Below are 63,349 nucleotides of genomic sequence, written 5' to 3'. Positions count from 1 at the left end.
GTTACTGTCAGGAGGAGATGCTCGCACCCCAGGGCGGAAGCCGGCCCCTCCCCCACGCGCAATGCTGGGACACACAAGAGCAGCACCATTAAAGGAAACCCCATTGGTACTTTCTCCGTCCCCTAGTTAAGATGCACTTCCCTTTTCCTGGAAAAGTATGCCCTGCATTTTCTTGTTCCCGAGAGTGGGGTGACAGCGACGAGGCACTGCCGAAAGATGACTCAATTACGCGGCGGTCTGGGGCCGCCGCGGAGGCCGACGACTGCGCATGTGATCCTGTAGGCCCCGCAGCTTTCGGCACTGTTGCTCGCCAGCTTAGACGGCCAAGAATGCCTTGAAGTTCCGCTCTGCGACCTCACAGGGAGGCCTATAGGAGTCAGGCCTTAGGAAGGAGCAGCCTGATGTTCAAGGTCGCATACGTGCATAGACCGTGGATCCAGTCTGGAGTGGTCAGAGAGGGCTTCCTGGAGGAGCCCTGGCACCAGGAAGCTCAAACCCCTAACAACCTGCGGAACTCAAAAACGTTTCTTGCTCAAAGTTGGTACAGGGAAAGAGGGAGAAAGGCACTTTTCTGTGAAAGGGGGACTTTTCTATAATTGAGACACCATTGCCTCAGAGGATACGTGGACAAGATTGAGCGCGTTCAGGGTGGTGTGACTGTAGTCGCCTCAGAGGAAAAGAAACTCAAATTATCACCAGGTATGGAGGAGGGAGGACATACCAGCGGCCCAGTGCCAAAGCCTGGGCATTTTCATGCTCCCTGCTGTTCTAGGGCTGGGTTATCCTCAGGCAGTGTTGCACGGGCCCCAGGGCAGAAGCCAACCCCTCCCGGTGGACAGGCAGACAAGAGCCACACCTGCTGAGTCAGGTCTCACTAGTGGTTTTCCCTTTACCCTGTTAACAGCCCCTTCTCCCGCCCATTTTCTTCCAGAAAAGTGGAGTCTGCATTTTCTGGTCTCCCCAGAGCAGGCCAGGGGCTCCAAAGGCAGGCCCATCTCCTCTCAGAGATTCTACACACAGTGGCGGATTTCACCAGTGCCCAAGCACATGGGTGCACCCACTCATCCAGCCACCCTCAGTGACCATCTCACTGATGACCATCTCAGTGACAGAGAAACACTGCCCAAACAAAGGAGACATTCTGGACATGTCTAATGGGGAGGAAGAGGGGGAGGTGATAATGGGAATCGTTAGGGTTCTGCCGAAGTCGGGATGCTCACCGACCGGCACCAGCGGTCCAGTATTCTGCTTCAGATCAAGTGGGAAACCACATGTCTGCAGGTAACCAGGTGAGCTCCGACTCCCTGTGCATGGAAGTGAATTCTGAAATGAATTCTGAAGTACATACATACATACGTTCATACATACATAGAACGGCCACAAAAGAAATGTGTCGGATTCAAATGGAAAAAAGTCCTATTACCAGCTTAGCAGTGTCCAGATTTCCTGCAGCTTGTCTTTAAGCCACTGTAGTTAGGTCTGAAGTCTCTCAACATCCAAGTACACAGTACAACCAGAGCAAGTAAATTTCCCCCAAATCGTATTATTCTCCTAATTTTTTCTCCTATTCTTCTTCTTTCTTAATCTCCTAAATTCTTTTTTTTTTCATTTTCTTAAAAGATTTATTTGACACAGAGAGAGCATAAACAGGGTGGAGCAGCAAGGGAAGAGGAAGAACCAGGCACCCTACTGAGCAGAGAGCCCGATGCGGGGCTCGATCCCAGGACCCTGGGATCTTGACCTGAGCTGAAGGCAGATGCTTAACTGACTGAGCCACCCAGGTACCCTCTCCTAAATTCTTTAATGCAAAAAACACCAACCAAGTCACAGTTTTACCAAGGATGTCATGGTTTTCTGGTACCCATGAATGAATGTTGAGACCACTTCCTCTTTAGCCTTTTTCTTTTTGAAGATTTTATTTATTTATTTGACAGAGATCACAAGTAGGCAGAGAGGCAGGCAGAGAGAGAGGAGGAAGCAGGCTCCCTGCAGAGGGAGCTCAACCCCAGGACCCTGGGATCACAACCCGAGCTGAAGGCAGAGGCTTTAACCCACTGGGCCACCCAGGCGCCCCCCTCTTTAGCCTTTTATTGTCTATTATTAGGAGCGACTGGGTGGCTCAGTCGTTAAGCATCTGCCTTCGGCTCAGGTCATGATCCCAGGGTCCTAGAATCCAGCCCTGCATCAGGCTCCCTGCTCAGCGGGAAGCCTGTTTCTTCCTCTTCCACTCCCCCTGCTTGTGTTCCCTCTCTCCTTATGTCTCTATCAAATAAATAAAAGTCTTTAAAAAAACAAACAAACAAACTAGGGGCACCTGGGTGACTCAGAGGGTTAAAGCTTCTGCCTTCGGCTTGGGTCATGATCCCAGGGTCTTAGGATCGAGCCCCACATCGGGCTCTCTGCTCTGAGGACAGCCTGCTTCCTCCTCTCTCTGCCTACTTGTGATCTCTGTCAAATAAATAAATAAAATCTTAAAAATAAAAATCTATAATTAGATCACCACAAATCCTCAGGTTCCTTATTTTTCTAAACCCCTTTCTCTCACATTCCTATCTCCTGTATCCAGGTGACTAATCCCCACTGCCACACACAGCTCCTTCTCTCACTCATCACCAGACAACAGAAGGCAAGCCTGCTGGGGCACGCGGGTGGGGGTGTGGAATGCTGTCTAGTTCTGCTCCACCTGCTGTTGGTTGTGGGAATCTCACAACCACATAAAAAACGAACTTGGCCTTTTAAAACCTATGGCCTTTTGGCTGCCTAAGGGCCATAATGTTTCTCTTTTTAAATTTTTTTAAATTTATGTATTTATTTATTTTTTAAAAGATTTTTATTTATTTATTCGACACAGAGAGAGGTCACAAGTAGGCAGAGAGGCAGGCAGAGAGAGACAGGGAAGCAGGCTCCCCGCCGAGCAGAGAGCCCGATGTGGGGCTCGATCCCAGGACCCTGGGATCAGGACCTGAGCAGAAGGCAGAAGATTAACCCACTGAGCCACCCAGGCGCCCCTGTTTTTCTTTTTTAAATAGGTTCCACACCCAAAGTGGGGCTTGAACGCATGACTCTGAGGTCAAGAGTCCCATACTCTACCAACTGAGCCAGCCAGGCATCCCATTTTAAAATTTATTATTTTGGGGTGCTGGGTGGCTCAGTGGGTTAAAGCCTCTGCCTTTAGCTCAGGTCGTGATCCCAGGGTGCTGGGATCGAGCCCCACATTGGGCTCTCTGCTTGGCGGGGAGCCTGCTTCCTCCTCTCTCTGCCTACTTGTGATTTCTGTCAAATAAAATCTTTTTAAAAATTTTTTTAAAAATTATCATTTATTTTATTTTTTAATATTTTATTTGTTTATTTGACAGAGAGCTAGAGAGAGAGCACAAGTAAGCAGAGCGGCAGGGAGAGGGGGAGAGAGAAGCAGGCTCTCTGCTGAGTAGGGAGCCCGATGCGGAGCTCGATCCCAGGACCCTGGGATCATGACCGGAGCCGAAGGCAGAGGCTTTAACCCACTGAGCCACCCAGGTGCCCCTTATTTCCAGTTTCTTTTTTTTTTTTAATTTAATTTTATTTATTTATTCGACAGAGAGAGAGATCACAAGTAGGAAGAGCAGCAGGCGGGGGGGGGGGAGCAGGCTCTCCACTGAGCAGAGAGCCCGATGTGGGGCTCGATCCGAGAACTCTGGGATCATGACCTGAGCTGAAGGCAGAGGCTTAACCCACTGAGCCACCCAGGCGTCCCTTATTTCCAGTTTCTAACAGCAAACACTTTTTGTTTTACCAGCAGTGGTAACCTTGGGCAAATTATTTCCTATTTTGAACAGCTCAGTGATGTGTCATGTGACAGCACCTACCTCACGGGGCTGCTGTGAGGACTAGGTGGGTACAGGCTTAGTCACTATTAGTTTGATTGTCTTGTGGGGACAGAAACAGACCTAGGCCAAGACCAATAGCCGTCCTCAGTACCCAAAACAGGGCCCAGTACAGGGACAGTGCTCTGATGGCTGTACCTGGAGACAACATGGAAAATCCCACCTCTAGACTTTACTATAATATGCTACCTTCTCTTGTTCATTTTTAAATATTTTTTAAAAGATTTTATTTATTCATTTGACAAAGATCTCAAGCAGGCAGAGGCAGAGAGAGAGAGGATGAAGCAGGCCCCCTGCTGAGCAGAGGGCCCGATGATGTGGGGCTGGATCCCAGGACCCTGGAATCATCACCCGAGCTGAAGGCAGAGGCTCTAACCCACGGAGCCACCCAGGCGCCCCTTAAATATATTTTTTAAAGGTTTCATTTATTGGAGAGAGAGACAGACTACACACCATGGGGAACAGCCCGCCAAGGGAGAGGGGGAAGCAGGGTCCCCACTGAGCAAGGAGCCCATTGCAGGACTCGATCCCAGGACACTGGGATCATGACCTGAGCCAAAGGCAGGCACTTAACTGACCAAGCCACCCAGGTGCCCTCTCGTTCATTTTTAAGATCCCCAAGAGTATAGTGCCAAGGCCATGGTACCCTGCCCACTGATCTACAATAGTGACTGACCCTTTAGTCCTGGGTCTTGCTGCCTCAGGGATGTTCACTAGTGATGAATTCCATCTGTGTGCCCCATGCTCTGGAGGCTCTGAGAGGGTAGAGCCTGTGGATCTTTTGCACACAATGGTATGCCCAGGTGCCATGCATGGGGCTCAGCACACCGGAGGGCCAGGGATGAGCAGCTGTGGAATTGACTGGCAGTGTCTAGGGCCTCTCTGGCCTTGCCTGTCCCGTGCATGCTGCCCACAGCTTTGGAGCCTTAACCTCTAACTATGACTAAAGTTGCTGCCACTCTTGCCACAAGTGTGGACCCCCTCAATCCAGAACCCAAACTCCACTTCCTGTCCTCAACCTTTGGGATTAAACTCCACACACTTGGGTTTCTGTCCAGAGTCCTAGCTTTGTAACTCCAGAGTTCCTGTGAAGCACCCCCCGCCCCCTGCATACTGTTAAACCCTAAGCTTCCATGTCTGCTTTGGAGGGACCCAGGGGGTTTCTGAATGAGGGACTCAGGGCCTCTACAGGAACTGTGGGGCATTCCCACTAGTACTCGGCCGCAATCCCAGGATCTCTTTGTAGGGGGAATGGTATGGCCTGCAACCCAGGGAGGGAGAGGAAAGTAAAAACAGGCAGGATATTCTCCTTCCCTCCGTAGATGCCCTCTCCTCAGAAAGCCAGACACAGCAGGAAGGCAGAACAGAGGCCCCTGGGACCTTCACAGCTCTCTAGAGGAGGGAGCTGATCAGCAGGACGGCCCTCAATTGGTGCTCACTGGCCAGAATCCCCTGGGGCGTTGGTTCAGGAGGTTACCTGGATCCTTGGAAGGAAGACTCTACACAATTTTGTAATCAGAAACTTTATTTTGAATAAACCACTCAACATTGAGCAGATGACGTTGCCTCAACTTTTTCTTTGAAGAAAACAAAGATATTATGGTAAATTCATGAAAACACTGTGCCTTCCTTTATCTTCTATCCTTTGTAGGGCAGAACAATTCTGCCTGACCTTTCCCATCTTCCTGATGATGTTGGCCAAAGACAGCCCCTGGGGGCACAAACGGAAGCTCTCCACAAGTCAGGGGCTGCAGGCTACAGTCTGGGTACCAGTGCACCATGTGGTAGCTGTGCAGGCTGAGAACTGCCCAGGATGCCCAGGGTGTGACATAAGGCACAGAGCTGCAACGCCTCTGCCATGGCAGTGACACAGGAAGGACCCGACGGAGTGGGCAGCACAGACACCCAGCCCCAGGTCCTGTAGCAGGCACGCTCCTCCTTCAGTGAGCTCCCCGCCATTCAATTCTGGGCTCATGTGCTGCACTTCTAACTTGTTCTCCTACTCCACCCCACAGTCCCTCCCTTGAGGATGACAGGAAGAGACAAAGCCTGGGTTGGGACTGGAGGGAAGACAAAGAGCCTGCGGCCAGCCGTGTATCCCATGATCCCAAGAATTACAGCAGCCCTCTGTCTTCAAGAGTGATTCGGTTTACAGCTAACATGGTCCCTGGGAAACTGCTGACTGAGGTGAGAATGTCTGAGTATCAAAGGACTTCCTCTGGAATATTCACAGACCTCCCAAGCAACTCTTCCAGGAGGTGAAGGAGGCCCTGTCGAGTACAGACAGCTCTGCCCCCCTCAGAGTGGGGGCAATGAACCAAGCCACAAAAACCCCAGGTATCACAGATGTAACTTTTAGAAGGCTCACAGAACCAGATTCAGGACAGGCAGGACACCAACCAACCACCTGTTCCTTTGCACTCAACTGTGCAGAAGCTGGCCCTCTCCTCTGGCCAGCCCTTCCAGCATAGTAGCTGGGACCACAAATCCAGGACCCTCCTGGCCTCAGACTTCCAGACCCCTGAGCAGCCACTCTGGAGGAGAACACACTCCTGATAACATGAAAAGCACTTGTGCAAACAAGGCCCCTGAGTCCGGAAGACCTGTGCCCTTGGGTGGGCCATGCTGAACTCTGACCCTGAAGTGCACCAGAGACAGTGTAGCAGCACAGTGTCAGGTACGCACAGCCGTGTGTGAACCTGGTTAGTTATATCACTGGAACACTGGCACAAAAGAAAGGACCAAGGTAAAATGAACTTATTTAGGGGAATAATTGCTTTTAAAAGTAGATCTCGATCTTTAGGAGACAAGAGGAAACACTGTGCTGAACTCATGTCCCCACCTATACCGTTATGGTCTCTGGCCTCAGTGGCCAGACCCAAAGAAACCTGGAAGAAAGATGAGCCCACAGACACACAGCGCCATCAGAGATGACGACACCCTATGACAAGGCCCCTTTCTGTATTATCTCCTCACTGCAGGGTAAGGCAGGTACACCCAACCACAAAGGGTCCCCAAGGACCAGGCAGAAGGCATGATGTGATTCCCTGCGCTCCATGCCCGTTACACAGGCCAACTCAATTGCCCACCGTCTGCCACCCACACTTTTCCCTTGAGACACCAGCTGTGGCCAAACACATGAGAATCTGGAAAACAGAGACCACACTGGGGCCCTCCTGCAGGAGACATTCTGAGGCAGGGTGGGCAGGCAGCACGTTACATTCTAAGTAAAATAGCTAGAGGGTAAAACACTCCAATGCCAATTTATTTTTAAAAAGGGTTCTGTGTAATTCTATGGTTTGTTTTTTTTTTGTATAATTATACAACCTTTGAAATTACATAAGTTGTAATGATCTAATACTATTAATAGTCATTCAGAAAAAACTTTCCCTCCCTCCCAACAACCATCCAGGGGGAATTAAAAGTCCTGAAAAGAGGCCAATTCAACATGGCCTCTACCCTGGTAGAAACAAAAAGCGAAAAGATGAGAAGAAAACAGAAATGGACTAAGGTGTGTGGCCAGTGTCTGTTAGGAGTGGGGCCCGGGCTGTTGCCTGAGGTGGTGAAAGGCAAAGCCTGCAGCATGCAGTTCGGCAGCCGGGAGGCCTCGCAGCCACATCGTCCTCACTCCGGCGCGTCGTGTCCCAGTCTAGGTGTCATGGAAGTCCTTCAGCAGGGTTCTCCTCCGCTGCTCTGCTATGTGCATCTGGTTCTCTAAGTCCTGCACCAGGGAAGCAAGATGGTGCTTGCACCGCCCAGTCCTGAGTGCACGGAGCAGCCAAAGCCACGCCCACCACGTCAGGGGCTTCAAGGGGACAAAGGCACTGCCCTTCCCACCCTTCCCTACAGAGCTTCCGGTCCACATGCTAACAACCCTGTCGCCTGCTAACAAGCTGGATCTCCCTGACCTGCAACAGAGGCACCAGGAAGGAGGGAGACACTTACCCCTCTGTCATAGCTGTCTGCGCGCTCCACCTTCCACGACAGGTTCTCGATCTCAGCCTCCAGCTGAGCCTGCTGGTATTCAAACTGTATGGGCAGAGCAGGAGGGTCAAAAGGAGAAGGGCTGCAGCCGGGCCAGGGCCTGCAGATGGAGGGGCAGACGCAGCACCTAAGGCTTGTATGAGCTACAGACAGCCCTTGAGCCGGTCCTCAGTGAGCAGGGCTAGCTCCTATCGCCAGAGCCAGAATCCAGTCAAAAGGCTACCTGAAGAGCGCAGCCACGCGGCAAGGCCACACTCACCCTCCAGCCCGAAAGAAAGGGGAAAAAGTTAAGCCACTGAAGACAGTATTCCCCACATACAGGCAACAGATGCTGCAAAAACAAGTCAAAATGGGTATTCACAGACATGGTGTTCACGGAGTACTTCCTTTTTCCAGCCCTTCTGGAAATCAAGTCTTAAAAATATTCAAACCAGGACGCCTGGGTGGCTCAGTGGGTTAAGCCGCTGCCTTCGGCTCAGGTCATGATCTCAGGGTCCTGGGATCGAGTCCCGCATCGGGCTCTCTGCTCAGTGGGGAGCCTGCTTCCCTCTCTCTCTCTCTCTCTCTCTGCCTGCCTCTGTCTACTGTGATCTCTCTCTGTCAAATAAATAAAATAAAATCTTTAAAAAAAAAATTCAAACCATTCGACTTAGTAATTGTACATCCGCTGTACATTTATACACAAAGTGTTCCTCAACATCTTATAGTAATGAAAAACAGCAACAACGAACGCCCAAACTGATGGGACGACTATGCAATGAAACATTTACGCACAGGTTAAAAATGGTATTTAGTAGCCTGGTAAATAAGGACAGCGGCAATAATAAATGGTCGTAACAACAAAATGGCATGTATATCATTAACAGTAAGTGTAGAAATAATTTTAAAAGGCTGAAAAACGCTAACAGTGGCCATGTCTTTTTGGTGGGATTACGGATGATGCAAATGCTTTTCTGTTTTCCAACATTTAAACAATAAATGTGAACTACTTTATCATCAGGGGACATGACCCATATCTAATATAGAGAATTAAACAAAGATGTAAAAAAGCCCACTATAAATTAGGAACGTGCAAGCTGGGTGTCCTCCTAAAGCATGGGTGCCAGCCTCCCATGTGGCCACAGAGTGTCCTGTAACTACGGCCATTCAGGAGCTTTGGTGTATCTGCCTTGATATTACACAAAATGCCAGGGCCTGAAGTCTATTTTAGAGAAGTCTAAAGGAGAACTGAATTTTTTTTGAGAGAGAGAAAGAGAGCGAATGAGCACATATGCACACAGGGGTGAAAGAGAGCGCGAATCTTAAGAGAGCTAACTTTAAAAACTGACAGTTTTGCCCTCCCAACAACCCAGGTCTGGTCCCCACTCTCCTGGAAAGTACGGGTAGACAAGGGTATCTCTGAAGCTAAAGGGCGGAGCACAGGACTACTTGGCCTTACCAGCTTCTTCCTGGGTCCAGACTCCATGTAGTAGGCATATGGGTAAGTGTACTGCAGGGTGTACCGGCACTGGAACAGAAGAGAGAAGGCACGTGCACGTGTGACCCAACCCGCACGTGTCTCTGGTGGCTTTCATGATTCTTACCCTACCACGCACGTGAGCCTGGCTCTACAGGTACAGGCTCGAAAGAAATGACGCCAAACCAATCAAGGATGAACTGGGGGACAACATGGGAAAAGCTGAAACAGAAATGGTCACAGAACACACGGTTCCTTTTTCCAACTGTGATTTATCACCAGCAGCTGCCTCAATGGCTCTTTCCTCGAGTCAGACATCAGAGTCCACACATCTATCTCAACACTTGTCCAAAGATAATCTCTTAGTTTCTTCGGAGTGACACGTGGATAGGACAAAAGAAGAAGGGCTCTAGTTTCCCCTGCACTTCCTTCCCTGTGGCTGAGGTAGTGGAACTCTTCTTGGAAATCCCCTGGCAGCCAGCAGCAGGCTGGGTCCTCAGTGGGCACAGCCCAGGGAACTGTGGGCCCAGAAGCAGAAGCATACAAAGTGATACGAAGTGCTGGGCTCCCCTGCCCCCAAAACTGTCTCCCACCCTCCCATCCTCAGACGTCTGGGCCTGACAGGGCCAGGTGCTGGGCCAGGGATCAGAGGAGGGAGGGGTACAGACCTTGGCCAAGAGCTTGGCTGCATTCTGTAGGTACTGCCAGTCGATCCACGTCCCCAGATTATTCATGACTCTCTCCTGAATCTTCTCATGAATCCGCTGATAGGTCTGTGCCTCCAGCTGCAAGCTCTTGTTGTGGTTTTCCCACTACAGGGCACAGAGAAAGGTGCGCAAGTCCAGACGGAAGTTCAGAACAGACACCTTGGTTGGCACAGCATGGCCACAGCTTCATCTAACTCATGGGGACTGTGTGTCCTTGAGAGGGCAGGAGGAGGACTTTTTCTTCTTCTTTTTAACAATTTATTTATTTGGGAGAGAGGGTAGAGAGCACGCCTGCAGGGCAGGATGGAGGAGCAGAGGGAAACGGACAGAAGCAGACACCCTGCTAGGTGCAGAGCCCAATGTCAGGTGATCCCAGGACCCTGAGATCATAATCTGAGCCGAAATCACTAGTCGGCTGCGACCAAGCCGCTCGGGCGCTCCAGGAAGGGGACTTCCTCAGACCATACTACTGACCCTGTCCTAAGCAGCGCCTGCCATTCAGATCACTCCACCATCTAGGGCAACAGGGCTTCAGCCCTGAGGACGAAACAAAGCTGGGTACCCACTGGTCTACTGTGCTTAGCAAGCAAATGCGCCATACTCTGTGGGCTTCTGAAGGGTCCTCCTGGGAGGAAGTGCCCTCTGAATCTGATTAAGTTGGTACCAGATGTAAAAGACCACCTGATGCTCCCCTCATTGTCCTTCAACCCATGATTCAAAGAGCGCTGTTGGTCATGGCTGCCCTGTGGAGCCCAAAAGCCACATTTATGGAAGCATCACTCAGGCCTACTGCAGGAGCTCCTCTCCCTGACTTCTGTGTGCACGTATCGCACACCAGTCCCTGGGAGTTCTCCCTCAGCAGGCCAGTGGGAAGAAGCCCACTCATGAGGGGCAGTTTCCAGAGAAGACGCCTACCCTCTCAAAGTAGAACAAGTACTTCTTGAGGGCCTCCCTGGCCTGTGCCTGCTGGCTCTGGTTGACAATGTCAGGGTTCTCCTTGTACCGACTGCACTCATAGTACTCGCTGCCGTGGGTCTTCCAATCTCCTAGACACATCCAGCAGAAGTCTGCAAAGAATAGAAAATGAGGCATTTACACCCATAAGGTAAGCTGACATTCCTCCAAGAGAAAAGCAGTGGGACAGACAGATCCTGTGAAAGGGTAGAGGGGTGGGGGTTGTTACCTGCCCACAGCTTCCTATGGGTGCCTGTTTCCAGGAGGAATGTGCACCTCTCCTCTCTGACACGTAACACTGTCCCTATAGCCTTTCCTTGCCACTAGGTACAACAGCCAGCAGATACTCTGTTCCATAAGCACATAAGCTTTGTACCTTCTTAACCCAACAGGGGAGGGTGCTGACTGTACAAGACCATTGGTGTGCTGTGTCAGTGCCACTGACAGAAGCAGAAACTTGTCCAATGAGGCCCATCTGGCCATCCGGAACACAGGTTTGCCCTGACTACCTCCCACCCTCACAACGCCTGTCCTAAGAAGATTTTCTACAAAAGTTAGGAATAAAGGCTTTCACCTATTTTGTCATTTCTTAAAAAAAGAACACTTCTATAAAACCAACAGCTACCCAATAGTTCCTACTCAGAATTATGAGTCTGCTTCTACACTGAGGAAGCCAAGAAGTAAAAATAAAGATCCACCAAAAATAAAAAAATTATTAAAAAAAAAAAAAACCAACCCACAAAATATTAGAGGGGAAAAAAAAAAAAAAAAGATCCACCAAACATCCAACATTTACTTTGGTCTAATGGCAGGTGGCCAACCACAGTTCCGTTGATGGCCAGATCTCTAGCCTGTCTGATGTATATGGTATCTCTGACAAAGACCCTGACAGGGTTACGGTAAACCCTGTTTTCCAAGATTCAAGATGGTTCACTGACTTCTCCAAAGGACCTCTTATATAAAATCTGGGGAGGCTAAAGCCAAACTCAGAGACTCAGAGTTAGTTCTCTTCTCCTGGGAACCTTCACCGAACAGCAGCAATACTGCTATCCCCTTAATCAGCTAGGTGCTACTTGCTCCTGTCTTAAACACTACTACACTGCTTAGGGTTACCTGTAGAGGTGGTCAAACTATACAGGAATGCAAGGGATGGCAGCTAACTCTGGGTGGTAAAGGATGGGAAGACTGTGGGGAGGGATACTCAGGGGACTTCTTGGGTACTAGGAGTATGATGGGTACCGGGGTGTTCACTTGCCATTTTTCTTTAAACCATATGCATGTCTTATGCACTGTTCTAAGTGGATGATACACACCCCTCTCACTCAAACACAGAGTGGGATACCACTGAGGAAATATGCCACTACCCACAGCCTGACTTCATGCTATACTTCACTATCACTGTTCCCTTCTAATTCCTTGTCATGTCCATTCTGATTATGGTGGGCTCTTGGGAAAACAGAGGAATACCATTAGATGAATCCTTACAAAGAGAAACCCTCAGGGCCTTCTGGTCAGCACTGAAGCTGCGATGTAGGAGACCTGTTTGTACATATTTTCTACTTGAACAAATTTCTTTACTGCATCTGACAGGGAGGAAAGCAAAGCCAACAGGTTCCATGTAATAAGCTACTCCTGATGGATGAAGGCGATCTGAAAAGCTGTATCAAAAGCCCTTGTGGAAACTTTGTAAAACCTCAAAGGAAGACTCTTCTGTGACTCCCGCCAATAAAACAGCCTGTTCTGAAAGTTATCTGCAAGGTAGCACAGATAAGCCCCTATTACTTACCTGCCTTGGCAAAAATAAAAAGAGCACACTAAATCTTCTTGGATGACTGAGGATCATGAAGGTCTAAGAGTCATGCCAACTGTGACTTCTATCTGTGTCAGCAAGATGGCAGTGAGATTGTAAGAGCACCAGAAGAGATAGATAAAAGATCAAGAGCTGCTTTGGGCTGGGTACTGTGACTGCGGCCGCCCTTTGTCACTTCACTACAAAAGCACTCACTAAACAAGCCATGGAGGCCCAGCACAAGAAACGCAGACTGTGCCCCTGGGGCTCGTGCACCACACCTGGAACTCACCGTGTTTACACTTGGAGCATTGCTGTCAGAGGGAAACAGAAGAGAACATGTTAAGGGAACGCTGACCAAAGGCTCCACGGCACATATGCAAAGGGTACGGGATTCTGCTCACCATGTGGTTGCAGCCTCCGTTCTTCTCAATGCAGATGTTGCACTTGGGACACTGAGGAGACAGAAGGGCGCCGTTAGGCTCACACACCACCAGGCCGGTTCTAAGACAAATTACACAAAGCTCCTGGCACCCGTGCCCAGTAGCTCATCGTGCGAGCCCTTCTGGGGAGGAGCATCTCACTTAAATGTGGCGGGTCGCTGAGGCTGGAACAGCAATTCAAGGAAATGAGGTCAGCACGTTTGGCTCTGAAACACTCCAAGCACCGGCTGAGCCCCACTAAGTCTTCCACCATCTGTCTCTGCCACGAGGCTGCTCAGATTAAGCACCACTGAGTCAGCACAAAGCTGCCTGCTTGGGAAGAATGCCAAAGCAACACAAGCACTGCCCACTGGACCAAGTCCTGGTCGGCTTGCCTGGACGCCTGCTCCCGCAAGAGGGCATGGGAGCAGCCACTAACACTCACTTGCTCTCACTGAGAGATGCCCCAACCTAGGCAGCAATGCAGAGACCAGTGTGATGCTCTGCTCTCCCATGGCCACGAAGCAGACTATGTTTAATGAGGTCATGGTCACGGTTGTGCTGTGAGTGCAGCAACTCAGCACATGACCAGCTCAGGGTAGGTGCTGAGTCACCCAGGGCTTGAGGGGCTGAGGGCCATGTTTTCCCATCGGAAATTTCAGAGTGAGAACAGGGCACGCCTGGGCTTGCATCAGAGCCTTGCTCTTTACTACATGTTGCTATCAACCACCTCTCTTCCAGGGCTGTTAAAGCCCAGAGGCACTCAAAAAAACCAGGTTTTTCTAATTAGTCACCCCATGGGTCAAACTTTTCCAGGTAGTTCAGCATTTTATTAAAAGAAATGCACCCAACACATACTATGATGGTCCACTGCAAACTCTGCCAAGTCTGGGCAAGGGTCTGCAGCCTCCAGCAAGGGCTCCGGGGCCCTGGGTGTTCTGCTCTCAAATGTCCAGCCTCCTGGGTGAGGCCCTAGGCAGCATTAAGGAGGGCAGATCCATGACAGGTAAGATACAGTCCTTACGTCTTTAGTGTGAGCACTAATGTAGTTGGCTGTTTCAGAGTCGTCTGCACACTTCGTTAGCCATTTCCGGATTGTGGCGCAGTCTGTGGGGGCGTGATACATCTGACGACACTTGAAACTTAAAACCAGAAAAGAAAAACATTCAAATAATTGTTAGGTCAGGGTCCCATGTTTTCCATTTTCCTTCTATCCAAGCCAACAGATCCTGAATTAGAGTTTCTCAAAGAAGTCACGCCATTTCTCAAGGCCTTTGAGATCCTTACTTACCCAGAGCTATACTGAAATACTGTATGAATTTCTCTTCAATCTAAGCACTTCTAGGTCACACTCTTAATAAACCTCAATAAAATGCTTCTGTCTTAAATATCCTTGCGGTGTCAATTCTCCCTTAAAGGATGTGAAATTCAGAGTTCAGCTTCTCAAAGGGCATGGCGAGGTTCTTTGAGATGGATAACTAAGTTCGGATCCAAGGCAGAACCAAGATCAACTTTTTTGGGAGCCCTGACTCAGCTCCCAGCCAGATGTGCACAAGACATACACATGACAGAACCTGTTCAGTCGGCAGGGCCGTGATACACCTGACAATGCCTGAAACTTAAAATCAGAAAACACTCCAACACTCGCCCGGCTAGGCTCCCATGTTTTTAATTTCCCTTTTGTCCAAGCTAACACAACGTCTGGACAGTAAATGCACTAAGGCAAACCATCTAACCCATGCCCCAGGGAAAGAAGTTTATAATGTGGGACACGGGGGTGTCTTTGGTTCAGGTCATAATCTCAGGGTCCTAGGATCGAGCCCCATGTAAGGCTCTCTGCTCAGTGGGAAGCCTGCTCCTCCCTCTCCCTTCGCATGTGCTGTCTCTGTCAAAGAAATAAAATCTTTAAAAAATAATAATAAAGTGCGATACAAAGGATGGAGAGCAACTACATTAGTGGTTTGTGTTTTGTTTTGTTTTAAGGTAAGCTCCATGCCTAGCATGGATCCCAACATGGGGCTTGAACTCACGACCCTGACATCGAGACAACAGATGAAATCAAAAGTTGGACACTTAACTGACTGACCCACCAAGGAACGCTTACGTTAGTGGTTCTTAATCTTTGGTGAGCCCCAGGGTCCCTCAACAATGTTTTGAAAGGCAAGAACACATGCACCCACACCAATTTTCCATGTAGTTTCTCCAAAGCCCCACCATGAATCATCTTAGGGAGGCATGATTAGAGACAGACACAGATGTGGACCTAAGTTATGGCTCTGCCATTGCCTTGCATCTCCATTTCCACCCTATAACATAAGGGCAACAGTACCAATTGTACACAGTTGTGACAATGTATGTAAAGTGATCAGAATAGTGTCTTTCCCAAGGTAAGTCTTCAGCACACTTTAGCTATACCTCCACCTACTGAATGGAGTAAACCCCAGACATAAACTACCTTTATGAATTATAGTGTTATAAAATCAGCCTACAAAGGCCAAGATGGAGAAAGATTCAAACACTGAAGGTTGTAGCTTTCAAACACAGTAATACATGATTATCTGTGCAGGCACATACAACCCACACAGACACATCTCAGTGCCATGAGTCTCATAATATAAACCATAGCACATTCTCTGAGAATCTGTGCCACTCTTGTTTCTGGACTGAGCATGATCAAACATCCCATGGAACATGAGATGCTGGGTATACACCTGGCCCACTTGCAGCAGAGCTGCTGGTTAGGCTCACAGACCCTGTCTTTCTCAGCCCCACCCTCACCCACAGCAATGGCAGTTGTGCTTCGGAGGACAAGGCAGAAGCCCAGGGGTGCTCAGCGCCCGCACTCACTCTTACCAGAACACCTCGTTGCACCGATTGCACTGTACTCGGCGAGCTCTAGGCTCCTGTACCCGAATAACCATGGGGCAGTCTGCACCAGGGCACAGCTGGAGCTGGTAATGACTCTGTGAACACACCAAGGAGAAACAATGAGGACATCCCCTAGTCACTGCTTCCACATCAGACTTCTCTAAGAGCGTAAACACCTTCTGTCCTTCCAGCCGATGACTTCTATCAAGGGGCTATAGGAATTCAGGAAGCATGTCACAAAGAACAGCATTGGGCAGACACTGAAGACCTACGAATATTTAGCTAAAACTAGGCAGCAACTCAATTGAATGATCTAAAACTAGATTATCATATAAAACTGTGTCTGTGAGATGAAAGTGCACAGGCACCAGGTCTGGAAAGGAACATAGCCCAGTGAGCTGTGCATCTGAAAGTATTATTCCTAAGTGACGTAAGACGGAGAAAGACAACCACGATATGATTTCTCTTCTATGCAGAATCTAAAAGAAAAAAAAATTTAACAAAACTCAAAGATACAGAGAACAGAAGAGGAAGGGGGAATAGGGTGTGTGAAATGGGTGAAGGGGGTCAATTATATGGTGAGAGGTAACTAGATATACTTTGGTGATCACTTTGTAGCATATACAAATATTGAGTTATTATGTTGTATACCTGAAACCAATATAATGTTACACACCGATTTTACCTAAAAACAAAAACAAAAACTCTGAGAGGCTCAATGACCCTCTCATGCATGTACCAAAGGTGGCAAATAGCACAGGGCACAAGGCACTGTTTATCCCAAGCCCACGCACGCGAAGACCTGGCCTGTCAGTCAATCTTGTCAGCTCAGGCACAAGGGGCAAAAATGATGAGAACTAGGCTGCAAGCCTGAACCAGAGCCCAAAGGAGGGGAGGGAATCCAAAACTGACCACGCTGGAATCCTGAACAAGTTTTCAAAGTGCACAAGAAGAAATACCCCTTCAGGGCACCTGGGTGGCTCAGTGGGTTAAAGCCTCTGCCTTCACCTTGGGTCATGATCCCAGGGTCCTGGGATTGAGCCCCACATCGGGCTCTCTGCTTAGTGGGGAGCCTGCTTCCCGCCCCTCCTGCCTGCCTGTCTGCCTACTTGTGATCTGTCTGTCAAATAAATAAATAAATAAATCTTAAAAAAAAAAAAAAAAAAAAAAAGAACTAATATCCCTTCCCTCTGCTTTATCATCACCCAGTGAACCAAATGCAACAGCAGCTCCTGAGACAGCCCTGACTCGTGTTCATCCCCTGACATACAACAGTTTGTTTAAGCAACCATGTGGAAGGGGAGGAGGCCTGACCATTCTACCAGAGAAAACCAAGACTTGGTTGCAAATCAAGGGTGGAAGGCTACACAGCGAGGACTAACAGACCTGGGATTCACATCACTGTCAGCCTGACTCCAGGCCCTGTGTTCCTCACTTTCACTCTTGTGGTTTCTCCACTTTGTAAAAACCACAGAGCTCTTTCTTCAAATTGTAGCACCAAATGGCAGCCTTGTCTACAAAGTGACTGTGGTGAGCACGAGATGCAAGGTAGGTACAGGAAGACAGACGTGCAAAGACAGGGGCTGGTCATACCTCCACGTAGTCCCTAAAGAGGTAGCGCCTGTATTTGTCTCTCAATTCTTCATTGGGCAGCAATGGAAACACAAAGTCCTCTGGTGTTCGGAGTGGACAGTCCTGAGCCATGCAAGAGACTCCTGTTGAACAAAAACAACATGACGGATAACTGCACTGAGAAAGACACGATGGTAATGTATTTCCCCACTGAGTTCACCATTCACCCAACAAATTCAGATTCTATATAGGAAATCCTTGAAGCCACAGAATTTATTTTAAAAAGAGAGAGAGAGGGGCGCCTGGGTGGCTCAGTGGATTAAGCCTCCGCCTTCGGCTTAGGTCATGGTCTCAGGGTCCTGGGATTGAGCCCCGCATCAGGCCCTCTGCTCAGCAGGCAGCCTACTTCCCCTCTCTTTCTGCCTGCCTCTCTGCCTACTTGTGATCTGTCAAATAAATAAATAAATAATCTTAAAAAAAAAGAGAGAGAGACAGGGTGCCTGGGTGGCTCAGTGGGTTAAAGCCTCTGCCTTCGGCTCAGGTCATGATCTCAGGGTCCTGGGATGGAACCCCGCATGGGGCTCTCTGCTCAGCGGGGAGCCTGCTTCCTCCTCTCTCTCTCTGCCTGCCTCTCTGTCTACTTGCGATCTGTCAAATAAATAAATAAAATCTTAAAAAAAAAAAAAAAAGAGAGACAAATTAATGTATTTGCAGTGACACAACTGAAATTACGTATATACCACAAACAGCACCACTAAAAAGCAGTATCATCTAAAAAATTCCTTTATGGTTCTTGGGGCATCTGTCTGGCTCAGCTGGTAGAGCAGGCAACTCTACATCTTGGGGATGTGAGTTCAAGACCCCATGGAATGCAGAGGTTAATCTTTAAAAATCCTATACGGTTCTTGACTAACAATTTCATTTTTTGATATTTAATATTACGTGAAAGTGACCACCACCCAACACAATAAGATTCTGTAGATACCGTTAGGGGGATGCTAATTGAGTTCTGATAGCATCAAAGTCATAGTACAAAAAACCACTCCCATAACCAGTCACCAAACCTGATTTGTGTTATGCTACCTAAATAGCAGGATTCTCTGAGGGTTTCTGAATTATGGCTTCCACTTGGGGCATCAAGATGTGGTAGGCAGGGGCACCTGGGTGGCTCAGTGGGTTAAAGCCTCTGCCTTCGGCTCAGGTCATGATCCCAGGGTTCTGGGATCGAGCCCCACATCGGGCTTTCTGCTCGGCGGGGAGCCTGCTTCCTCCTCTCTCTCTGCCTGCCTCTCTGCCTACTTGGGATCTCTGTCTGTCAAATAAATAAAAGAAATCTTAAAAAAAAAAAAATTAAAAAAAAAAAAAAAAAAAAAAAAAGATGTGGTAGGCAGCTTAAAGGAGAGTTCTCCCAAAAGTTCACCTTGCACTCACACCAACATTCACACATATGCCCAAATAATAGCCTTAATCTTCTCAATCCTCAGGACTAGGGAAAATCGTGCCACTGTTCAGCCTAATGTTTTTAGAAACTAATGGTTCTGACAGTAAAAACCCTTATCAGGCTCAGAAGAAAACACGCAGCTGACCTGAGTACCTGCAAGGGCAAAGCGGAAGATAAATACTTCACGGCAGCCTTTTACAAATTCTGCAGCAGACTCACCCACACCCACGCCGTCCTTGACGAGTACTGAGCAGTGCTGCTCCCAGCAGCTACGGCAAAACTGGTGCTGACAGGCCAGAGAAAGTAGGTTTTCCTTGCGCACAAACTGCATACACACTGCGCAGTGGTGAGGGGGGTGGGCCGTGGGAACCTGGGGAGAAACAGAGTCGACTGAGTGAAGAGGAGCCTTCAGATCCTGGGAGGCCACAGGGGCGCCTGACGCAGCTAGGTGCATGGGAGGCGAGCCTGACCCTGAAACACGTGTCAGAACTCAATTGCAGTGTGTGGGCTCTGTGGGTCCCGAAAGTTCTGAAAGCAGAGGTCAGGAAGGCTTCCTGAAGGAGGTGGCACATGAGCTGGGCTTGTATAATCACTAGGATTCAGAGAGGCAGAGGAAGGCTGAAAGGAGAACTTACAGTAGTTTATAATGTCAGGCTGAAAAACTCTGGATTTCCAAATTGCCAAGGTCTTTAAAGGTCATTCGATCCAACTTCTGCTTTCAGAGGCTACTGGGTTTCTTTTACAAACCACACCATTCGGTGCACAGAGCTGCCACTACAGAGGTTCTCAGAGACTGAGCTGAGCATGTGAAGCTTCTAACAAGCCCAAACAGCAGGTTTACTTGTCAAAGACAGTGCTTTTCCCACATAGATATGCCCAAAACACAAAGCTTCATGGTTTTTACTAACTCACAACTCATCCTTAACACACTGCAAGATATCACATACAATTAACTTAGAGGGATGAGGAAGGCTCCTACTAGAGAAGAAACCTTCCAGGATGTGGGCAAATAACTGCAAAGCTTGAACTCCAGAATCCATGCCGTGCTACATGAACTGGCAAAGACAATGCGGGACCCCTGGCCCAAGCCACAAACTGATGGAGAAGTCCACTACAGGTTTACATTAGGTTCTGGTTAGTTCACTGGGAATACAAAAAGCAACTGAAGGAAAAAGGCTGTATTCTCATGTTTACCCAAAATGCTTCTGGAAATTTTCTCCTAAGAGCTACAGAAGTTGTATGCTAATTTGAACCCTGATTCTCCCTCCTAAAGAGCGCTATCAACATGGCCTTTACTCACATGACAAATGTCTGTCAAACTCCTAAATACAAAGGACATTGCTATGCATTTTAAGATATGGTTTCTAACCATAAAGCACACAGTCTGGGAGGGGAGCTGAGAAAGATGAGTGAATCGCTACATCATGCAGGTAAAGATTTCAAGACATGACTAGAGGTGTTTGGAGAGAAGAGATCACAGGCTTTGTGAGAGATAGGTCTTTAAAGATGAGTTCCATTCCCCCAGCAAGGATGGGGACAGGGTCGAGACATTCCAGGCCAGGAACAGCACAAGCAGAGTCAAAGAGGTGTGCGGTGAGCTTGGGAAAACCAAGGAACCCAGCAGGACTGGAGTACAGGCTGTGTGTAAGTGTAAAGAGGAAGGTGAGGCTGGAGAAGGCCCCAGGACTAGCAATGATTTATTCTTCATCCATGAGGAAACTCTTTAAAATGGAAACAGAAGATTTAGGCCCATATTGGAACAAAAATCTCAGGCATGTTGTACTATAAACAAAGCAAGATGGTTCTCACTAACACCATAAGCCACAGCAAGAACCATGTGTGTCAGGAAAAGCCTTACTCAAGTGGGAGACACTCACATGTTTTGAGGGACTAGGCTGAACTCGAGCCTCGACGAGCAGCTGAGCAGAGTTAGACTTGTACCTACAAAACAAAAAAGCAGAAATAAAGGGATTCAGAAATAGACAAACATTTTAACCTCTGAACAAAACCAGATGAGACCAACAAGTGCTGCGGTTACACTTGTGTCTTTATCTCTACTTACCTTCTGACAGTACCAAGCTTCCTTTTACCTTAAACACTTTTCTCTCTCTCAACTTTTTATTATTTTATTTTATATATTTTTAAAAAGACCTTATTTAATTTGACAGAAAGAGAGAAAGAGAGAGAGAGAGAGCACGCACATAAATAAAGGGAGCAGCAGGGGGAGAGGGAGAAGCAGGCTCGATCCAAGTACTCTGGGATCATGACCTGAGTTGAAGGCAGATGCTTAACCAATTAAGCCACCCAGGAGCCCCATCTTTTTCAATTTTTTTAGCCCTCAACTGGTATGAGAGTAGTAACCCTGATTCAAAGACATCAAACCATAGGAAAAATACTTATGAAGGTCCATGTCTGTTTTCAACTTCTTTCTGGAAATATCGCTATCTTCAGAATAGGGAAGACTATCTTAAGACAAAGAAAATGCACGGGCACCTGGCTGGCTCAGTTGGTGGAGCATATGACTGTTGATCTGGGGGTTGTGGGTCCAAGCCCCATGTTGGGTATACAGATTACTCAAATAAAAACTTTAAAAAATGCAAAGCATAAAGAAAAACTCTGACAAATTATATTACATTTAAGAAGTTCAGTTCATCAGAACACACCATAAAGTGAAAAGCCAGGCTATAAATGGAAGATAATTCAATACATATATAATCGGCAAAAGACCGATATTCAGAATAAATAAAAAGAAAACTTCCTCCAAGTCCATTTGAAAAGACAAAATAACAATAAAAAATGGGCAAAGACAGAACAAGCATTTCGCAGAAAAGAAACCACGAATGCCCCTTAACATGAAACATAGTAATCTGGGACACAAATTATATGTCATTTATATCCACCAGACTGTAAAACCTCAACTCTGACAGTATCAGGAACACTCATGAACCACTGGTGGGCATGTAACACAGTACAATCACTTTGGAAACATTTTGCCAGTTAGTAAAGCTAAGGAACAGATATCTTCACTTTCTATACTCAACAGTAGGAAAACGTATGACACTAGGAGTCACGCACAAGAGTTTTCAGAGCTGCATTATTTGTAATAGCAAAAAACTAGAAGTCACAATTTTTTTTTTAAGATTTTATTTATTTGTCAGAGAGAGACACACACACACAAGCAGGGAGAGCAGCAGGCAGAGGGAGAAGGAGACTCCCGGCTAAGCAGGAAGTCCGATGTGGGACTCAATCCCAGGACCCTGAGATCATGACCTGAGCCGAAGGCAGACGCTTGACCAACTAAGCCACCCAGGCGTCCCTCACAAATGTTTTTTGACAGGAATATGGACACGATGTCATAAAATGCAACCTTGTTTTAAAAGCTGAAGAACACATACAGCATGATTCCATGTCTATAAAGTTCTAAAAACATACAAAACTAGGGGTGCCGGGGTGGCTCAGCCAATTAAGCGTCCAACTCTTGATCCCAGTTCAGGTCTTGATCTCAATGGTCTTGAGTTCAAGCCCAGTGCTAGGCTCCATGGAGCCTACTTAAAAAAACAAAAACACAAAACCATGCAAAACTAAAGGTTATATAATTTAAGAATAACTGAGAAGGGGTGCCTAGGTGGCTCATTTGTTTAAGTGTCTGCCTTTGGCTCAGATCATGATCCCAGGGTCCTAGGATTGAGCCCTGTTCAATCCCTCTACTGCTCCTCTTGCTTGTTCTCTCTCTCTCTCCCCCCACCCCCTGTCAAATAAATAAATAAAATCTTAAAAAAAAAAAAAAAGAATAAACAAGAAAATGATCAATACCCAATTCAAGATACTGGTTGCTTTGGAGAGGAAGGAAGGCAGTGTGGCCAGGCAGACACTGCCATCAGAGGCTTCTAAGTAAAGATCAGAGGGTTTCTTATTTTGGGTGGACACTTAAGTATTTTTACTTTATCATTCCTTAACCTACACACATTACACATGTGTGTACACATACATATATTTTTGAAAAAGAAACATAATAAAAACTTAATTCCTTTCTGGAATGAGGTATGGCATACATACATTTAAAAATAAAACCAGGGGGTACCTGGGTGGCTCAGTCGGTTAGGCGTCTGCCTTTAGCTCAGGTCATGTTCCTGGAGTCCCAGGATGGAGTCCCGCATCTGGCTCCCAAATCACAGGGGAGTCTGCTTCTCCCTCTGACCCTCCCTCTTCTCATGCTTTCTCTCTCTCTCTCTCTCTCAGATAAATAAATAAAATATTTTAAAAAATAAAAATAAAAATAAATAAAAATAAAACCAGGAGTGCCTGGTGGCTCAGTAGGTTAAGTATCCGACTCTGATCTTTAGAGCCCACATTAGGCTCTGTGCGGAGTCTTAGATTCTTTCCCTCTCCCTCTGTCCCCACCCCGCTCACACACACTCTCGCTCTAAAATAAATACATACATAAAGCTTAAAAAATAATAAAAATAAAAACAATTATCATGTGGCAATCAAAGTATCACACAAAGCCCAGGAAAACACATTACCCAGAATCCAGGAACTTGAGCAGGGAAAAATGTCTTCTATACATGACTTCCTTATTCCACCTAGCCAAAATGCCTCCTTCCACTGCTTTTATTCCTACTTTCTCACACCATATTCTTACTATCTTCAGCTATCTTGTCCATTCCCATGTTAGGCTACAGAGTTTGAACAGCAAGAGATACCCCACTGCTGGAACCTACATAGATTCAGAATTCTGGGTAGTAGAAACAGCAGTGCAGACAGTGAAAGTTCACTTGAAAGTCTATCTAAATGTATCCGGCTCTGGGGGATAGAGAGTGAGAGAGTGTAGTCAGTGAAACCACAAGTGCACTTGCTCCTTCCCAGGTGTTATGTCGTAGCCTGGAGAAGGAGAGGCAGGACCTTCCTCTGCAGATAAACAGATCACGTCATACAAAGGAAGACTCACGGGTGTGTGAAAGGGCAGGGACAGGACCAGTGATTCTCACTAGTGACAATTTTGTTCTCCAGGAGTTACCTGGAAACATTTTTTATTTCAAAGGCTTGGGGTGTGAACTTCAGTGTCCCAGATTACTATGGAGGTTGGGCATCTTTTCATGTTAATGGCTGTTTGTGCTTTCTTTTGTGTGAAATGCTTGTTCTGTCTTTTGCTCATTTTTTATTGTTATTTTGTCTTTTCAAATGGATTTTGCCAGAGATTCTGCCAAACCTCTTACAAGTCACAGAACAGTGCCCCCTCAACAAAGAATTATCTCACCCTAAATGGCAAGGATGCCGAGGGTGAGAAATCCTACGCTAGACAGAAGCACATGCCTCTGCAGGCAGGGCATGGGGACTCCTCCCAAAAAGGGGCAGCAGGAAGAGGAACACCTCCTCCTGACCACTTCCAAGACATCTTGAGACTCCAAGGTCTATGCCTCAAGAGGTCTGGCTCTGGTGCTAAGCTGGCCTATCTTTTCTGAAGAACACTTGCTAACATCTCCATTTGCTTCTTTTGGATTCAAAAGAATGTTTCATTTCTCACTTGATATATCCGAAAGAAACAAATGGAGATGTTGGCAAATGTTATATAGAAGGGCACTGATTACAAATTCACAACAGCATTAAAAAACCGAACTTAATTTCACTGACAACAGGGGTTTGGAAAAAGCATGGGACATCTACATGATAAAATACTGAGCCAGCAATAAAACGGAGATAGAAAGAATATGATGCAGTCATGGGAAAATGTTTGCCAGGTATTGAGAGAAAAAAGGATATGCAATATGATCCAATGTTTTAAATATATAATATGCACATTGTAAGTATACTCCAAAACATCAACAATAATCACTACGGTGTGGGGGGCAGAGAAAGAGGCTATGGGCGATGCCACCTCTCCTCCCCCAAAATACCTTACCTGTCCAATATCTCTGCAACTTGCCAGTGGAAATTAACTAATATAAGTTTAGCAACTGAATGAGATACCTAGAAAGAAGAAAGGGGAAAAAATCAAATTACAACTGTTGTTTCTTTCGGAGAACTCCACATTTTGAGAAGTGCATGCATTCATGTCTACGGCAGGCCCAGGTTTGATTTCCAAATTCTTCCTCTTGGTTCTCTGCTTCATTTTTTAAATTCGGACTCCTATGGGATGCCTGGGTGGCTCAGTGGGTTAAAGCCTCTGCCTTCGGCTCAGGTCATGATCTCAGGGTCCTGGGATCGAGCCCCGCATCGGACGCTGCTCAGTAGGGAGCCTGCTTCCCCCTCTCTCTGCCTGCCTCTCTGCCTACTTGTGATCTCTGTCTGTCAAATAAATAAATAAAATCTTAAAAAAAAAAAGGGACTCTTATAATCTTAGTGATAATATTAATATAATCTTTCCTGGCTCTCGTTGACTTTTTTTGTTTTCATTAATGACACTTCTAAGAAATTAGTCTGATTTGAAGCTGAAGTAAAAACACCCTGTTATAGTAACAACCCAGCATTTGACTGAAGCAGAAGAGCTGTGTGTTCCCTGATAGGGCCTATGTTCCCTCAAGCTGCTGTAGGAGGCCACACATGGAAAGTGCACCTTTAGTTAGGCCTGCCACTTGCAGAAAATCTTCAGGCTTGCACTTCTTGTATAAATCCAGCAAATCAAAACACCCCTGCTTAAAATCTCCAAATTCCTGGCAACCAATGAGCTCCGATCACAAGTATGATTTAAAAGCCTATGGACAGGGGCGCCTGGGTGGCTCAGTGGGTTAAAGCCTCTGCCTTCGGCTCAGGTCGTGATCCCAGGGTCCTGGGATCAAGCCCCGCATTGGGCTCTCCGCTCGGCGGGGAGCCTGCTTCCCCATCTCTCTGCCTTCCTCTCTGCCTACTTGTGATCTCTCTCTCTCTGTCAAATAAATAAATAAAATCTTTAAGAAAAAAAAAAAAGCACCTATGGACAGCTTTTGTGGCCCCTACATTTTAAAGCACACTGGTTGTGGCTATCAAAGAGCCCCAGAAGGTGCTCTGAGCTAGCAATTCTACTTCTGTAAATTTTTCTGAGGAAATCATAAAAGATATGTGTACAGCAGTGTTTTACAAGAGTAAAAAATTAAAAATAATCTAAATGTCCAACAAAAAAGAACTAGGTAAATAATATATGACAGATCCATGCAATGATTTAGTATGCAGTCATTGAAAAGGATGTTACAGAAATAAGTTATCGACATAAAAAGTTCACATTTTAATTTAGGGCAAAGAAGCCAGTAGTAAGACAGCGGGTACATGTTAAAGCCACAATACCTTGGTTAATATTGGGAAAGCAGACTAGGGCACCTGGGTGGCTCAGTCAGTTAAGCATCTTCTTGAATTCAGCTTAGGTCATGATCTCAGGGTTATGAGATAGAACCCTGTGTCTGGCTCTGCACTGAATGGAAAGCCTGCTTGGGATTCTCTCTCTCCTTCTGCCCCTCCCCAGCTCACGCATGCTCATGCTCGCTCGCTCTCACTCTCTCTTGCTAAAAAAAAGGGGGTGGGGAGGGGAAGTGGACTAGTTACAGAAAGGAACACCCTGAGGTTGTCAAGACTAGCATAGGGCCACAGAAGATACGGTTGTGTTTGGAGGTCTAGATCAGGCTTCGAGAGAGAGCAGTGCAGAGCATGAGGTGCTACTGAATCAAGGAGAAACAAGGAGCACACTTCAGACCAGAGAGCCAAGAGGACACGCAGAACCCTGGTCCTCTGCCCACTGGACTGAGTCTTTACACAGAAGCTACCAAGGAACCATAAGGCAGCTGGTCCACAGCTAAGAACTGCAGGGGGAAAGACACAGTGACCAACATGTAATCCCTGGCCCTAGAGCTCAAGTCACTCCTGAAAGGAGATAGGAGCATACTTGCTAAACAAGGACATGTCCCAGTATATACTCAGCGTTAGACGCTATGTCAAAGTGCAGTGAGTGAATGCCTTTTTGTCCTACAGCCCAGGTACATCTTGAGAAAACCAAGCTCTCAAGATAGCGCACTTCACTAAAGGTGGGGGTCCCCACGTCCCTTCCATGCAAGGTAACAGCCACCTGACTCATACATGTTGCTATAGTATTTTCCTGTTGAGGACCATAGAGACTTTAGGTCTCAGATTCCTGAATTGTAACTGACATTTCTTCTAACTGTAGCCATAACAAAGCTATTTATCTATAGCAAACCACTATCACAAAATGAAAACAGAAACAAACACTGGCTTAAAGTTAAATAACTGCTTTGAATATAGCTTCTGACTATGATTAAAAAAACAAAAAACAAAAAACACGACTGGTAGTGATGCTGTTTTGGATGACCTCCTAACAGTCTTTTCTATCACTTCTTACCTAGTGGGGCCCAATCAGCCCCACACCATTTTCTGTCCTGACTTCTAAAAGTCTTGGCATGTTGTGGCTATTAGGTCTTGACAAAGGCACTTAACCACCCAGAGTCCTCACCATGTCCAGCAGCTACCCCTACCTTCTCACCACAGATGGCTTGGGTGGAGCCTGGGAGCTAAAAACAGGTGTCAGGCTGCTTCTCACAGATCCACAGAACCTAGAACTGGACTGGACAGAGGGTGACCACTCAACAGATGCCAATCATTAAGTGACATCATGTCTTTAATCTGTGGATTTTCAAAATGGAACTCAACTTTTCTTAGGAAACAGAATTTTAGCACTCTACCTAGTCTGATCCTTTGATCTGAATAGCACTTAACAGCAGCAACAAAACCTCTGAATTCGCACACCACATGCAAAGCACCTATGCAAAACACGGCCCTCTGTTGAGACAGAAATTTTATTAATGACTGCAAGTCCACTAATGACCAACTGAGAGTATCCTAGCAGAGTTGAGTTTTGGTGAGAGGAGATTATGTGAAGAGAGGGTACATCTAGCACTTCATGAAACTGATAGTGGAGTGATACAAATCTCTTCTTCCCGACAGCCAAGAATACATCAATACATACAAGATAAGAGGCACACGTTTGTCAGCCATATGCACCTCCCACCAGCCTTCTGCAGGAAGTGCTACTGTGATCCCCACATCACAGATGGAGGTGTGAAAACAGCCCATATTATGTCCACAGTATATCACTGAAAATCAGGGATTTTCCTTCAATAATCCATTATAAACCTGAAGGAACTCAGAGACGATTAATTTAAGCAAAATGCAGTGTGAATGCAGTGTGACTGTACCTTGCCCTACAGTGGCACCACAGAATCTACAGGGAAGTCAGGTTCTAAAAGGCTCTCCAGCAAAAACAGCACGGGGTAGACGAAGAGTACCTAGGAGAATTTATGCTAAAAGTAGTAGACCCATGGGACACCTGGGTGGCTCAGTCGTTAAGTGTCTGCCTTCAGCTCAGACGATGCATGATCCCAGGGTCCCGGGATCCAGTTTCACATCTGGCTCCTGCCTCTGCCCCTCTCCCTGCTAGTGCTTGTGCTCCATGCTCTGACAAATAAATAAATAAAATCTTTTTTAAAAATTAAAAAAAGGGGGGGGAACCCAGGTGTCTCAGTGGGTTAAAGTCTCTGCCTTCGGCTCAGGTCATGATCCCAGGGTCCTGGGATTGAGCCCCGCCTTGGACTCTCAGCTTGGCGGGGAGCCTGCTTCCCCCCACCACTGCCTGCCTCTCTGCATACTTGTGATCTCTGCCAAATAAATAAAAATCTTAAAAAAAAATTTTTTTTTAAGTAAAAAAAAAAAAAGTAAAAAAAAGTAGTCCAAGCAGGGAGGCCACCTCATCCTTGATTTGGGGTCACAAGAGTGAACTGGGGACGCCTGGGTGGCTCAGTTGGTTGAGCGTCTGCCTTGGCTTGAGTCATGATCCCAGGATCCTGGGACTGAGTCCCGCATCCAACTCCCTGCTCAGTGGGGAACCTACTTCTCTCTCTACCCCTCCCCTTCCTCCTGCTCGTGCTCAGGCAAGAGCTCTCTCTTTTTCTCTCTCACAAAAATAAATAAAATCTTAAACAGAACAGACTGTACACATGTCCCAGTAGTATCTCAGAGGAAGCAAACACGGTGATTTGGGGGCAGAAAAAGATGTGGGAGGGGGTGCAGGGGTGCCAATATTTAAGTCTTCCACAAGAGGGCCAGGACAAACCTTGGGGATGATATTAAAGCATTAAAAATAAAAATCTATCTTTCTCAAAGTGCAAACAGCTGAACGCTCTCAAGAAAGAATTTCCTGAGTATTCACACCATTACAGTTTGATGCTCATAGGGCTCAGCAATCCACTCTGAATCTATTAGAGTCAACAGTTCACAGCTGGGGAGTCTTCCATTCTTCTGTATGTTTTCAATTGTGGAGAACAGAATCTTCTAGTAGAATCAAGATGAGCCTTCGCTGGACTGTTTTGCTCAAGAAATTAACAACCTCTCCATTGCTATAGACCTCTCCAGTCTATATCCCTCAGGAATACCTTCCTGAAACCCTGATATAAAAGTAATAATACTAAACAGCTCTTACAGAGCTCTCACGTCTTGCCAGGATCAGCTCCCACCCTGTTTAAAACCCATCAGTGTTTTCCAGTACTGACGAGACAAACCTTAAGCCCTTAGTGAAGAGTCATCAGAACCACTGTGCCCTGGAGTCCAGCATTAGACCAAGTGATACTAGCACCCTCATACACTCAGCCAACTATTCTCTACCAAGGATGCCCATTTTTGTAGCAAATAGTTGGAAATTAAAGAACATACTTCTGGGGGTACCTGGGTGGCTCAGCGGGTTAAGCCTCTGCCTTCGGCTTGGGTCGTGATCTCAGGGTCCTGGGATTGAGCCCCACATCGGGCTCTCTGCTCAGCAGGGAGCCTGCATCCCCCTCTCTCTCTCCCTGCCTCTCTGCCTACTTGTGATCTCTCTCTCTGTCAAATAAATAAAATCTTAAAAAAAAAAAAAAGGGGGGCGCCTGAGTGGCTCAGTGGGTTAAAGCCTCTGCCTTCGGCTCAGGTCATGATCCCAGGGTCCTGGGATCAAGCCCCGCATCGGGCTCTCTGCTCTGCGGGGAGCCTGCTTCCTCCTCTTTCTCTCTGCCTACTTGTGATCTCTGTTTGTCAAATAAATAAATAAAATCTTAAAAAAAAAAAAAAAGAACATACTACCATAGAACCTGTATGTCACAGAAGAAATCACAAGAGAAATTAGAAAATGTTTTGAGCTACATGATAATGAAAATACCACAGTAAGAACTGGGTGAGATCCTGCTAACATGATGCCAGAGGGTAATTTATAACTCTAAAATGTTCATACTATGAAAAAAATATAAAAATCAATGACATAAAGTCCCCTTAAGAAACTAGAAAAAGACCACACAAATAAATCTTTAAAAGGGGGGGGCACCTGGGTAGCTCAGTCAGTTAAGTGTCCAACTCTTGGTTTCAGCTCAGGTCATGATCTTGGGATCAAGCCCCATGTTGGGTTCTGAGCTCAGCAAGGAGTCTACTTGAGGATTCTCTCCTTCTGCTCCACCCTGCACCGCCCCCCCCACCCCACGCCCACGACAGGGGTGAGAGCTCTTGCATATAAATAAAATCTTATTTTTTTAAAAGATTTTATTTATTTGACAGACAGAGATCACAAGTAGGCAGAGAGGCAGGCAGAGAGATGGGGGAGGCAGGCTTCCCACTGAGCAGAGAGCCCGATGCGGGGCTCGATCCCAGGACCCTGGGATCATGACCTGAGCCCAAGACAGACGATTGACCAACTAAGCCACCCAGGCGTCCCATCAGTAATCTATTTTTAATAAATTTCACATCTTAGGTGAAAGTGACAAGTTCCTTAAACATTACTTAGCAAAACTGACACAAAATGGAAAAAAATAAACTGAATAACTCTATATCTATTAAAGACAGGGAATTCATAATCAAAAATTTTCTCACAAAATTCCATGCCCACAACTTTTTACTAGAGAACTTCATCAACGCTAATCTTAAACACTTTCAGAAACTCAAGAAAGTAATACTTCTTCCAAATTAATTTTATGAGACTAACATCATTCAGATACAAAAAATCTGACGGGGCACCTGGGTGGCTCCGTGGGTTAAGCCTCTGCCTTCAGCTCAGGTCATGATCTCGGGGTCTGAGCCCTGCATTCAGGCTCTCTGCTCAGCGGGGAGCCTGCCCGCACACGCTCCCCCCCATGTGATCTCTCTGTCAAATAAATGAACAAAATCTTTAAAAAAAAAAAAAAAAAAACCCTGACAAAAATATAACAAAAAGAAAATTACAGACCAGTATCCCTTATAAACAGACACAAAAATCAATCCAAATATTTTAGCAAATTAAATCCAGCAATATAGAAAAAGGACAATATGGCATAATGAAATGAGGTTTATCCAAGGAATGGAAAGATTTAACATTTGAAAGCTCCTATTGTAATTCACTGAATTAACAAAATGAAGGTGTAAAAAATGAACATTTGTGTTACAGAAAACCCATTTGACAAAATTCTATATTCATTCAAGATAAAAATTCTCAGCAAATCAGGAAAAAATGAACTGCTGAATCTGATATAGGGCATCTATGAAAAGCATTATATTCAATGATGAAACAGTGAATGCTACTATGCTACTATCAGGAAAATGGTACAGATGACCACCCTCACCATTTAACATCATATTGGAGGTCCTAGCCAGGGCAGTAAGACAAAGTGTGTGTGTGGCGGGGGAGACATAAAATACCTTAATAAAAGATTGGAAAAAGAAGAAGCAAATCGGTCTCTATTTCTAGATAAAATGACTATTTACTCAGAAAATCTTAAACAAATGTACAAAACTACTACTAGAACTAATAAATGAACTTAGTAAGATAACAAAGTCAATATACAAAAACCAAATGTATTTCTATACAGAGGCAAACAAGTGAAAACTAAAATTTAAAACATGTGAAGTGTTAATAATATACTTTATTTAGACTAATACATCTAAATATTTTTTAACATGTAATCCACAAAAATTATTCATGAACTATTTTATTTCATATCCTTTTATTCACGTAAGTCTTCAAAGTACACTGTATATTTTAAAATTATAGCACATGCCAATTCAAACTGGCCACATTTCAAATACCCAATGGCTACACGGGGTCATAGCCACTGGACAGAACAACACAGTTCCAGACTGAACAGAGCAATCAAAATTAATCTAAATCAAAGCAGGGGTTTTTTGGGGGGCAGAGGGCACAAATTAAAAGTTGATCATAAAATCTGTAGAAGGTAAAAGACCCGCAATATCCAAAGAAATCTTGAAAGAGAAAATTTGGAGGACTTACACTATCTGACTTCAAAACTTTCTATAAAGCTACAGTAATCAAGACAATGAAGTATGTATGGGCTTAGAAACAGAGAGATCAATGAAACAGAATAAATCCAGAAGTAAACTCAGACACCTAAGGTTAATTTTATACAGAGGTGCCAAGGAATTCAGTAGAGGAAACATTCCACAAATGGTTCTGGGATAACTAAATATCATTATACAAAAACAAACCACGGAACTTAGAGACTTCACAGCACGCAAAAAGGAACTCAAAACAGTTCACAGATTTAAATGTAAAAATCTCTGCATCCTTGGTTTAGGTAAAGATTTCTTAGATACAACAACGAAAGCACTATCCTTGAAAGAAAAACTGATAAACTGGACTTCATTAAACTTTTAGTCTTCAAAGACATTATTAAGAATGTCTTGGAAGAGATGGAAGAGACAAGCCAGAGACTAGGAGAAAATAATTACAAATCATATATTTGACAAAGAACTTAATTCAGAATCTATAAAGAACTCAGGCAACTCAATAGGACAAACAACCCAATTTTTAAAAAATGGGCAAAAGATCTTAACACTTTACCTGAAAAAGGTATGAAGAATAAATATGCAAAAGAAAAGATCCTTAACGTTATCAGTCATAAGGAAATTGCCAATAAAAACTGCAAGATACCACTTCATACTCAACAGAATGAATATAATCCAAAAGACTATCCACACCAAGTGCTAGAAAGGATGTGGAGAACTGGAACCCTTATACAACGCTGGCTGGAATCCAAAATAGCATTCATCTCGGAAAACAGTTTGGCAGTTTCTTAAAACATTAAACACACACTTACCATACAAACTAGCAATCCCACTCCTAGATATCTATCCAAGAGAAATGAAAACATATGTCCATTTAAAGCCCTGGACAAGAATGGTCACAGCAGCATATTTTATAATCACCCCAAACTGGAAACAACCCAATGTCCATTAACTGATGAATGAATAGATAAACAAAATGTAATAATATATCCATACATGGAAAATCATTCAGCAATAAAAAGGAAAACACTACCAACATGTAATGTGACATGGATGAACCTCAAAAAAATTGTGCTCAGTGAAAGAAGCCAGACACAAAAGATTACATACTGTACAATTCCCTTTATAGGCAGTTTCTGGAAAAGGTAAAACCACAGGGAAAAAAAGATGATCCCTAGTTGCCTGCAGCTTTGAGTGGGGACTGGCTAACAAACACAAGGAACTTTCCAGATGATGAAAGTGTTCTTTCTATAACTCAGATTGTAGTGATGGTTACATCGCTGCATAAACTTATTAAAATTCATCTATGGTACACTTTAAAATGGGCAAATTTAATGGAATATAAATACTTTAAGAAATCTCTATAAAAATAAAATTGATTGGTTGATGGCTAAATATATAACAAAGCAAATGTAGCAAAAGGTTAGCACCTGTATAATCTTGTTAGTAGGTATATGGATGTCCACTGTACAATTCCTTAAACTTGTTTTAATTTTTCAAAATATAGGTCAGGAGGGACTTTTAACATAATTGCAGTAACTTGCATAAACAAATGTCACAATAACAAAATGCTGACCTTTATGCTACTGTATCAAATAGTCATTTTGACCTTTTACTTACTCCTCAAAATGAAAAACTTCCCTACATGGTTTTGACCAAAGGTTAACTGATCATACAGTGTGAATTTCAGCATAAGCAGATATAACTTCCACAAAGATCTATAATGCCAGTAACTTTACAATACTCTGTGGCTCTCTCTCAACCTCCCAGACCAAGTCTTCTTAGTGTTCTGATGGACACTGCTCCTAGTCTTTCCGCTCCTTAAATGTTGCCATTCCACAAAGCACAGCTCTCAGGCCTGTCTTTGAGTCGTCACAGTTGTGGCTAAGCCTTGCTCAGTGTGAACAGAAGCCCCAAAGGTAAGAACTCCTCTCTTATTTTTCCTAGGAGCTGGGGAAGGGAATGTGACTGATCAAGGTGGGGAAGGGAAGGCAAATAGTGGTAAAAAGTTCATCAAAGACTGAAGGATACCCTCAAGTCTCTAGTGGTCCAGAGTCAAAAGATTTGGTAAGAGCACAGAAGCCAAGAGCAGCCTTATCTTCCCTGCCTTTTCCTCCCCTCTCTCTCCATACCCTCAAACCTAACCAATAATAGTTCAGGAACCTCTGGGGAGCTTTCCTTCCAGCTTGGAAAAAAAAAAACACACACACACACACACACACAAAACGCGGGATCACCTTCCGTTGTTGTCATTTACCCTGAACACTGCTCTGCATTGCAAATCCAGTCTGGCTTCCTTTTGCCATTGCATTTATAATCCCAACACCCCCGAATGGTTTCCAGTTGTTTCAGGAAAACCTTAGCTACATGCATGTCAGAAAGGACACTGCTGCTGGTCATCAGTATTTCCCAAAGGCTGCAGACAAACATCTTCACTCATCTTCTACAATCTATATTTGGGACAGATGCTTAAAAGTTATTTCCCTGATACGGGTCCTCAAAACATGTTCGGTAGTTACCGCTTGTGCATTGACAACCTAAAGAAGTAGACAACTGCTGGGAGAGTTAAGTTCTTCTTTCTGTTTCTTATAAACAATGTAGTAAGTGTGTATACAATTCCGTCCCTACTTCATAAGTAGGGCCTGGGGGATGGGAAGTAGGGACCAGTGGGAAGTGTGGAATATGGGCCAATGGTGCTAAGATGTTTCCCACAGAGATGTAATAAAGGGTAAATGAATGCTTTAGCTGCAGTAACCAGCAAGGAGCTCCTCACTGGTTAAGAAAGAGTATGTAAGTTCACCACCTCTGCATTTCATTCGATATTCTGGAGGCACTGCCTTCCATGCTCTAAGGGCTTCAGAGACTAAAGAAATGAAACAGTGTAAACATCCAACTGTCACTTAAAGTCGAGACCACCCTGATGAGATAAAAATTCTGAATCTGCATGGCCTCCAACCCACTCACTACAAGGAAACAGCAGCAGGATTTCAAGGCCTTAGATAAGGTAATTCCAGCAGCAATTTGGCTACTGCCTTATACTTCAGCAATTCTGTGGCACGCTGTCCCACCCCATGTTTCAACTTTACTGTGCATATTTTCTCCATTAGGTCCCTAAGCAGAAAGCAGGCTGTGGTAAAAACAATTTTTTTTTTTTAAATCACAGGTCCCCAAGCCCACCTCAAGTTTGTTAGTAAACGAGAACCACAAATTTCTTTGTCTCTATCAGAATTTTATATTTATCACTGAAACAAACATTTCTTGATCTCCTGACCACAAAGAACTTAAAATACTAGAGCGAGATAAACCTTGCTACTGAAGAAAATCATAAGAACATACAACATCTTGGACCCTTTCTAATATACAGCCAATATCCATCTTTAAAAACAATGTTTTAAGAGTTTCGGGAAATTTAATAGTTACTACTTGACATCCCAGAGCATCTGGATAGTGTACGTTTAGTATTCAAAATAACGTATAGGACGTGCTAATTTTATGTAAGGATCAAGGCACACAGTGAGTAGTAGCCTCTGCTCTTGACAACAGTTCCCGGAGGAAACGCCTGAGCACCGTCAGTTGCTTCTTCCTCTTTTTAGTCACCTACAGCTGGTTGAAGCTGTCCAGCCCTTGGGGACAAGTTAATAACACGGCTTGCAAATAGATCCTTCCCCCAGAAAAAAGAAATCCAGCAGCCCACCAAAACTGTCACCAGCCCTTCCCACACTTACCAGTGCCATAGGGAGGATGCAGCTGATGGCAGTGAGCATCAACGGCCTGAAAAAATACAGGTGGTAGTTTCAATTTTTATTTAGAATTCTTACTTGCCAACTGCCTGAAAATTTTTAAGGCTACACGAATGGGTCTCCATGCCTCAGTCTGTGTTAAGCCACTTCGTGGTCCAATCACATTTGTTAACAAACACTAGTGGTAATTCACTAAACAGCAGAGATGAAGGAAAGGAGTGAATTGTGGGTGAGCTTCTGGATCTGGGGTAGAAAGGGACATGACATAGGAAAGCTAGCCTTTCAAGATGGATGAATTCAGGTCTTGGAGGGTAGGGGGTGAGGCGAGAAAGTACTAAAAGGGTAAGAGGAAGAAACAAGGTTAAAGTACAGAGACAAAAGAATAGGTGAATTATCACCCTAGGATGGGACGAAATCAGCAGCAATGATGGTGATAGCGGGGTCCCACCAGGGCTCTGACTTGAGGCAAGACTCACCCCTACGGTCTAATTTAAGTGGTGGGCCTTCACTTCTCCCATACTTCACATCTACATATTCTCAGTTTCTAGGAGGTCAGCTCTCTAGCTCCTGATCATAACTTTGCTTCCTTTCACTTTTTCTTTACAGGTCTCCATGGTGGGAGAGCTGACTTGTAATCAAGGCACCCATGCTATTCATGTTTTGAAAAATCTGATTAAATTTGAAGATTTCTCTCATCTAACCTTAACTCACTCTGTCTCTAATCATTAAAATAAATACCAAAAAACCCCCAAAGACCTCACTAAATAAAAACTTTATGCAAAATACAATAAAGCAAAAATATGAGTCATCCATCCCTGACCACCAGGGTACTTTTTTAATGAAAAATTCCAAACATCTATAAAAGTGAAGAGTATGATGAAAATCATGTACCCGTCACCCAGCTCCAACACCAACTCATGGCCACTCAGGTCCACTCTATCTATACCTCATCTATTCATTACCTGCTACAGTATCACGGAGTAAATCCCAGCCTATCTTTTAGGAAGCACATTTTAAAGAAATACCTCTGGAAAGTACTTAGTACAAAGGGCTGGTTAAGCCCCTACGAGAATTCTAAGAGTTTTCCAGGGGGTGCCATATAAGCAGGATGACCACCATTTTTACGAACCAAGGTCATATCCAGTAACCAAACCAAAAGAAATGCAGACAGGAGCTGACATCCAATGAACTGCACATTGTAGGACTAAAATCCAAATCTCCTACCATGTTCATGCAGCCATAAGCCCACCCTGTCCAAAAATGATTTCAAATAATGCTCTGCCTCTTGTAGCTACTGCTACTGCGAGAAGGCATGTAAGAGGGAATACCAAACACTACCTTGGCAGTACCATTCATGTTCCCACTCTTCTCTAGAGGATACCTCAGAGGCTAGCATATTTTACTGATTAAGCCATGGACTCCAAGAACATTTTTCAAAGACAGAACTACCAATTGCTGGCCTTAGCTGTGCTTAAAACATATAACGCTATTTTTATAACCTGTTTATATAAAACTCCATCAGAAATGGAAGCTCCTTGAAGACAGAAATTTGAAACAACTTCCTTTTCTGCCATACGCAAGCACTTGGAACAATGCCAGCACCAGTACTAGATCCTGTCACTGCACACCCACACTCTCCTCCAGAACCCAGACAGGCACCAAGATCTTCCAGGCCTCTAGGGGATGCAGGAAGAGCCTAGATACAGCTCCCGAGGAAGGTTTAAAAAAAAAAAATAAAATAAAAAAATTTAAAAAAGGAAGGACAAGAGGTTCTCTGAGTTTGCAGAGGGTTCTGAAGGGCAGAGATGGTTACAGGAGGTCTGAGGAGACAAAAATCAAACATAAGGGTTAGAGAAGGGGCAAACAGCAAGGAGTTCAGGCTGGAGTCTGAAGAAGCTACTTTAAGTTTTTCAACAGACCAAGATAATCAAAGTGGCACTTTTAGTGGATATATCAGAAAATATGAAATACAAGTAGAAAAAGATTTATTTATATCTCCTCTCTCACCATTCTAAAAAAAGCGATGGCAGAAACTAAAGGCAAAGAGATCTTAGAATTATTTTATGGTAGAGGTCAAACTCTTTTTCCCCCCCAGTTCTCAGCATCTATCTAAAAGTTAAAACAACGGAAGACACTCAGGAAAGAAACACTTGTTTATTGGGAATCAACAAGTTCTTAACCTATCCCAAATACCAACGAACAAGGAAAATCAAACCGCTCATAAAAAGCACTGTGATGAAAAGGAACAAAACCTGCGGCACCATCCCAGCCCAGCATCCCAGTCTTCCTACCCAGGAGAAATCTCCACCAATTCTTTTGGTTGTCACCAACCTCATTAAGCATTGCCCATAATTCTCTAGCAGATTTAGTGTTACTTATACCACTCCCTACCACCCCTTCCAAGGCCCAACCTTTTTATATTTAAATTACTTTCAGTTCCTTCCATCAGTTACCTTTGTAACTTTAAAATACTGTTTACAGGACCAGAATTGCTCTTTCTTCCTTGTGCTTCCAAAGCCACTATCCATAAAGGAGGATATTCTTCATACATTAGGCACAAATACATTTTCTATTCAGTCACCACCAATTATTCATACTTGTGCCACTTGTGGGTTTGATTTGTATTTGGCTTACAACTTTCTGCATAGTTTTTCTGCTTTGCGTAGGAATTCTAATTCCCTTGCCCCTTGTAAAAAGTTCTATGGTTTCTTCACTGTACTCCGACTATCTTCCAGCTTCTTCATTTTATCTGTTGCTTGGAATCTACCCACTCCCATTCCCAAATAAATTTTTCCTGGATCCCACCAAATCTGTGTTCAAATCTGGGATGGCTACTTTCCAGGGTAAAACAGAGTTCCTGTTGCACAGGTAACATGAGTCTTTTCATTGGACTACTAGGTTAGGGGTTAGTTCAGTCATTTTTTGAAATTTTTCCTTTTTTTAAAAATTTTCATCTGTAAATAACTGCTTCAGAAAAGGTATAAGGAAAGAAAATTTCAGGTGTCCTTGCACATCTGAAAACAAGTGTATTTTCCTACGACAGATCTGCTTCAAAATCATTCTCCCTCAGGGCTGGGGAAGACTGCTGCTCCACTGCCTTCTGGTTGTCACTGTTGTGGATGACCCATCTGATTCCCATTGCTTTAGAAGACCCAGTGTATCTCATAGAAACTGTTATGGTTTCCACTCTATTCTTGTTTTTCTGAAATTTCACAGTCACAATTCTAGCCGTGGGTCTTTCTTTATTCGTCTGAGCACTGGGTAGAAACTTTCAATATGAAGAATGCTCCCTTCTTTAGATCCTGGAAATTTTCTTCTTATACTTTTAAATATTTCTCTCCTTTCAATTTTTGTTCTCACTTCCCAGAAATTATGGCAGATGATGGTTCTCTGGACTGATCCTTTATGTCTCTTTCTTCCGCATCAATTTTTGCCTGTATTTTGGCTTTATGCTGAGATTTTCTCTTGACTTTATCTTCTGATCTATCTACGGAATATTTTTTAACTTGGCAAACGCATCTCTATGAGCTTTTTTATTTTGACAGTTTCTTCCAGATGGCAACACTGATTGTTTCATGGATGCCATATCTTCTTGAATATCTAGCAGATTACTAAATAGTATGCTTTTAAAAAACAAGCAAAACCATCTACTGGTCTGTTTCAGCTCAGATCAATTTTCCTGTATCTTTTCCATTTTGCATGTTTTCCTCAAATGACTGGTGATTCTTGGTTAAAAAACAAAGGGCCACCAAAAAAGGGAATTAAGTAGTGATACATGCTATAACTTGGATGAACCTTGAAAATATCATGCTAAGTGAAAGCAACCAGACACAAAAGGTCATATACTGCGTGATTCCATTTATATGACATATACAGAATAAGTAAATCCATAGAGACAAAAAGCAGATTAGTGGTTGCCCAGGGGGAGTGGGAAATAACTGTTTAATGCGTACCAGGTTTCCTCTTGGGTAATGAAAATGTTCTGGAACTAGACGGAGGTTATGGTTGCACACTGTGAATGTACTAAATGCTACTGATTTTCAACTTTAAAGTGGTTGATTTTATGTGAATATTACAATTTTAAAAGGGGTGGGAGATGTCAGGAAAATGAATCCAACTCTGTGTACATGGACAGAACCTGTCAACTGTCAACTGACAGGCTTTTCTTTAGGGTGCTTAATCAGAGGCAGCATATACCCAAGACTCCAGAGCCCCCAAAGTGAGCAATGAGGTCAGCCCAATCTCACACTCTCTAAAGGCCCTATTTCTCCCCGGGGCGGGTTTTCTATTTCTTAAAAATATGCAGATTATTTTGCCTAAACCAAGTGGGGGCAGGGCTGACTATTTTACAGAGAAATCTCTAATTAATCCCCTCATTTGCAGTTCGTTTCTCTCTTCCAGCCTTTGTCAGTCAAATCAGAGCTCACGGTCTCTTCAAAGATTTGTGGGACAAAGTGGCTCCTGTGTGCAAAGTCTCCACAAGCCACCCCCCTCAACCTACTCTTTGTTGTATTACGAGTTTAATAACATGAATATGCCTTTACTTTTATTTTCATATTTCAAAATAGAAAACCACCCCTGAATTTACCTCATGCTCTTCAGCATCATCTTTCTCCCTGCCCTCCCCAACTCTCCAAGCAACCACTGTTTTACTTTCCTTCACGATGGGTTTGCATTTTCTAGAATTTTATATCATTGAAATCATAAAATATCTGCTCTTTTTCCCTCCTGGGTTCCCTTATGCAGCATACTTTTTTGGGATTTACCAATGATGCTTATACTTATGTAAGCCATTCACTCTTTTTATACCGCTGAGAAGTATGCTGTTCAATGGGCACACCACTACTTGTTCTTTCATCTGTTTGTGGATATTTAAGGTTGTTTCCAGTTTTTGGCTACTGCAAATAAAACTGCTACAGACATCTGAATACCAAACAAACAAAAACAAATGGAGGGGATACAAAGGTATGTAAGGACAGCCAACAATCTTGCAGCAGAAGCCAATGCTAACATGCTAACCGGGGGAAAAAAAAAAAAAGGATGTGTTCTGCGTCATAAAATTCAAAACTCTTAAAACATTCACACTGCAGATATTATTGGTCATTTTTACAGCTATCATTATCACCATGATCCTAAGAAACCACTTTTATCTTGATATCGATGACACAGGAAGTTACGTTTAGACATCAGAAATATTACAGGAAAAAAAAAATACAGGAAACCTATCAATCTTGCCAGTATAGTTGGGTGTCTTTATCCTACCCCTACTCCAGTTATGAAACCAGTACACTCTAAAGGTTGGACACATCCTTTCGGCAGTCAAAGAAAATGTACCCTTTCCTCCTCACTTTGATAACCTGAATTGTTTCACAATTTTTGTGTACTTCCACATGAATTCTCCACATGAATATAATGAATACCTTGCCTCATCTCTGAAAATCTTGTTTTATTATGTCTGCATAAAATAAGATTTTATTTTATTATGTCTGCATAAAATTCAGGCTTCTGTATCAGAATTGACAAAACTAATTCTGAGATGCACCCCAAGCTGGGAACCATACATCTACCAGGTATATACTGTCTCTGCTTAGACTTCAGCCAGCTTCATGGAAATCCTTTGATAACTAGGTCTTCTATTTACAAATGGGAACCTAGAGAAGTAGAGGTCTGGGGTTAAATTCTCAACTTCTGCATTCATTGACTTGGCTTAGACAGTCACATCAACAAGAAACTCTCAAAGAGTTTAAGCCCTGGCTTACAAACAACAGTTTCTAATTAGCATAAATACACAGCAAGACACATGTACAGAGCGGTACAGAGACAGGAGTGTCCAACTTTGCCTGGGGAACAGGGAGGGCTTCATGGAAGAAGGGAGTCAAGGGTACCTCAGCTTCCAGCTTGGTGGATGGTGGTATCATCAATTAAGACAGAGAATCCAGGGGCGCCTGGGTGGCTCTGGCGCCTGGCCTCTGCCTTTGGCTCAAGTCATGGTCTCAGGGTCCTGGGATCGAGCCCCACAATGGGCTCTCTGCTCAGCGGGGAGCCTACTCCGCCCCACCCCCCCGCCTGCCTCTCTGCCTGCTTGTGATCTCTGTCAAATAAATAAATAAAATCTTAAAAAAAAAAAAAAGAGAGCGAGAGAATCCAGGCAGCTAATTTTTTTTTTTAAAGATTTTATTTATTTGTTTTTTAGAGAGAGAGAGAGCGCACACTCGAGCACAGGCAGACAGGGTGGTAGGCAGAGGCAGAGGGAGAAGCAGGCTCCCTGCCGAGCAAGGAGCCCGATGTGGGACTCTATCCCAGGACACTGGGATCATGACCTGAGCCGAAGGCAGCTGCTTAACCAACTGAGCCACTCAGGCGTCCCCAAGCAGTTAATTTTGATGGCACGGGAGTTATATCTTTTTTTTTTTTTTTTAAGATTTTATTTATTTATTTTAGAGAGTGACAGTGAGAGAGAGCATGAGCAAGGAGAAGGTCAGAGGGAGCAGCAGACTTCCCTTGGAGCTGGGAGCCCGATGCGGGACTCGATCCCGGAACTGCAGGATCATGACCTGAGCCGAAGGCAGTCGTCCAACCAACTGAGCCACCCAGGCGTCCCACTGGAGTTATATCTTGTTAAAAGGAGGCAAAGCTATCTACAGACTCTGGAAAATAAAAGCCTAAACTAAGGGATAAAAGAAATGAGAATGACTAGAGCCCATACTGGCCCAGAAAGAAGCCACTAGTCAAAGACAGCAAATTTTCCAGATGGAGACCACTCTTTGTTCATGATCATAAGAACAGTTCTGTTCTATTAAAATCTCTAAACCAACCTTTTGCTCACTCTCCCTGTATTTTTCTCCATTTCTGGTTGATAACTTGAGGTTTTCACAGTAAAACCATTTCATGTGTATAAAGATTTGTGACAGTTCTAAGAAAAGGGAACACAAATAAGCTTCAAATTCTGATAATTCATGTCAATTTGAGTAATCAAGCCACAGGACAGACACATTTTAGGAAGAGCAAGATGAGAAGCTTCCTGTATCTCATCTGTACCTTTCTCAAATCCTTCCTATAACTCTTTCCTCTTTTGGGCAGAGAAATCTAATCTGTGAATTTTTTCCTAGAGCAGTTGGGGCAAAGGCAAAGTAAAACAAAACAAAACAAAACAAAACAGGGGAGACTGGGACAGAGCACAAGTTAAAATAAGGAGATGCCCCAATAATAAGAACCCCCAATTAACCAAGCACTTCATTAAGTAGTTCTATCAATGCAGGCCTAAGACCAAACACAGCAGTCAACCAAAAATGTAGGAGTAACAGACAAGCTATATTCCCCTGCATCCTTTTCCTGGTCCCAATTCAAAATTCATTTTGTGTTATTTTTACCTTTCTTATCAGTGAGCCCCAGGAGAAGGGAACCAGAGGCTCTGGATGAAGACAAAAAAATCCAAAGTACATGATCCATCTACCACACACAAACTAGAGACATCATCTATATGCCACCCAGAACCTTCCTCAATGTGGCTTTTAGCCTGCAACTGAAAATGCACAGTCCTAAGAGTGTGTTCTAAGGAAGTGCAGTAAATATGTGAAAGTAACAATCCCACTGTTCTGCACTTGCCCTGCCATGACTTGCCTTCCACCATGACCATTTGTTTGAACATTCATGCGCCAGGCACTTGACATGCATTATCTCATTTACTGCAGCGAAGGAGGTCTCTTTATCATTATTTTACAGCTGAGAAAATTGAAGCTTAGAGATGTTAGGAACTTGCCCAAGGTCACATTATATTAAATGGCAAAAAAGGAAATGGAGCCCAACCATCTGACCCCTAGCCCAGGCTCTGGCCAAGGGCCAAGAGACTCAAAGGCCACATTTATGAAAGTGTTCACAGCAACATAACCAGTCCCCAAGAACTGTAACACATAAGTACTTACCTAAATGCCCAATGGAGAAAGTCTGAGCAAATTAAGGCTCAATATGATGGTGTGATACTCAGCCATTTAGTAATTTATGAGGATGAAGTAAAAATGGGGAAATAGTTAAAATACAGGCACACCTCATTTCACCAAATTTTACAGATATTGTTTTGTGTGTGTTTTCAAAAACAAACTGAAGGTCTGTGGCAACCCTGCATCAAGTAAGTCTATCAGCACCATTTTTCTGATAGCATTTGCTAACTTCCTGTCTCTGCATCACATTTTGGTAATTCTTGCAATATTTCAAATTTTTTCATTATTATTGTATTTGTTATGGTGATCTGTGATCAGTGATTACACCTGCTGAAAGCTCAGGTGATGGTTAGCAATTTTCAGCAATGTTATTTTAAAATTAGGATATTTACATTATTTTATAGATATGTTGCTACTAAACACTTAACAGATGACTGTATAGCATAAATACAACTTTTTTTTGCGCTGGGAAACAAATTCATTTGACTTGCTTTATTGTGATTTTTGCTTTATTGCAGTGGTCTGGAACCAAACCTGCAATATCTCTGAGGCAAGCTTGTATATAAGAAAATAGCAGAATATAAAAATACATGTCCAGAACAATTACCAGAATCTAACATCCATCAGGGAAGGGACCTATCTATGTTGTTCAATGCTATTTTTTCAGTGCCTGGAACATAGTAAGTGCTTAATAAATACTGGTTAAATGAATGAATTGAAGCACAGTAATATTATGTATAAATTTGGGTAAGACCTGCAGGACTATAAGCAAGGAAGAAAACTTTTATTTTAGGTTAAGGAATTATGAAGGATATTTCTTGTTTAAATACTGTAGTAACACCTCAACAATAAAAAGTTAAATATAAATAGGTTAAGGATTAGAACACAAATGTAGGATTAAAAGCACCCCTTAAGGGGGCGCCTGAGTGGCTCAGTCAGCTGAGTGCCTTTTTTTTTTTTTTAAGATTTTATTTAAAAAAAAAAAAAATAAAGATTTTATTTATTTGTTTGAGAGAAAGAGCATGAGGGGGGGACATACAGAGGAAGAGGGAGAAGCAGACTCCCCACTGAGCAGGGAGCCCAAGAACCCAAAGACAGGCACTGAAGGCAGCTGAAGGCAGATGCTTAACCCATTGAGCCCCAGGCACGCCACGGCTGACTCCTGGTTTTGGCTCTGGTCATGCTCTCAGGGTCCTGTGGTTGAGCCCCCAATTGTAGGCCTCGGCAGGGAGTCTGCTTGGGATTCTCTCCCTCTCCTTCTGCCCCTCCCCCTGCTTGTGTGCTCTCTCTCTAAAATAAATAAATCCTGAAATAAAATAAGACCACCCCTTGATTACGCATCGTTTGTATGATAATGTGAAAGTACAAGAAAAAGACTAGAATGAAAGCTGCTCTTGAATCTGATTAAGAGCTTATTTTCTGGAAGGCGGTAAACATGTGTGTGGTGCCAAGTGCACTGTGAGCACACAAAGTCAATGATGACAATAACCTTCCTAAACTGGCAAGACAGGGACAACTGTAGCACTAGTTGTACTTAGGCAATTCTCAACGTCACTCTGGACATTTTTAATCTCCCTTTTATAAATAAATCTGTACATCAGTAAAACACACATCAGATTTCCAGACTAAACGTCATGAAGTATGACCCATCCACTAACAACCAACTATTTGAAACACAGGAATTTAATCTAGATTCTATTGAGATATAGGCATGCAAAGAAATCTGACATCAGGTCATAAAAATAGAAATCAGACGGCTGCTCAGCATAAATACTCAGTGTCACCAGGCCCAGCTTGAGGATACTCCCATTAATAGTAATAAAACAACAATTACCATTAACAAATATATAAATTAAAATGGTCTAAAATCCCACTATATCAGGATAAAAAAAAAGTTGACATGATAAGTAAAATTAAAGTCTTTTCCAGATATTATACAAAAACTTGGTGCCACTTGAGAGAAAGACTAAATATAAGGTTTTTTGTGAAAAACATCAATTGCTCATGTTACCAGTACCAAATGCACAGAAATGAGATTGTTTTGAACATGATGCTATAAAGACTTCTGCACTTAGAGTGAGAAGCTCTGAAAACTAATTATGATTCATCCACAAAGGGGAAAAATGATCCACAGAAGAAGAATCATAAAAGATTTTCCAGCCACATTTTGCTGAATATCGAACACTAGATTTTAAAATAAATCCAAGCAAAAGGGTGGCAGAATAAAGTATTCTATGTAACAGTTTCCCCAGCTCTACTGCAGTTAATACAACAATTCATAAAGCAAGAACTGTAGTAAAAACACTCATTATAACCAGCTTATTTCTCCAATCCTATCTGGAGGAACACAAGGCTTAAGAAGTGAACAGCGCAGTTCAGCAATGAAGAAGTTTAAAAAATCCAATAGTAAAGACACCCCAGGCTGCATTCACAATCCTCCATATTTTACTCCCTTTAACCTATTCTTACTTCTTAGTCTCCTGCTCTAGCTCAGAACATAACTTTCCCATCACCATGCTTATCGACCTGTGGGGCTTGGACTTGACTGCTGTGACCTGCACGGCCCTTCTACTCCAACTTCAAGGTTCTCCTGCAACACAAAGCTCAGAGAGCTCACTTTTGCTCCATTAGACTGGATCTAGCCCAGAGTGGACTACTACTTCTCCTTTTTCATGCATTTGGGTGGGGACCTGAACCACATTCCTCCTCTCCTGCCCACACCCCTGGCACACTGCTGAGAGGAAGAAAGTAGCGTGGGGGAGACTCCTCTGGCCCATCACCAATGAAAGCCAGCCTGGGCTATCTGGGCTGAGCCCCTTCCTGAGCAGCTTGATAGCAAATGCCTCAGGAGTTTCACAGAACAGAAGTAACAAACAGGATTCACTGAACAACAAAATTCTTCTTGGCTAACTACTACATATTTTGCAATAAAAATGTCTGTTATTACCAGAAAAGGCCTCTCTCATCTGTAAGATAATCAAATAATCTTCGTGCGAGTTTCATATGAAAAGACAAGGCTTTTTTTTTTTTTTTTAAAGAAAAGACGAGGGTTTTAAAAAGTTAGCTTTGTTTTCCTTAAAGACTTCCCTTAAGACATAAAGACCTACACAATCAAGACAATTATTTGTCATAGATTTTCTCCCTCCTACAATGTATCTCACCTGACAATCATCTAATCTCTAATGACTACAGTTGATACTTGAGTAACATGGGTTTGAACCACACAGAGCCTCCCATACACAAATTTTTTTATAATACAGTACTGTAGATGTCTTTTCCTTATGACTTTCTTAACATTTTCTTTCACTAGCTTACTTTATCGTAAGAATCTGGTATGTAATACATGTAATATACAGGATATGTGCTCACTGTTTATGGTATTGGTAAGGCCTCCAGTCAACAGTAAACTACTAGTATTAAGTTTTGGGGGAGTCAAAAGTTATATGTGGATTTTTGGCAGTTTGGGGATTGGCACCCCTAGTCCCCGTCATTGTTCAAGGGTCAACTGTATCCTATCTGTATAAGATGATAGCTAATTCTAAATACAAAGCTTCCATTTTGCCATTATCTGAACACAGTAGTCTCCCCCCCCAACCCCAATAACAGATATTCATTTTCTCTGTTGTCTATCCTTAGCCCTTAAATCTGATTTCCTGGACACTTTCCTTTCTCAATTAATGATCTTACTCACGGACGTGTTTTATAGCATGTATAGGAAGTTACCCTGACACCAGGGGCCCTCACTAAACCAAAAACCCAGTGTCCCAGACAATAGGAATTTTAATATTCAAGAGACATCAAATCTCAAAAGGCAACAAAAGGCTTAATTTTATGCCAGACAATGCCCCATCCATAGGTAACTGCCAACACACAAACAAAACAAGTGAAACAGACATGGGTATTAGTGAAAAAGTCAAGCCAGTCCTCAAACTTAGCTTTCATTCATAAATGACTGTTCCATATGGCTCTAACTTTAAACCACATACACGTCATATTTCCTACCAGCCAAATAGCACCTAAATCATATGAAAGAATTAAATATCTCAATATGTCACAGAGTTGTACAAACAACACCAGGATCATCGGGGGACATCAGTAGTAATCTGAATGATCACCACTGATCTCTACTCTCAGATAAACATGAAACAGGGGAGCTAGAATAGCCAAAGCACCAATAAATACCATTCCGTAAACGCAGAACTTAAATTATTCCCTCATCTCATAAAATATTAATTACAAAAATGAAAACGTTAGTTTTTAGCCAGCCTGAAAAATGAAGACTGTATGTGATTCCCTCTCTAGTCTTAACCAAGCTGTTTTTGCCTAGCCTCTTCGGTCAAATTCCCAAACTACTTAAAACACCACTGAGTCCCTTTATGCACAGCCAAGCCACCAAAAGAGCCAGAACCCTTGCTCCCCAGCCCCAGAAAGAAAATGGTTATTAGCATGCTTCTCAGTGAGACCTAGGGAGGGGGGAAAATCTATCTTCTACTGTGATCTAAATTTTCATGAACTGTTTTCCCCTTTGCCTCATTTTCTCTTTAATCCTTTCCTTGTGTTTCAACTTTCTTTTATCTCTTTTTATTTCTTCATCTCTATACCAAGTTTGTTTTGCTCCTTCTTTTCATGATTTCGAGGGTCAGAATGATGCCTTTTCCTGACAGCAGAGAAGGATGTACAGTAGGGGGACTACGGAATCTGGCTCATACCAACAGCATCAGCTACTGTCATCAACAGCTGACAAAATTTACAGTATCCAAGAAATTATTCAACACCTACTACGGATGAAACACTGTGACAGGAATGATGGGGAAGAAAAGGTATAAAGCAGTTTCTGTCCTCTATGAAGTGACAATCTAGTTGGAGAGATCATGCAAAAATACACGAAAAGGTAAAACAACGTAAGCGGTCCAAAGACTGCAGGATGTGCTCTAGTACATACAGGAGCTGTAATGTTCAGGCACTGAGAACAAAGGAAGGTACAACCACTGTGTTGCAGGAATCTCAAGGAGGCTACCCAGGAAAAGTACAAGCTAGACTCTGAAGGCACTCGGAGGGAGGAAAGGGAGGGCTTTCTATGGGGAGAAGACTTTTTCCAGGGGCCTAACCCTGCATCAGCTTAATAGCAAGGAAAAATGTAAAATTGGTAAATTTTATGTTATGTATGGTTTACCACAATTAAAAAAAAACGAAGACAGGTATCTGGGCCCACCCAAAAGGGTAGGAAAGGTAGCACAGAGGGAACAGGATGCTTATGCATAGATGAAACATCTGATGAACTTAGTCAACACACAGCCACACACCTGACAATACCTTTTCTAATTTTAAATACCAACACTGTGCATAACCTAAAAATATGGTTAAAGCAAAAGAAACTAGTTGACCAGAGAGGTGTGTGCATTGTGAAGAAGAGATATGATGTCTTTTTCCACCATAGAAATGTCCTCTGGAAACAGAGGTCCCAGCAACTTTACTAAAGCTATGGGGCAGAAATCCCAAATCCAGAGGTTCCGATGGGTCTCCATTCTTCAAAGTTTTCTACTGACCACAAGACAAGAAGTCTGCAACCCTTCCAGGAAGGAGTCACAAAAAAAGCTGTAGATTTCAACTTCCCACTAGCTGCTAATAAAGCTCTGAGTATCCAAATCTAAGGTATTAGTGAGCCTCTGCTGACCACCTGGGGAAAAAAATCCCTAAACTAATAGATAAAGCAGCTTTTATAGAAATCACACATGGCACACCTTAGTTACTTCCATTTAAATACCAACAAGAAAATCATTTGGTTGAAATCATGCCAATGTTCCCCTGACCTCCGATTTAGGCAGATAACAAGATCCATATAGCAGTTCTTGAAGGAAGGGCAGTGAAATAAGAGAAATGTCCCCACTTTCACATAATGGCCAACATTAGAGGAGAAAGAAACATGCTGGGAAATTGTCTAAATGAACATAAAAATAATTACTGTACACAGTTTTATGTGAGTGTACTAGGTACTAGTCTTACATAGCACAAAACATACATGATAAGGACAAAAAGTGGCCTGAGGTGCAAGATTGAAAAGCAAGCTAATTTCAGTGGTAAAAATGAGATTCTTGCTGGAATAACCAACTCTTTTAAATTTCCATAAAATACCTCCCAATCAAGGAAACACAAACTAAAATCTCTTCCAACACTAGACATTAGTATATGAAACAATGGAATTCAATTAGCCCAGGGGCACTGATGACTCAAGGCACATCCTGGGTACTTCTCAAGACATTTGCCAGAAACTCACACATGGTTGTATAGAGGATGGTGATTCTGAGGCTAATCATATCTTACCTCATTAAGTTTCATAAGACTCACTTTCTGAAACCATGTTAATCTACATAATTCTGCTTCTATGTACTTCCAGTCTATCCTGAATCTATTCCATCGTTCCTAATTTTTAGTAACTTGGGAATTTGAGGGCCTTAAATATGCATATTTTAGAAAACAAAGTAAAGCATCAAATGGGTCCAACTAATCCAACACATGTCCTAAATTTGGTTTCACTACAGCGCCACTCATTCAGTCAATCTGGAGGACACATAAGTTAGCAAAAGCTTGTATTTAGATTTAACTGGGGGAATTATACTTGGAATTGACATCACTGCTCACCTTTAGGACAGAGGCTAAGCTGGTCATGTGTTCATTGAGGGCACCCTCAGACTCCTTGTAGGTCAAGCAGGTGAACTGGTACTCCTCAGGATCAAAGGCATCAGCCCCCTGCTGCTCCACATCGCTGGCTACTCCGACGTAATAGTCCTCTATGTCCCCAGGGTCCTCATCCTCTTCTTCCTCCTCACAATTTGGGTCATAGTCCTCTTCATTGCTGTCAGACCCCTGGCTATTCATGTCCACAGACATTTTAGCATCCAGCCAAGTTGCAGATCAGGAAAGCAGTTTTTTCCCCTCCCCCCAAGCTTTACCACTTTCTCAAATGCATTAGTGTTTTTTGTCTTCTAAGGAAGGAAAAGAAAAAAATAAGTGTTACTTACTTTCACTATGAGAAGTTATAACAGTAACAATTGAAGAATCAAAACGGTATAGCCTGGTCCTATCCCCATTATGGCCGATTCCAACTCTTGTCTCATATAGGAAACATCACCATCATCTCCCTGCTCAGGCTTATCTAAGGGAAATTCTTTTCTTGAGGAGCAGAAGCACCTAATAATGGTAACTTCACATGAAGGGCCTGGAATGAAAGAGTCAGGAAGGCTGTCTACTCCATGTCAAAGGGTCAAATTTCCAAGGACTTATCCTTCCCGCAGGAGTCCTTAAGAAAGAGGCACATCTCACAGCTGGAGGCACATCTCACAGCTGAAGGCCCACCAGGGAAGCAATCTTAAGGCTGAATTACCAAAATTTAAAATCTCTTCGTTAGTTATGCCCCACTGACCAGTGACACAGACAGTACACAAATGACACAGTTCGTTTCTACTATAATGTCTAGGAAAAGAATACCACTGTTTCACAGACATCACTCTGAGATATCTGGAAAACAGGTGCATGGTTAGTTAAGGAAAACAAAAACCACAAAGCTCTTCAACACCCTCCTCCAGTCTGCAAAAGTTAACTGATTTTTCAGTTTTAAAGGATTCTGATTCTTTAAAAGGGGTATTTCAACACAAAGAAATTGATCCAATTGAGAAGGAAAACTATAAATATACAGAGAAGATTTTGGCAAATACCCATTAACTTTTCTGTAAAAGTACTATTTCAAATGATTATCTGCAAGAAACAATATTAAACAGTAATTTATTTTGTTTAAGATTTTATTTGTGAGAGAGAGAGAGAGAGAGAGAAAACCACACAAGCAGTGGGGGAACAGCAGCAGAGGGAGAAGCAGGTTCCCCAGTGAGCAAAGAGCCCGATCTGGGACTCAATTCCAGGACTCTGGGATCATGACCTGAGCTGAAGACAAGACATCTTAAACCAGGCGTCCCTTAAATAGTGATTTAAATGTAAAAACTCGTAAGACTTTAAAATGCAAGAGCATCTGGATTAGATGGTATATAAATAACTTACATAACTAAATCTAGATTAAATACAAAAGTATATATAAAGTCTATTTGAAATAGATAAGCTCTCAAGGGGGTGGCTTGGACCGCTCAGTTGGTCCAACTCTTGATTTGGGTTCAGGTCATTATCCCAAGGTCCTGAGATCCACAGGGAGTCTTGCCTGAGAATCTCTCCTCCCTCTGCCCCTCCCCCTGGTCTCACTGGGCAAGCTTTCTCTCTCTAAAAAAATAAATACATAAAAAATCTGGAAAAAAAAAATCTCAAAAAAATCTCAAAAAAATCAACCATCATTAAGACAAAAAATAAAAATTAAAACACATTAAAATGAATGTGTTAAGAAAAAAAAAAAAAGAACATGTAGTGAATAGGTAAAGGACCACAGAACCACCTTTTAATATAAAAATATCAGTGAATCGGTGGGGCACCTGGGTGGCTCAGTGGGTTAGAGCCTCTGCCTTCGGCCCAAGTCATGATCTCAGGGTCCTGGGATGAACTCTGCATCAGGCTCTCTACTCGGCAGGGAGCCTGCTTCCCCCTCTCTCTGTCTCTGCCTGCCTCTCTGCCTACTTGTGAACTCTGCCTGTCAAAGAAATAAAGTCTTTAAAAAAAAAATATATCTATATATCTATATCTATATCTCTATATAGATATCTATATAGATATATATAGATATCTATATAGATATATATATATCAATCACTGAATCAGGGCACCTGGGTGGCTCAGAGGGTTGGGCCTTTGCCTTCGGCTGGAGTCATGGTCTCAGGGTCCTGGGATCTAGCCCCACACTGGGCTCTCTGCTCGGTGGGGAATCTCTCTCCGCACCCCACCCTGCCTGCCTCTCTGCCTACTTGAGATCTCTCTCTCTGTCAAATAAATAAGTAAATAAATAAAAATCTTAAAAAAAAAAATCAGGGAATCTAAGTTTGACATGCTAACCATAAATGCCCAGTTTTTTAAAAAATCACGTTAATGAGAGCAGTACTAATATTTTTAGTTTGACTTTTAACAAATTGTTTTATATGGCAGAATCACCTAATTACAAATGAACTATGGTACTTTTCCCGTAGGAGAAAGTTAATCTTTAAATTAAAAATACCTGCAATTCTTGAAGATCTTTCAAGATGTCACCCCAAATAGTCTGTCATATAATTTCCATCTAAAATGAAAAGAGAAAATTCTATTTATATTTTTGACGTTGGTACCCTGGTTTTGCAAATTTATTTTTTAACAAGTGAAGACATTTAAAAGGATAAGCGGCAAGGGAGCAGAGTAACTATGAAATTATTTTCTTGTAAGTCCCACAGAAACATGTATACCATTATATTGAAAAGAGTTATTAACAACAAGAGTTACATGGCCTTCTAAAAAACAAAGTGCTCAAAGTAAACAGTCAATAAGTATTTAACCTAGAATACTGGTGATGTAAATAGATACCCAATTCCCTCCCTCAGTTTGAAAACCCACCACCTTATGCCTATGGTTCAGATTCCCTAAGTCACTATCACAATTTCAACCCTAAATGTTACACAGAAGTGGACAAAGTAAATTGCAACTGACTTAAAATGAAATTTTTAGTATAAAGTAACTTCCATGGTGATAATCTAAAAACAAATATTGCCAGTATTTCAGATCTCACTTACTCATGCAAGAATTATTTTGAAATAAAGAATGTCCCCAATAGGATGCCCACTAGGCAATATTAATCCCCCTTCGTCACCTCTCTTCTGACATGCTCAAGGGTCATCTGACCTGCTCAGATACAGAGCTCACTATGCAAGACTAAATAAGTACTACCTGCTCACTCAATTAGAAATCTTATGTCTATTTCTTTATACTACAGGATTTCTCAAAAAACTAAAACTTTGTAACTTCCGAAAAAATACTTCAAACATGGACAAGTAAATATAAACCAAATGAAAATCAAGGTCTAAACAATGATTATGGAAGATTATTTCTAAAACAGTAAAGAACAATTAATTTTTTTTAATCTTTTTTTTTTTTTAAGATTTTATTTATTTGACAGACAGAGACCACAAGTAGGCAGAGAGGCAGGCAGAGAGAGAGGGGGAAGCAGGCTCTCTGCTGAGCAGAGACTCACACGGGGCTTGATCCCAGAACCCTGAGATTATGACCCCAGCCAAAGGCAGAGGCCTTAACCTACTAAGCCACCCAGGCACCCCTTAATGTCTTTTATCTTTTACCTGTATTTTTATTCAAGATATTGCTTACTGGGAAAATAAAATTCATAAATACTGCTCCCATCTACAGTATTTCACTACCAATATTTGTTCTCATTTAATGAGGGCCAATTTCAGGTTTGACTCATTCTCATCTTCAAAACCCTACAAAGTGGCTATAATTCCGTTCTTAACAAACGAGGAAGCCACAGTTCAGAAAGGTTAAGTAACTTGCCAGGATCACAGTGCTAGCAACCGGTATCACCCAGAATTAATACTTCCACCAGATCCACTGGCTACAGGGATTTATAACTCCCCACCACCCTTCCAGAGAACCTAATATTATCCACAAAGCTACCTCCAGAATCACAACAAACAGAAGACCAAGGTTTCCACTTTCTCTGGCTTTCTCCCCAGGATTTGAACTTAGATGTTGCCCAAAGGCTTCTCACTAACTAAATACTCAAGAAGCAGGGGAAAACTTCATACTACCCTCCAAAAAAGAGAAAGTCATTTCATACTTGGTGGGAGTTCTAGGTCCAGATTTAAATAAAAACTTAAGGGACGCCTGGGTGGCTCAGTTGGTTAAGCGGCTGCCTTCGGCTCAGGTCATGATCCCAGCGTCCCGGGGATCGAGTCCCACATTGGGCTCCTTGCTCGGCAGGGAGCCTGCTTCTCCCTCTGCCTCTGCCTGCCACTCTGCCTATGCTCGCTCGCTCTCCCTCTCTCTCTCTGACCAATAAATAAATAAAATCTTTAAAAAATAAATAAATACTTAATTTTTAATCTTTTCAAAATTAAACATCCCTAATTATACTCAAAAGAGTGCTGACATTGTTCGAAGGGGCCTGAATGTCACTGCCTTATTAAAAGAACTAATGACAATGCTCTGATTTCCTTTGGATGTTAAATATTATCCCTCCACCCCAGACAGAAAAGGAGTAATATAAATTACTTTTCCCCAGAACCAAAGTTACATGTTGAGAAGACGTGACACCCTCCCTCCCTGGGCTAAAGGATCCAAACTGAAGACTTCTCTCTCAGTTTAAAGTTGACAAGAAAACTTTTTGGCGAGTCTGAAGATGTTTACTCCAGACATAACATTTGGCTCTGAATGGTCATTTACTAAGGCTACATCTCTGAAGAAAACTACTTAGCACTTTAAAAATATGAACCAGGGGTGCCTGGGTGGCTCAGTGGGTTAGAGCCTCTGCCTTCAGCTCAGGTCATGATCTCAGGGTCCTGGGATGGAGCCCGGCATCAGGCTCTCCGCTCAGCGGGCAGCCTGCTCCCCCTCCCACCCCCGCCTGCCTCTCTGCCTACTTGTGATCTCTCTCTCTGTGTCAAATAAATAAATAAAATCTTTTTTAAAAAAAATGAACTAATAACTTAGTTTCAAAACCTTACACTATACTAGCCTGTCTAATACGGTAGCCACTAGCCCCATATGGTTATTAAAATTTAACTTAAAAACTAAACAAGGGGCGCCTGGGTGGCTCAGTGGGTTAAGTCCTCTGCCTTCGGCTCGGGTCATGATCTCAGGGTCCTGGGATCAAGCCCCGCATTGGGCTCTCTGCTAAGCAGAGAGCCTGTTTCCTCCTCTCTCTCTCTCTCTGCCTGCCTCTTTGCCTACTTGTGATCTCTGTCTGTCAAATAAATAAATAAAATCTTAAAAAAAAAATAAACAAAACCCTAAAATTCGGGTTTTCAGTCGCATTAGCCATAAGTCAAATGCTCAACAGCCACGTGTACCTACCTAGTGGTTACCCTACTTAAGAACAAAAGTATAGAATATGTCCATTGTGGCAGAAAGTTCTACGGGACAGAGCAACAATCAGTACAGAGGTGAAGTCATCCGACAACACGGTTGTCCCTCCCGCGGCTAGCACAGCAGCGTCCAGCGAGACGACGGCGCAGCTCCTGGGCCGCACGTTTCTACCGAGGCGCAGGGACAGCCGCGAGGACACCGAACCCACGCGCAGGGGGACCCTTCGGAGGCGAGCGTTAACTAACTGCGCGGGTGGCACTGCGAGGGCTCCGAATGATAACTAGAGTGCGGGGCCCCGGAGGCGGCGCGTATCCCCGGAGCGCCCAGTGGGGAGGGCCCAGAGGCGCCGGCGCCGGTCGGTCAGAGGCGCTGGCCTCCGACCTCTCCGGGAGCTGGGAAGACGGGAGGAGAAGGAAAAACCGAGAAACGCCAGGCGCCCGCCGCCTTGCCGTAGCCCTCAGCCGCCCCTCCGCGGGCGGCGTGGGCGCTGAGACCGGGACCCAGCGCCCGGGGGCACCGGGACCTCGCGGGCGGCGATGAAGGCGGAGCCCCGGTAGGGCTAGGGAGGCGCGCGGCGAGGCAACCCCCCCTCCCCGGCCCGCCAGGGTAAACAAGGCCGCGACCCGCGCCGCACACTTACCGGGAGCCGCAGCCCGCGGCCGCCGAGCCCGGGCGGACTAGACCGGGTCCGGCCGGGCCAGACGTTTCAGACACAGGCGCAGAGGCGGCGGCGGAGACTACGGGCCGACGCCGGTCAAGGCCCGCGCTCCTTCCTCCCGCGGAGCCGTCTCCGCAGCTCCGGAAGTGCTCAGTGCAGTTGCGTCACTTCCGGCCCGGGGTCGACCCGAGGTCGGCGAGGTCGCGGGCTGGTGCTGGGTGATAGCGTCCTTCGGCCCGCGCTTCACTGCAGTCCAGCACTGCGATCCTGAGTGTGACCTGGCACGGCCAGCGCCCACGGCTGCGGGAGGCGGCGGAGGAGAGGAGCCGGCTTATTGGAGAGTGGTCAAGGCGTCTCTTCCGGCTTTCGCCCGCTGGCACCGCCCGCCGGGATAATTTTAACCAGCGTTTTTCTGATGGACCGCTCGCTTCACTGTATTCGAGTGTAGTGCACACAGAAAGCATGCTGACGTCCATGGAGTAGTAAAGGACCATTGTCTCCCGGCCGCTGTCTGGTGGAAGAACTGGGGCTGTAGGTCGCCGCGCCGGGCCGGGAATTTCTGCCTGCACTCTCAGCCCGCCGCCTGGTGGCCCCCCAGCCGCACAGACCGGGCGGGGCTTTCCCTTTACTCTCCGCGGCCTGGCCCACCCAGGTCTCCCGCTTCCCATTCATCGTACAAGATTGAGTCGTGATTTTGTTTCTTCAATTCCACATTTGCCTTGCTACACGGTTTCTAGAAGCAGTTTAGGAAGTATGCGTCATTATGACTGCCAGTTACTTCTAGGACCTGTTGCCAAGTGTTGTGGATAGAAAGACCCGGAGACTCCCTCAGGTTGCTGCTGCACAAGTGAAAATGCGAGGGTGAAGCGGGTGATGTTAACGGAGCATCCTGGCTGTGCGAGTCTTCCATAACCCAAACTATTTCCACCCGTACACAAGTCGTGTATGTACTGATACGCAAAATATCTGTGTGTAACGAGCTCTTATTTAGTTCTTGCTTCATGCATGTATTCGTGTATTTCTTATACATGGTTTTCAGCTAACAGTTTAAGAGCATGTACCTAAATACGGCGCAAATACTAGAAATCCTCCCTCCTCCTGCAAAAGGAAACAAATCCTAGAAAGCCCAAATAAATTTGGAGTGAAAATCAATAGCAATGACTAGCAATTGCAGGATTATGAATTTTATATGTTAACAACGTAAAAGTCTACTAAACATGAATGTGCTTCTTTCATTTGTTTTGCCAAAACATATTCCTTTAAATTATGATACTAGTAAAAGACCTAACATATATTTTTTGCAAATGAAATCTGAAGTAGAAGCTTTCCTTTTGGTTTACTGGTAATAAATGCTCTCCAGCAAATAAAGGAAACTTTCTGTACCACTATTTGCATTGCAAAATAGAGAATTTGTTCATATGTCAAGCACATGGATGTACATATTTTATGTATGTATGTACATATTATATGTGTGTATGTACATCTGTACATATAATATGTACATCCATGTGCTTGACATATGAACAAATATGAACAAGTATTATCCATATTTGTTCACCTGTCTTCTACTAAAGGTGAGTTTTTGCTTGTTTGTTTTAGAGAGGGACAGCAAGAAAGAGAGAGAGAGAAGGGCAGAGGGAGAGGGAGAGAGAGAATCCTAAGCAGGCTCTACCCTGGGCAGAAGCTCAATCTAATAGCCCTGTGATCATGATCTGAGCTAAAATCAAGAGTTGATGCTTAACTGACTGAGCCACCTGGGCATCCCAAAAGGTGAGTTTCTTAAGGGCACAGATCCGTGTTTTCTTTCTTTCTTTTTTTTTTTTTCAAAGATTTTATTTATTTGACAGATCACAAATAGGCAGAGCAGCAGGCAGAGAGAGAGGGGGAAGCAGGCTCCCTGCTGAGCAGAGAGCCCGATGTGGGGCTCAATTCCAGCGCCCTGAGATTATGACCTGAGCCAAAGGCAGAGGCTTAACCCACTGAGCCACCCAGGCGCCCACAACCGTGTTTTCAATATTACTGTATTACATAAACATTTATTGGGCTGATAATAATACTTTAACCAGTGGCAATTTCTGTCCAGGAAATAGAGATTTAAGAATTAAGCCAAAATAGGGTGCCTGGGTGGCTCAGTCAATAAAGTGTCTGCCTTTGGCTTGGGTCATGATCCCCGGGTCCTCGGATCCAGTCCCGCATTGGGCTCCCTGCTCCGCGACAAACCTGCTTCTCCCACAACCCCTGCTGTTTTCCCTCTCTTGCTGTGTCTCTCTTTGCCAAATAAATACATAAAATCTTTTAAAGAAGCCAAAATATTTAAGGATATCATAAAAATATGTACACATATATGTGCTTTGGAATCATGATTCAAATAGGGAACGTTTACAGCACCCAAAATGTCCAAAAGTAAGAGTTTGTTAAATTATAGTAAAATATACAATAAAGAAAACCATTAGCAATGATGCAGTACTAAGGCATCTATTAACAAGGAAAGGTATTTTTTATATACTCTTAAGTGATAAGAATAAGAAATGAAATGTGTATGTGTATATATATATATGTATATATATATATATATATATACTTTTTCCAAAATATGTGTGCATGTGAAATATTTAAAAGTCTCATGATCTCTGTGGTTCAGAAATCGAGACAGGTCACAGTGGAAATGGTTTACTCAGCTCCTCAGTGTCTGGGATGTCAACTGGAAGACTCAAAAGCTAGGAGATGGAATCATGGGAAGCATTGTTTGCTTATATATTCTGTGGGTTTTGGTGGCTGTCAGCTGGGGGTCTAGCTGGAGCTGTTAGCCAAAATACATACACACATGGCCTCTCCACATTGGTCTGGTTTCCATGATAGCATTCCAAGGATAGGGTCCAAGGACAAGTGCCTTAAGAGAAATAGAGCTAGGTGGAAGCTGTATCTCTTTTTATACCTTAGCCTTTGAAGTCAGACAGCATTACTTCTACCACATTTTATTGGTCCATGCAGTTGCAAATGTCCTCTCAGGTTCAAAGGAATGAAACGAAGCCCCATCCTTGATAGAGGAAAACCAACATCATATCACATTGTAAGAAAAACATGTGGAATGGGATATATGTTGGTGTGGCCATCTTTGGAAAATATAGTCTGTCCCATCACATATTACATATATGTATCTTATACATACAACTTTCACCTTCACCTTTATTGATTTTTTTTTTAAATTTTACCTTTATTGATTTTAATTATGCAACTAATATATTGATGTATAAAAGTTGTAAAAAATTAACAAAAAGTATTGATAGCAACATGTGAATATTCCCATTAACTCACTTCAACTCTCTTTACCCTATCTGGGGTTGTTACCATTGTCTGATCCTTTCTATGCATTTACATGTATATATTTACAGATTGACCATGCTCCCTTTGCAGGTCATCTGTCTCCAGTTTTTCACAATTATAGATAATGTCACAATAAACACCCTTGGATGTACTTCTTTTTGCATGGCTCTGAACATGTTTGGGGTTATATTTCTAGAAATGGAATTGTGAGTCAACTGCTATGCTCATATTGCCAAATCACCTTTTAAAAACGCCTTTGATTCTTTGAGCCCAGCTGAAGGCCAGGCACCATGTTGTTAGATATAATGGTGGGGGAAGGAGATCACAGTCCCTACAGTTTTGGAGCTTTGGTCTAGTAAGAGATGAAAAACATCAGAGAAATCATGAAATAAGTATGAAATCGCTGTGAGGAGTACCGCACAGGAGAATGGAGTCACTCTTTCTTCATCCTCTGCTCTAACTACACTCATTCTCTAGTAATCTCATCCAGTCTCTGCCCAAGGACCTCCAACACAATGATGACTTAACAGATTTTTCTTTCTAGCCCTACCCAATTCCCTAAACTCCACATTCAGTATATTCAATTGTCTGTTCAATATGCCCATTTGGAAGTCATATTAACACTCAAAATTTTTTAAAAATTTTTTAAAGATTTTATTTATTTATTTGACAGAGAGAGATCACAAGTAGGCAGAGAGGCAGGCAGAGGGAGAGGGGGAAGTAGGATCCCTCCTGAGCAGAGAGCCCGATGCGGGGCTCGATCCCAGGACCCTGAGATCATGACCTGAGCCAAATGCAGAGGCCCAACCCACTGAGCCACCCAGGCTCCCCTTAACACTCAAATTTGAAGTCCCCAAAACAAAACTCAATTTTACCCCCAAACTGGTCATTCCCCAAGTGTGTCCCAGCTCAATAATGCTACTGTCTCACACTGTTTACTCAGGCCAAAAATTCACAAGTCTCCTATGACTCTTCTTTCCCTTTCCAGTTCCACATTCAATCCGTAAGTGCTATACCTCCTTGATCTGTCCCGATTTGGCACTTTTCCCCATCTGCTGCTCTAGTACAAACCACCACCATATGTGCCTGGATGTGAGCAATTAACTAGTCTCCATACTTCTACCCATCCTACTATATCTGTTCTATACATTATCTAGAAAGATCTTTTTAAAGTATAGAAATGTGTCAATTCCCTATTCAAAACCTCTCAAAGCTTTCAATCACAGGCTTTAGCCTTATAGGCCTATAAGGTCTGGAGCTAGATGCCCAGGGTTAGAATCCTAGTTTGGTGACTTCCTAGCTGTGTGAACTTGAACTTGGGTAAGGAACTTCACCTCTCTGTGACAGTTTTCTCATTTGTGAAATGGGGATGACAGTGCACCTTCCACTGAATAAAAAAGCAGAATAATATAATAGCTTTTTATTAATGAAAAAAGGGTTTGTGTAAGTGTGTGTGTGTAGGTGTGTGTGAGTGTGTGGCTGTGGAGATTTTATGTATGTGTATATATATATATATATATATATATATATACACACACACATACACACATATATATATACACACATACATACATACATACAGGGACGCCTGGGTGACTTGGTTAAGTGTCTGCCTTCCTCTCAAGTCATGATCCTGGGGTCCTGGGATTGAGTCCTTTATCTGGGTCCTTGCTCAGCGGGGAGCCTGCTGCTCCCTCTGCCTGCCGCTTCCCCTGCTTGTACTCTCTCTGACAAATAAATAAAATCTTTTTTTTAAAATTTTATTTATTTATTCGACAGAGGTCACAAGTAGGCAGAGAGGGAGGCAGAGAGAGAGGAAGGTAAGCAGGCTCCCTGCTGAGCAGAGAGCCCTATGCGGGGCTCGATCCCAGGACCCCGGGATCATCACCTGAGCAGAAGGCAGCGGCTTTAAACCACTGAGCCACCCAGGCACCCCAATAAATAAAATCTTTTAAAAAAGGAGGGAGTTTACCTAAAATCTTAAGTTACAGTTTTCTGTTCTTTTTCTTTTTTAAAGTTTGTTTGTTTCTTTGTTTATAGTAATCTCTACACTCAACGTGGAACTTGAACTCACAACCCAGAGATCAAGAGTCACACACTCTTCTGAGTCAACCAGGTGTCCCTATGTACTTTTCCTTTTTAATTTTTTTTTAACTTTTTCTTTATTTAAGTAATCTCTACACCCAACATGGGGCTCGAACTCACGACCCCAAGAGCAAGAGTTGCATGCTCCTCTGACTCTGAGTAAGCCAGTTACCCCCCAACTTTGTTTTGTTTTTGATAAGGAATGATTGTGTGCTACTACTGCTTGTCAGACTCTCTGGAAACAAATGCTGAGGTGGCATTGAGAGAGCAAGGTATTTATTAGGTACCAACATATGTAAAGGGAAGGATCAGGAAGCAGAATTGGGCAGAGGCAAAAGTTAAACTGTGTTGCAGGCCCAGTAAAGCTGCCATTAACCCAGCAGAGAGCACTGGAATTTGATGTGGGAAATGAAGGCAGGAGAAAAATTACTTAATTTCCTTACTACTTACAGACCATTGACAAGTTTTTGTAACAGGCAGAGTGACATTCCTCTAGGGACTCAACTGCCTAGATGTTGACACTTTGCTAAGGGTAAAAGGTAACTGTAGCCCAACCCCCGGGAGCCTGTAAGTCTTCTTTAACATACAAAAATTCCTTTGGAAACTTCCTTTATCTCTACCCACCGCATGATACATGTTGGCAATCATCCCCCAAGCATATGACCCACTGATATACATCTGAAGGATCTCATTACTAAGGTTTTATTGGACAGTAATAAATGACCTTTTCCTAACAATAGCTAGCCCCCTCAAGGTCCTGGAAACCTTCCTTCCAAAATTCATTAGAGGCTTACGCTATCCCTAATCCCCTCTCAACTTGAAAGTGTATAATGGGTCACTCTGCGTGACCCCAGTGCAGCGCTCTCTGCCCATGGGTCCTGTCACCAAGTTTTAATAAAATCACCTTTTTGCACCAAAGACATCTCCAGAATTCTTCCTTGGTTATCAGCTCCAGACCTCACCAACATTTCAAAACTACATCATTTGGCAACCACGAAGGGACTCCTCTCACTCTAGAGAACTTTCTTTCTGTTCTCACCTTCACTTAAACTATCATTCATCCTTTTGTGTCTATGAGATTCATTCTTTGACTCTGGGAGACAAGAACCCTGCAATCCTGTAACAGAATGAACAGTGGCTATCAGAGTATCTTATACTGGATCAGGCTGATATTTACATACTTTTACATACTTGGATTTGTACACTTGCTAAGTCACTGGGTGTAGGGTGTCTTGGGAAGGGTATGCCTAGAGGGGAGGCACCTATCTGAAGCTAAGGCATCTCCTGAAGGA

At 43.7% G+C, this 63,349-nt stretch overlaps 2 protein-coding genes across 3 annotated transcripts; one reads left to right on the top strand and one right to left on the bottom strand.

Annotated features, from left to right (window-relative positions):
- Positions 1-7,100: 7,100 nt before the first annotated feature.
- ARIH2 (ariadne RBR E3 ubiquitin protein ligase 2) lies at positions 7,101-56,744 on the bottom strand. 2 transcript variants are annotated; one of them, XM_032868003.1, is made up of 16 exons: positions 56,631-56,744; positions 53,142-53,201; positions 50,639-50,982; positions 24,956-25,023; positions 20,934-20,997; positions 19,276-19,426; positions 17,637-17,758; positions 16,029-16,138; positions 14,200-14,317; positions 13,158-13,208; positions 13,046-13,067; positions 10,926-11,077; positions 9,972-10,115; positions 9,286-9,354; positions 7,809-7,892; positions 7,162-7,584 (listed from the first exon to the last, which is right to left on the bottom strand). In XM_032868003.1, exons 3-16 carry the CDS (start codon positions 50,885-50,887, stop codon positions 7,513-7,515), a joined length of 1,476 nt encoding a protein of 491 aa, XP_032723894.1. In that variant the 5' UTR covers positions 50,888-50,982; positions 53,142-53,201; positions 56,631-56,744; the 3' UTR covers positions 7,162-7,512. The 2 variants fall into 2 exon arrangements, with proteins under 2 accessions (XP_032723895.1, XP_032723894.1); XM_032868004.1 differs by lacking the exons at positions 53,142-53,201; positions 56,631-56,744 and adding an exon at positions 36,048-36,093 and having other exon boundaries at positions 7,101-7,584; positions 50,639-50,749.
- On the top strand, positions 53,936-58,012 carry LOC116874070 (uncharacterized protein ARIH2OS-like). The gene is given in 5 exon segments (XM_032868494.1): positions 53,936-53,943; positions 56,109-56,219; positions 56,554-56,642; positions 56,645-56,748; positions 56,750-58,012. Coding segments are annotated over 5 exon segments (606 nt in total). The 3' UTR covers positions 57,044-58,012.
- Positions 58,013-63,349: the final 5,337 nt, after the last annotated feature.

The sequence above is a fragment of the Lontra canadensis genome, unplaced genomic scaffold (genome assembly GCF_010015895.1).
Source record: "Lontra canadensis isolate GAN:19392208 unplaced genomic scaffold, GSC_riverotter_1.0 scaffold35, whole genome shotgun sequence".
Taxonomy (NCBI): Eukaryota; Metazoa; Chordata; class Mammalia; order Carnivora; family Mustelidae; genus Lontra; species Lontra canadensis.
The sequence above is the reverse complement of the archived record's forward strand: the minus strand, read 5'-3'. Positions and strand labels throughout refer to the sequence as shown.

Bases quoted from the DNA above. Each gene is read 5' to 3' on its own strand.
- ARIH2 (XM_032868003.1), bottom strand. From the start codon at position 50,887: ATGTCTGTGGACATGAATAGCCAGGGGTCTGACAGCAATGAAGAGGAC. The intron at 19,427-20,933 runs GTGAGTGTCTCC...GTTTCTCCCCAG, and splicing joins AGCCTAGTCCCTCAAAACAT to GTTCCCACGGCCCACCCCCC. The intron at 9,355-9,971 runs GTCTGTACCCCT...CTTCTGTTCCAG, and splicing joins CAGCCAAGCTCTTGGCCAAG to TGCCGGTACACCCTGCAGTA.